The sequence below is a fragment of the Hevea brasiliensis genome, chromosome 5, assembly GCF_030052815.1.
Source record: "Hevea brasiliensis isolate MT/VB/25A 57/8 chromosome 5, ASM3005281v1, whole genome shotgun sequence".
Classification (NCBI taxonomy): Eukaryota; Viridiplantae; Streptophyta; class Magnoliopsida; order Malpighiales; family Euphorbiaceae; genus Hevea; species Hevea brasiliensis.
Window position 1 is genome coordinate 12,895,123 of NC_079497.1, and position 65,741 is coordinate 12,960,863.

Consider the following 65,741-nt stretch of genomic DNA (forward strand, 5'->3'; position numbering starts at 1 on the left):
TATATCTAAAAATAAATATGATTAATACTTTTAATATTTGAATTCATTTTAATCCCAATTAAAATTTATTTTAAGCTACTCGAATCTATTTCAAAACTCTTAATTATTATTATCCGAACTTATTTAATTTTAGTGTTTTAATTATATAATAACCTACATAAAATATATATTTTTTAATAATTTATATTTTAAAATTTAATAATTATATAAAATATTTAAATCCTTTTTGTTTAAAATATATATTATATAAAAATTTATAAATATATATATATATATATATATATATATATATATATATATATATATATATATATATATTATCTTTATAAATGAATTACATAAAAATTAATTCTATATTTTTAGAGTTTAAATTTGACCAAATTACGTTGAAATAGATTTCGATGATATATAATTGAATGTGATATGAATTTAAATTTATGAAATAATATTCATATCAAATTTAAATTTTATATGTATTGAATAACCATATATGAATTTATTTATTAAAAGTAATTAATTAAATATAATATATATTTTTTATAATAATATCTCTATATTATTTATATAATATATATAAATAAAAATATATTATATACAAAAATCTTAGCCCAGTAAAAATATAATTTCATAAATTTCAAACCCGACTATACACTTATGTAAGTTCGTCTTAACACGACTTGGTCAAATTAAGAACACCGAAAATACTGGTCAGATCCTTTACGACATATTTTAATGTTTGATTGTTTATTAATAAATTTACAGAAAAAGGAAAAAATGCAAGATTTTTGTTGCCAGGTGTCACCATTGGACAATCAAAGAACAAAAACTACTATGAAACCGCGGGTTATTTATCCAAAATCCAGAAGGAGAAACGGGTAGATTTTCTCCTAGCAACATCAACCACAAATAGATCACAAGCCAACAACGAATCAAGTGTAAGTCGCTGGACTCCACAATTCAAATGCAGATAAGGCGAAGATAAGGCCGATGCTTTCTCATTCGTCAGATGGATACGCAACTTCATCCAACGGTTCATGCCCAACACCATGGATATAGAAGCTCATATTCATTGATACTTCCCCCAGTATAACACAACACATATCAAATCACCACCCCACTTCCCAGCTTCCCATTAATTCTATCTTCTGCTCACGTTACACTCTAGCCATGGCTTCCTCCACGGCTGCTGCCGCTGCATCATCCTTCATGGGAACGCGTCTACCAGACATTTACACCAACTCTGGTCGGGTTCAATCTCGGTTCGGATTTGGCACCAAGAAGTCCGTACCCAAGAAATCCGCGAAGCGTAACTCAGACCGGCCGCTGTGGTACCCAGGAGCCAAGGCACCGGAGTATCTAGACGGTAGCTTAGTGGGAGATTATGGGTTTGACCCATTCGGGTTGGGGAAACCCGCGCAGTATTTGCAGTTCGAGTTGGACTCTTTAGACCAGAACTTGTCTAAGAACTCGGCTGGTGATGTGATTGGAACCCGCACAGAGATCTCCGATGTGAAGTCCACGCCATTCCAGCCTTACAGCGAGGTGTTTGGGTTGCAAAGGTTTAGGGAGTGCGAGCTCATTCATGGAAGGTGGGCTATGTTGGCTACTCTCGGGGCACTCACCGTTGAGTGGCTCACTGGAGTCACCTGGCAAGATGCTGGAAAGGTAATTAAGCTACAATATATAATTAAACTAGCAACTAGCCGGCGTCGATGTTTTATGTTAGCAGCTGATTAATGGTGTGTGGTTAATTTGTTTCAGGTGGAGCTAGTTGAAGGGTCATCTTATCTAGGCCAGCCACTACCATTCTCCATTACTACATTGATCTGGATTGAGGTTTTGCTTATTGGGTACATAGAGTTCCAAAGAAACGCAGAGCTAGACCCTGAGAAAAGGCTGTACCCTGGAGGGAAGTTCTTTGATCCACTAGGTCTAGCCTCAGATCCAGAGAAGAAGGCGACTCTTCAATTGGCAGAGATCAAGCACGCACGTCTTGCCATGGTTGCCTTCCTAGGATTTGCTGTCCAAGCTGCTGTTACTGGAAAAGGTCCTCTCAACAACTGGGCTACTCACTTGAGTGACCCTCTGCACACAACCATCATCGATAACTTGACATCTTAAAAGCCTGAGATGAGAGTGTTTTACTTGTTTGTATTAATTAATTATGATGCGTGCGTCTTGTAAAAATTATCCGACCTTTAATAGTGGAAATTCTACGGGTTGTTTGTATTAATTCTGCTCTTATGTTTTAACACTTACCCAAAATTACATTATAATTAAATATTTTAATTTTATTAATCAAAATTAATATTATGTATTTAAATATAAAATAATGATGAATTATAAACTATTTGATTCATGTGCTTCAAAATCTAAGTCATTATAAAAGAGTTTATTTAAAAATACTTAGATTCGCTCAAAATGATTTTGATTATAATAATATAATTTAAAATATTAGACAGGAAAAATAAAATGAAAATTTTATAATTTTACACTTATCAATTAAAATATTGATTCATATATTGATTTTGATTTAAACCATAATCAATAATTATATTCTTATAATTTCAAAATAAATAAAAAAAGATTTTTAAATTTTATTTTTTTATATTTTCAAATTTTTTTTTTAACTTTCGTGGCGAATAAATAATGAAAATATTGTAATATTTCTTAAAACAAATTATTATTTTATTTTTAAATTTTATCACTATAAATATTTTTGTTTATTAGTTTTTTTCTATTATTAACACTTTAGTTATTTATTGATCACTTTTTAAGTTCTTGACTTTTCATTAATAGTCAAATTAGTAAAAATAGGTGCAATGACAAAAAATATGATAAAATTAAAATTTAAGATATTTTATTTATTTTTAAAATATAATAATTTAAATATGTATTATGATAAAATATAAAAATTGAAAGCAATTTATTCAAAATAAAATCACTCTAAACTCCCCTTAGTATTTTTTTTAATATGTTATTTGTATCCATTATACGTACTCATTCAATTAAATTTAATCATTCATTATTATAATACTAAATTATCAATTTTGTATTATAATATTAATTAAAGTTGATTTATATTTTTAAATTATTTTATATGTTTATTTTGTTAGTTTTAAATAAAATTAGATTATATTTTTTAAAATTATCCTTTTTAATTCTACTATTTATATAATTTAGGATTTATTTGATTGTATTATTTATATATACTTATAAAGTTTAGGATTAAATCATTATCGTTTATTATTATTAGCAATGCACATATCATATTAATTTTATAAATAATATCATCATGTATTTTTGAACTTTTTCTATATTTAGTTTTCTCAGCATGATAAATGAAAAATTTTTTTCCATAAATTCTGATCCATAGTGATATTTATTTTATTTTTATTATTATTAGCAATGCATATATTATATTTATTTTTTGCTTGAAAGCTCGTAAACAAGATATTTATTTAATTATATTAATTAAGATAATGAACATAATAACTTATTTTATATTTAATATATTGTTCTTAATTATAAACAATTTTCATAAAACATATATTGATAAATATCATTTATCATAAATGTAACACCCCAAATTTTAAATGTATTATTTTGTGAGTAATATTAATATTTTTATTTTATTTAAATTTTAGGAAATTATTTGAAATTTTTCGGATTTTCGAAATCGGGTTTGATTTCCCAAAAATATAAAACTTTGATGATTTTTAAAAATTAATTTAAAGACCACGTGGCAAAACTAAAAATATATTTAGAGTCTAAGAATTTTTCTGAGTTTTCTAGAAATTTTTTGGAATTTTTGGGTCTCATTTTCGGTCCCAAGGCAGAGTAAAAATTTAAAATTTTGTATCTTGAATCGAACCGACCGAATTGAACTGGACCGGATCGGACCGGCCGAATCGGGCCAGCTCCTTTTTCTTCTTCTTCTCCTCTCCCGCGCGCGTTCTCCTTCCTCTCTCTCTCTCTCTCCCGTTTTCTCTCTCCTCTCACCCCAGCCCGCCGGCCAGCCGCCTCCCCCGCCACCCTAGCCCACCGGCGCGCCTCCCTAGCCACCCCAGCTCGCCGGCCGCCTCCTGGAACGCCGACAAACGTCGCACGAAGTAACGCGACGCGCAGCGCGTGACACTTTGTCTTCCTGGCCGAAATCCGGCCGATCCGGCCATCGATTGGGCCGAGTCTTGTGTCTAAACCCATCTACACCTCGAGAGCTTTCCATAGACACTAAGAACACCAAAATCCATCGAGCAGTTTGTCCAATTTTTGTCCGGGAAATTTTAGCCCATTTTGACTTTTGGGCTAGATTTCTTGCAAACCGTGAACCCCACGAGAAAACCGAGAGTACCAAAGCGCTCCACTCGTCAAGAGCTTCGCGGCAATATAAATTTCAAATTTTCTGACAATGTTTTTTAGTGGGTCCCACGGAACTTCGCAGTATTTTTCCGAGCATTAAATGAGCTTAGAAAATTCTGTAAAATTTATGTACTAACCCCCGTGTTGTGGGCTTCGTGTAGGTATCTTCAATTCGAGAAAAATTCGACAGTTGTCCGGGTCTATGAATTTCCGGCCAAACTGACCGGCTACCGGAAAAGTCTCCGAATTGGATCGAGGTTTTGGCTACCCCACCATTGTCAGACGTCCCGAGCGCGTCCCCAGAGTCGGAATCGGCATAGGTAAACTCGAACTTTAATTTTTCATAATTTTCTAGTGCTTAAATGGGATTAAAAATCTATAAAATATCCGTGGTAGCTCAGAAAATTATGATTCTTTTTGCAATAGTCTAGTAATATTGCTAAGGACCACGGGGCAAAGTTTTAGAATTTTTAGAGCTTATTTGGGCAGTTTTTGCAAAAATGATCAATTATAAGGACTAAACTGTAAATTTACATATTGTGATTGAGGACTGTTTGGATGGGCCCAGGAGGGGCTGTGTGATATGATTGAGTTGTGAGTGTATGAATTGTGAATATAGAAGTGCGTTTTGAGCCCTTTTGCAGGTTGGGTAGGTCCTAGGTATAGGGGAGACTCTGCCAGATTTTTGACACGACTTAGGACGTATTTGGTCTTTTCTTAGTTTGTATTGAGTCAAATTTACTAAATGATTGTAATAAAATTGTCATGTGAGCCGGGACAGCCTTCTTCCTCCGCCCAGCCGCCTCAGTGACCGCTGTCAAGTCTGTGAGTAAAATATTAATTTTAATTATAATTTCGATATTATTATATGTTCAAGCATGCCCATGCATCACTTATATGCATATATCTATATAGTTAAACTCTAGGCACGTTTTATGTTGCATTCACAACTGTTAAAGTGCCATGGATGTTGTTGTGGTAATTTGGAGCAGTGTGCGTGCGTTGGCGTGCGTGTGATGTGGTGTTGGCTATGGATAGGACGAGTAATTACGGCTTGAGATCTTTGCTGGGACCCGGTCCTTCAGGGTAGTCACGGCTTGAGTTCTTCGCTGGGGCCCCGATTTGGTTTATTAAGCGAAAGTCCGGCTTGAGTTCTTCGCTAGCACAGGTTGGATTTAAGAGAGCTGTATAGGGGATCAGCTCCCATATATTATGATTGATATTGCTGGGTGTGTGAGTGCTCCAAATTACCTTTTTGCTGTTATGATGTGAAAATATTGCTGATGTTGCATTTCACTCTACAGGGTGCATTAGTTTTAGATAGCTATAGAGATTATGGTTAAAATTGATATTTTACTCTCTAAGTCGAATGCTTACTCCTGTTCAATATTTTTCCAGGCCACAGGAGGATATTTTTGAGGTTAACCTGCTTTTCTCCCTCGCAGGTCGTCTATTCATGTTTATGTAATTCTATTAACTTCTAGAATTTCCGCATGTGTTAGAAATATTTATTTGAATTGGGTCTGTAATATAAATTGTTATTTTGGACCTGTAAACTTATTATTTCATGCATGTTGATGGACTGAATGAGGGAGCTGAGCTCCCATTTATTTTTATGTTGTATGAGTATGTGGAGAGTGAGCTGAGCTCTCCAATTGATTATATATTGTGTTTACAGGTCGGGAAAGTCAAAAACTTCCCGTTGAAAGGTCCATTTTATGGCCGGACTCTGTCCGATTGAATTCTTGAAATTGGGCCCAATGGGCCTTAGAGTTGGGTTAAGGAATAGGTAGGCTTACTACGGGCCTCGGGGGCTTTAGGCTGGCCCAGGTCCTAGTGCCGGTCCGGCCCATAGGTTGGGTCGTGACAAATGTGGTATCAGTGCTTAGGCTCCAGATTCATAGGGAATAATTATCTAAAGTGTTGGGAAGAGTCTACTAGAAGTCATATGGGGAAAATAGGGTACACATTCGTCTTGCATTGTCATCTTTGCTTCTAGTTTCTGCTTAATAAAATTATGTATAAATATGAGTCTATAGAGATGTGTAACATGCTGTTTTGAATTTTGTGGGCTAATGCTGCTGAATTTCAGGAAAATGCGTAAAAGTAGGAGAGCTGCCACTGCACCAGAACCAGATGTGCCTGACGAGGTGTCGGCACAGGATGAGGCGCCTGCCCCGAGGAGGCGGGGTAGGAGGCCTAGAGCTGCTCAAGTAGAAGAGCAGCTGCCAACAGTTCAGGATCAGTCTTTTATGGCACAGGGTCCCATGGATCCCATGGCAGCTACTCTAGCTGGGTTGCAGAGAACCATCGATATAATGGCACAGTATATGGTCCACCCTCCACAGCAGCAGCAGTCCACTGCACCAAGTGAGGAACCTTACAAACAGATAATCAATTTCAAGAAGTTGGTGCCTGGTACTTATGATGTGTCAGACGATGTCTATCGGTTTTTGGATTCCTACAGACAAGCAGGAACAGAGTTGCAATTGACTGATAGAAGACTTATAGAGTGTATGCAGCATGTCATGGGGCCTATGCTTAGACAATGGATTAATGATTACATATTACCTCGAATGGAAGGTTTGTCCTGGACTCAGTTTGTGGAACTGTTCATTAATCGGTTTGTGCCAAAAAGCTTCAAAGATCAAAAGCAGTAGGCCTTTGAGGCCTTAAGACAGAATGGTAGGTCTATAGATGAATATGCTACAGAATTTCTGAAACTGAGCAGGTATGCCCCTGCAGCAGTAGCTACAGAAACTATGAAGGTGAATAGATTCCTAAAGGGGCTTGACAGGAGGTATGCAAACCTGGCCATGATGTCTGATCAGTCTTTTGATGTGGTGGTTGATCGGCCCAGACAGATTGAGATTAGCTATGCTGTGGATGACAGCGGAAGAGCAAAGAAAAACAAAGCAGAGGGTTCTTCAGGTGTTCCCCACATGGGTGCTCCGGATAGTGGTGGCCAGAGTAATTACAGAGGAAGAAGTAGGAACAAGAAGAGTGGTTTTAGACACAAACCTCGAGGGTTCAGGCCAGGGTACGGATCCAGCAGTGGTCATAGTTCGGGGTACAGCAATTCTGGGTCTGGTTCAAGATCCTCCTTTGCACCTTGTGCACAGTGTGGAAGAGGACATTCAGGACCTTGTATGATGAGTTCAGGAGTATGCTTTAGATGTGGCCAACAAGGTCACTTTGCTAGGGAATGCCCCGTGTTCAACGAGCCACAAATGGGGTCACAGGGTTCTGTTGCAAATGTTCCTCGTCAGTTGTATCCTGGTGCTTCTAGCATGGCAGGCAATCAGTTCAGTGGCCAATAGGGCTGAGGACAAGGGAGACATGGATTTGGAGGCAGATCAGGAGGTAGAAGTCAGTATCAGGGTTCTGCCACTCAAGGTAGGGGTCAAGCTCGGGTTTTCACCCTAACCCACCAGGATGCTCAGGCTTCCAATGCAGTTGTGGCAGGTATTCTTCTAGTCTGTTCCTATGAGGCTCGTGTTTTGATAGATCCGGGTGCTACGCACTCATTTGTCTCCCATGTGTTTGCCATGAGGTTGGATAGAAACCCTACAACTTTAGAATGCCCTTTGTCTGTAGCTACCCCGCTTAGTGACAACATAGATGTAAATATGATTTTTCCGGGTAGCCCAGTAATAGTGGATGGAAAGATCCTCCCAGCAGACTTGGTTCCTCTACCAGTGATAGATTTTGATGTAATTCTGGGAATGGATTGGCTGGCAACTCATTATGCCACTTTAGACTGCAGGAACAAAAAGGTGTATTTCTACATACCTGGTGTGGAAGAGTTTAGCTTTGACGGTGACAGGAGCATGGCTCTATATAATTTGGTGTCAGCAATTAGTGCTAGAAAAATGTTGAGGCGTGGATGTCAAGGGTATTTGGCATTGGTGAGAGATACATCTATAGGAGGTGTCAACATGGAAAATGTTCCTGTTGTCAGAGAATTCATGGATGTCTTCCCTGAGGAGCTTCCAGGGTTGCCACCAGGAAGGGAAATAGAGTTTTGCATTGATGTTGTGTTGGGTACGAACCCCATATCAATGCCGCCTTACAGGATGGCACCAGCAGAACTAAAAGAGTTAAAGGAGCAACTACAGGAGCTTTTGGACAAGGGTTTCATACATCCGAGCACTTCACCCTGGGGTGCTCCTGTTCTATTTGTGAGAAAGAAGGATGGGTCATTGAGGTTATGTATTGACTATAGACAGCTGAACAAGGTGACTGTGAAGAACAAGTATCCATTTCCTCGGATCGATGATCTGTTTGATCAGCTCCAAGGGGCTAGATTCTTTTCCAAGATAGACTTGCGATCAGGCTACCATCAGTTGAGAATCAGGAATGAGGATGTGTCCAAAACAGCATTCAGGACAAAATATGGTCATTATGAGTTCTTGGTGATGTCTTTTGGACTCACTAATGCACCAGCAGCCTTCGTGGACTTGATGAACAGGGTGTTCAAGCCATTTTTGGACCGTTTTGTCATCGTATTCTTAGATGACATTTTGGTATACTCTCGGACCGAGGAAGAACACGTGGCACTTGAGGATGGTGTTGCAGACTTTGAGGGAGCACCAGCTATATGCCAAATTTTCAAAATGTGAATTTTGGCTAGAAAGCATCTCATTCTTGGGACACGTGATTTCTAGTGAAGGTATTCAAGTAGATCCCAAGAAAATTGAAGCTGTAACTGATTGGCTTAGGCCTGCAACAGTCACTGAGGTGCGAAGTTTTCTGGGCCTAGCTGGTTACTATAGGTGTTTTGTGCAGGATTTTTCCAGGATAGCGGCTCCCCTAACTAAGTTGACTAGGAAAAATGTTCCATTCATTTGGACAGATGACTGTGAGAAGAGTTTCCAGATGCTTAAGGAGTGTCTAACCACCGCCCCTGTGTTGACACTACCGATGAGTGGTGAAGGATATACCGTGTATTATGACGCCTCCAGAGTTGGCTTAGGGTGTGTTTTGATTCAGAATGGAAAGGTAGTGGCTTATGCTTTAAGGCAGCTGAAGAGGCATGAGCAGAACTACCCCACCCATGATTTGGAAATGGAGGCTGTAGTCTTTGCACTAAAAATCTGGAGACACTACCTGTATGGTGAAGTGTGCAAGATATACACCGACCACAAGAGTTTGAAGTACATCTTCCAACAGAGGGATTTAAACTTGAGACAGAGGAGATGGATGGAGCTTCTAAAGGACTATGATTGCACCATCCAGTACCACCCTGGGAAGGCCAATGTAGTAGCAGATACTTTGAGCAGAAAATCTTCTGGCAGTTTGGCGCACATTTCAGCGGAAAAGAGACCGTTGATTCAGGAAGTACATGAATTGATGGATCAAGGTTTAATCCTAGATCTTTCAGATGAGGGGGTATTGTTGGCTCATTTTTCAGTGCGACTTGCGAGACAGAGTTAGAGTTTCCCAGCACAGAGACCAACAATTGATGAAGATCATAGAAAGAGTACAGCAAGGTGAAGGTGGAGAGTTTGGATTTGCCAATGATAGAGCCCTTATGCAAGGTTCTAGGATATGTATGCCTGATGTGGACAATCTCAGAAATGAAATCATGCGAGAGGCACACTATACACTGTACAGTGTCCACCCAGGTTCCACCAAGATGTACCATGATGTGAAAGATAGCTATTGGTGGAATGGCATGAAGAGAGATATAGCAGACTTCGTGTCCAAGTACTTGACTTGTCAGAAGGTGAAGTTTGAACACCAGAGACCGTCAGGAAAGCTGCAAGAGCTCCCTATCCCAGAATAGAAGTGGGAGATGATTACTATGGATTTTGTGACTGGGTTGCCTCGTACCACGCGAAGATATGATTCGATATGGGTAATTGTAGACCGCCTAACTAAATCAGCTCACTTCTTGCCTGTGAAGACTACATATTCTGTGGCACAGTATGCCCGACTCTACATTCGAGAAATAGTCAGATTGCATGGAGTTCCTGCTTCCATAATATCTGACAGAGGGCCCCAGTTCACTTCTCGGTTTTGGAGGAAGTTGTAGGAGGCACTTGGCACACAGTTGAACTTTAGTACTGCTTTCCACCCTCAGACAGATGGACAGTCCGAAATGACAATCCAAACACTGGAAGACATGCTTCGCATGAGTGTTTTGGATTTTGGAGGTCAATGGGATGATCAGCTAGCTTTGGTGGAGTTTGCCTACAACAACAGTTATCACTCCAGCATAGGGATGGCACCCTATGAGGCACTATATGGAAGAAAGTGTAGGTCTCCTCTGTGTTGGACAAAAATGGGAGAAGCGAAGGTGCATGATGTAGACCTAGTGCAGTACACTTCAGAGATGGTTCCTTTAATCAGGGAACGATTGAAAATAACTTTCAGTAGGCAGAAGAGTTATGCAGACCCCAGACGAAGGGATGTGGAGTTTGCAGTAGGCGACTATGTATTCCTGAACGTTTCTCCGATGAAGGGAGTCATGAGATTTGGAAAGAAGGGCAAGTTGGCACCTCGGTATATTGGACCTTTTGAGGTTGCTGATAGAGTTGGAGCAGTTACCTACCGCTTGGAGCTACCACCCAACCTTTCTCATGTTCATCCTGTGTTTCACATCTCCATGCTCAGGAAATACATTCCTGATCCTTCCCATGTGTTACAACCAGATGTAATAGAGCTGAAAGAAAACTTGACGTTTGAGGAGCAACCTGTAGCCATAGTGGACTATCAAGTGAGGCAACTCAGATCAAAACAGATCCCTATGGTTAAGGTTTTGTGGAGGAGCCAGTCAGTGGAAGAGTGCACCTGGGAGTCAGAACGGGATATACGTAGCAAGTACCCTTATCTGTTCAATGTGTAATCCTATAATTTATTCTGCCTTGTGTAAAATTCAAGGATGAATTTTCTGTAAGGGGGGAAGAATGTAACACCCCAAATTTTAAATGTATTATTTTGTGAGTAATATTAATATTTTTATTTTATTTAAATTTTAGGAAATTATTTGAAATTTTTCAGATTTTCGAAATTGGGTTTGATTTCCCGAAAATATAAAACTTTAATGATTTTTAAAAACTAATTTAAAGATCACGTGGCAAAACTAAAAATATATTTGGAGTCTACGAATTTTTCTGAGTTTTCTAGAATTTTTTCGGAATTTTTGGGCCTCGTTTTCGGTCCCAAGGCAGAGTAAAAATTCAAAATTTTGTATCTTGAATCAAACCAGATCGGATCGGACCGGTCGAATCGGGCCGGCTCCTTTTTCTTCTTCTTCTCCTCTCCCGCGCGCGTTCTCCTTCCTCTCTCTCTCTCTCTCTCCTGTTTTCTCTCTCCTCCCACCCAGCTTGCTAGCCAGCCGCCTCCCCCGCCACCCCAGCCCGCCGACACGCCTCCCCAGCCACCGGCCGCCTCCTAGAACGCCGGCAAATGTCACACAAAGCGACGCGACGCGCAGTGCGCGACTCTTTGTCTTCCCAGCAGAAATCCGGTCGATCCGGCCACTGATTGGGCCGGGTCTTGTGTCTAAACTCATCTACACATCGAGAGCTTTCCATAGATACCAAGAACACCAAAATCCATCGAGCGGTTTGTCCAATTTTTGTCCGGGAAGTTTTAGCCCATTTTGACTTTTGGGCTAGATTTCTCGCAAACCGTGAACCCCACGAGAAAACCGAGAGTACCAGAGCGCTCCACTCGTCAAGAGCTTCGCGGCAATATAAATTTTAAAATTTTTCGACACCATTTTTTGGTGGGTCCCATGAAACTTTGCAGTATTTTTTCGAGCATTAAATGAGCTTAGAAAATTTCGTAAAATTTATGTACTAACCCCCGTATTGTGGGCTTCGTGTAGGTATCTTCAATTCGCGAAAATTCGACAGTTGTCCGGGTTTGTGAATTTCCGGCCAGACTGACCGGCTACCGGAAAAGTCTCCGAATTGGATCGAGGTTTTGGCTACTCCATCATTGTCAGACGTCCCGAGCGCGTCCCCGGAGTCGGAATCGGCATAGGTAAACTCGAACTTTACTTTTTCGTAATTTTCTAGTGCTTAAATGGGATTAAAAATCTATAAAATATTCGTGGTAGCTCAGAAAATTATGATTCTTTTTGCAATAGTCTAGTAATATTGCTAAGGACCACAGGGAAAAGTTTTAGAATTTTTAGAGCTTATTTGGGCAGTTTTTGCAAAAATGATCAATTATAAGGACTAAATTGTAAATTTACATATTGTGATTGAGGATTGTTTGGATGGGCCCAGGAGGGGCTGTGTGATATGATTGAGTTGTGAGTGTATGAATTGTGAATATAGAAGTGCATTTTGAGCCCTTTTGCAGGTTGGGTAGGTCCTAGGTATAGGGAAGACTCTGCCAGATTTTCAACACGACTTAGGACGTATTTGGTCTTTTCTTAGTTTGTATTGAGTCAAATTTACTAAATAATTGTAATAAAATTGTCAGGTGAGCCAGGACAGCCTTCTTCCTCTGCCTAGCCGCCTCAGTGACCGCTGTCAAGTCTGTGAATAAAATATTAATTTTAATTGTAATTTCGATATTATTATATGTTCAAGCATGCCCATACATCACTTATATGCATATATCTATGTAGTTAAACTCTAGGCACGTTTTATGTCGCATTCACAACTGTTAAAGTGCCATGGATGTTGTTGTGGTAATTTGGAGCAGTGTGCATGCGTTGGCGTGCGTGTGATGTGGTGTTGGCTATGGATAGGACGGGTAGTCACGGCTTGAGATCTTCGCTGGGACTCGGTCCTTCGGGGTAGTCACGGCTTGAGTTCTTCGCTGGGGCCCCGATTTGGTTTATTAAGCAAAAGTCCGGCTTGAGTTCTTCGCTGGCACAGGTTGGATTTAAGAGAGCTGTATAGGGGATCAGCTCCCATATATTATGATTGATATTACTGGGTGTGTGAGTGCTCCAAATTACCTTTTTGCTGTTATAATGTGAAAATATTACTGATGTTGCATTTCACTCTACAGGGTGCATTAGTTTTAGATAGTTATAGAGATTATGGTTCTCTCTGAGTCGAACGCTTACTTCTGTTCAATATTTTTCCAGGCCACAGGAGGATATTTTTGAGGTTAACCTGCTTTTCTCCCTCGCAGATCATCTATTCATGTTTATGTAATTTTATTAACTTCTAGAATTTCCGCATGTGTTAGAAATATTTATTTGAATTAGGTCTGTAATATAAATTGTTATTTTGGACCTGTAAACTTATTATTTCATGCATGTTGATGGACTGGATGAGGGAGCTGAGCTCCTATTTATTTTTATGTTGTATGAGTATGTGAAGGGTGAGCTGAGCTCCCTAGTTGATTATATATTGTGTTTACAGGTCCGGTGAGTCAAAAACTCCCCGTTGAAAGGTCCATTTTATGACCGGACTCTGTCCGATTGAATTCTTGAAATTGGGCCCAATGGGCCTTAGAGTTGGGTTAAGGAATAGTTAGGCTTACTACGGGTCTCGGGGGCTTTAGGCTGGTTCAGGTCCTAGTGCCGGTCCAACCCATAGGTTGGGTCGTGACCATAAACAAATTTTTTTAACAATAAACTATTAGAAATTAGCTTAACCAATATGTAACTTATATTAATAAATCATATAAGTTGAGTTAAGAAATTAAATAGAATTACATTCCTTAATAAAATAGAATTTGTATTTAAATTTACCAATAAACAATTAAATTAAAAAATTTTTAAATAATAAGAAATTCTTATATTATTTTTTTAGTCAATCAAAATAAATAAATAACACCATCGAGGTTGATAGCCGGGTAGTTAACTTGGTGAGATGGCCTTGTCTTATTTTCGTTCACCTACTCGTACTAACATAATAACTAAATATTATCTCTTTTTAGGAGTATAATGAGAGAAAATAGCGGATTGTTTAATGGTTTGTCTCATTAGTTTGATGATAGATCTCTTTCTATGAGGTTGAGTTAAACTTAGGACGTTAACTGATGACCTCAAGCTTCGAGCCTAAAAGGATTATGACCGTCCTATTTTTTTTTAATTAAAAAAACATAAATAACAATGTATTCTTATTAAATTCAACAAATGTCCTTTTCTGTCAATATTATTACTTATATTTTTTCCATTTTTTTATATGTACACTTATTTTTTATTAATATGCGTGGTATATATTTTTTTTATTTGTTGAACATACTTATTATTTAATTTTTTCATATGTAATATTTTATTAATTTTTTATATATAATACATCATTACAAATTATTTACATTACTAAAATTTGGAAATGCAATTAATATAATATAAGTAATTATATTAAATAACATAATATCACATTCAACTTCATATAGTTTTTTTTTAAATGAAATTATTATAATAGATGAATTTACTTTAGAATATAGATTTAATGCATGTTTAAATAATTAATATTGACATACATTTGGTTTTATATAACAGATGTCGTTCCTAATTTTTTTTTATATAAGTGTGGATCTGCAAGATGATAATAAAATAAATATAGAATAAATTAATTGATCACCACTCTAATATTTAAGTTAATATGGATACTGAGTAGTGTATAGAATTAATTAATTAAAATTCTGTACCATACTCAATACCTAAAAAAAAATTAAAAATCAGCAAAAAATTTTTTTTTTAAATATAATTATTTTTATCTTTTAGATATTTAAATTTTAACTTTATCACCTGTAAATTTATGAAAAAACTTTAAATAATAAAATTATTTAATGGAAATAAGGAAATTTGAATTAATATTATTAATAAAATAATTTATAATTTTGATAATATTAATAAAATTTTCTTATTATTAGATTTTGATCACTAAGAGAATATATTTTTTATCACCTTGATTTACCATCTATAAATATAATGTGATTAAGCTGAAGATCGAGATCAACATCATGATGAGTCAACCTATTTTTGACATATGCATGAATCCGCTTCTCTAATCCAGTGCTCCTGCCGTACCACATGCAGAAATTACGCCTTTCAATGAAACCTCATCAGTTTCAATACCCACACCGTGCATTTCCCTAAACCTAAAGTCTTGTTGACCATTGCCGTCCCTGCATGCCCATTTATCATTGCACTCCAGAAAACCAAATTCCTCTCAGTAATTTCATCAAACACCTTCCTAACAAGCACTATTTCCTCACACTTTGCTTGAAACTCACCAATAAAGATTGTACGTAAGGGCTTAAAGTGAAATTTAGGTTTTGAATTTGATTCGGTTCCATCTGTCCTTCGAGCTCCAATAGCATACGGTCGACATAGACGGTACGAAATACCCACTTTCCTTTTTGCCTCAGCTCTCATCCCTCAAGCTCCGGCGATTTAAGATGCCGCTTTTTTTGTTTTTTTTCTTTGAAATAGTATTATTAAGGTTTTATTTTTGAATATAAACGGTAGATGGCTCCTTGTCCCTCAAATCAATTTTTTTATTCATTTTGATTTTGCATTATTTATTCATGATCATGATTTGTTGAGACTTGACTAGTAGACGAGTTGCTTGCTGTGATTGATGCTTGAGGTACAAAAATTGATGGACTGTTGTGTTCTTAGATTCTAATTTCCTGTGCTGAAACTTGAAAGACTGAAGTTCTCTGCTACTTAATCTTCGAAATCCTTTCTGTGTGTGTTTATGAAGAGTTTGCTGCTGTTTGTGTTTGTGTTGGACTTCTTCCTTTCTGCTTTGCTGTTGTGACGAGGAGGAATCTCCTTGTCTATCTGTGACGAGTTCAAAATTTGCTTTTCTCTTTTTTGAGTTCCTTTTTCTTAGTTTCTTTCTGATAGTTTGATGTTGGTTTTGTTACTGCAATTTGCAAGACTTGATACAAAGGGCATAAATCCTTTGCTGCGTCTCTATGTCTGTTTTACTGTGATCACAAGACATAAAACCATGGCTGTGAGAATATAATGAATTGACATACTAGCTGATTTATCCTGTCAAATTGGAAACTGCTGCTATAGAATTTAATTTCTATTTAAACATCAGGATATTTAACAAATACCGATTTGATTTTTCTTTTTGTTTGTAATTCCAATCAAGTTGAGTTTTTCTTTAGAACAATATTGCTCCATTGTGATTTAGGATTTTCGGCAATTGACTAAATATATATTTGCACAACATTTTCAAGTTCTGATAGAAACTTGAAATGGCATTGCATATGATTATTTAAATTTTATAAGACTTATCGATCATGATCAGTTTCAAAAACTGATCATTTATAAAGTAATATGAATTAAAAAAAAAAAAAGTGAACTTGATGTGCTCAATTGATTTTCATTGAGAAACTTAATTTGCAATTAAATGTTATTCAATTTAATTTCATGTTTATATAGTAACTCATTAATAAATGAACAGAATCCCAAGTGGAAGATTTAGGTTTGAGTGCAAATTGAATCAATCCAAGCAAATCTCATTAAAAGTTGTGTTCATAACCTTTTGGTTTGACTTTGGTTAGAGTTGTAGTTGTGTAGACATATAATTATGTATATAGTATTTTAAATTAATAATATTTGATTAATATTTTTATGCCCCACTGGTTGAACCACTTACCGATCCACCTAGTTGCTCTGACGGGTCAACGTCCTGGCTGGGTTTAATAATGCTGATGACATTCCTGCTTGACATGGATGCTTGGTGCAGATGGGAGCAAATTTTCACGTAACATGCATCTAGTTCCAGAATGGGATCTGGTAACATTTTGTGGAGTTTGGCAAAGAATTACTTCACTGTTGGGCTCATAGGGCTCACCATTTCAGATCGATATGCTAGTGTTGTTCCAGTGCGAGGCACCTCTATGTCTCCCACCTTTAATCCCCAAACCAGTACCTTTTGGGGATCATCCATTGGTAATACATTTTAGTGAAAACTCAATACAAATGGTTTGCCTCAGTAGTATTTTTTTCATCATTTGATCAATGGTTTGGTTGCAGATGACTGTGTTCTGGTAGAGAAGTTTTGCCTTGAGAAGTACAAATTCTCCCATGGCGATGTGGTAGTTTTCAGGTAGGTGTTTGCCTTACCTAAATCATATTTATACTCTAGCAAGCATCATCTCTTGTTCTTGTAAGATAGAAATTCTCATTTTATGTTCAACTTACATTTGTTAAGCTGTATAACTCAAACAATTGATAATCTCTGTTTGTTCTAAAAGTTGAAAGGGTGAAAAGAAAGGGATCATAAATTTTTAAGGACTTTAAGCCACATTTGGTTCAATTTGGGAATGGGAATGGAATGTAATTCTTATAATAGGTTCTATTTTTCTTTTTTTTGTATTCAAAGAATCCAAATTTTGTAGCACTTTTTGTGTTTGAAAAACTTAGTCTATGTCGAAATGACATTTTTTTTATTATAAATTTTTAGATCACCATTAAATTCTGTTTAGTTATGTAAAATAAAATTGAAATAGAATTTTTAGGTTCTAAATATCCATTTTCCAAGGCATACCAAACATGTCTTTTAACGAAAACCTGGCTTTACTATTTGCCAAAGCTAGTGATAAAACGCTAGTCATGAAGAATAAATTGGTCCTTTTGGGTGCAACCTTTACTAGAAATTAGGATTTTTCTTTTTTGAGAAGAATAAGCAGGTGGTGTCACATTAGGAATTAAGCCACTTGTGTGCTATAATGGTGGTTCAAAAGTAGCTTTAATAACTGTATCATTCTTCATTAGGAGGCTAGAGTTTGCAACTTATTTCTTGCTACTGTTGTTCTAATGGAATCTTTGACTGACTTCGAAAAGCATATACAAGCTACAGAATTCTCTCCTCTTGCCTGATTTTGTTTGGCTGGCCTACCAGCGAGCCTAAGCTAAGTTATGTGAGTTGTCAAGTGGCTATTGATGCTTGGTTTGTCAGCAACAATATTGGTTATTATTATGAAATATGAGTTTTATGCTAGAATTTGCTTGCTTGATGGAATAAAGAATTGAGCTTTATTGTGACATGGGCTTCTTTATGATGAATTAGCGTATTGCAGGTTTAATCTTTTAGAAATTTGTGATACTAAATGGCTAGAATATTATCATTTATGTCTTCATTTATACCCTATCCATTTTCCAAGGCAAGTTTACGTAGTTACGCAGAATTATATCTAGAGAAGCTGAAATGGGCTCATGGGGTGATCTGCACTCAAATGACCAGTTTGCTCTTGCCCTGAGTGGTCTGAGTTATATCCAATTTTCATTTCTCATATACCTAGTATAAATCTATGGCTCTAAATGATATTGGGGATAACATGTATTAAAGCATTCATTTACTATGCTATCCTCTTTATGTATTGAGTATTTGAGTACCAAGTTATCTGTCTCACCAATGAGTTTATGGTATATACTTGGCATCATAGGCAAGCAACATAGCATAATATACACTGCAGTTTTTCTGTGCTCACATCTGATATTACTATGGTTGCATTTTTTTTTTTTATAGCTCCCCAAGTAATCACAAGGAGAGACTGATAAAGAGAATTATTGGCTTACCAGGCGACTGGATTGGCACTCCTCATTCACATGATGTGGTCAAGGTTCCAGAAGGACATTGTTGGGTCGAGGGAGACAACTCACTTTCTAGCATGGATTCAAAATCTTTTGGCCCGGTATGTACAAATGCAACTATTATTTCTAATAGTTGTTGCAAGGGGTATGTGTTCAACAATGGTTTTAACTTCATTAGACTTAAAACTGTCTTTTGTTGCCCAAAGGTGTAGAAATGTAGTATTTGCTTAGTTTATTTGTTGGCAGTACAAATGATTTTGGTGCAGGACCTTTTAGAATCTGTTTATGCGGCATTACATATATCATGGTTTGTTCTAATGTGAAAGAGCTGTTCAATGACAGATTCCTTTGGGGTTAATTAATGGAAGGGTTACCCACATTGTATGGCCTCCTCAAAGAATAGGTGAGGTTGAGACAAGAATGCCTCAGGGCAGATTTTCTTCCTTCTAATCAAATTTCAATGGTGGACTAACTTTGCTCTGGATCAATGGTTGCTGCATTCTTTTATCGGTTACAGTATGTATTGCTCTCAGTTTCTTTCATGTTGCAGTGATATACATTCCTACTTGAAATTATCATTGTTGTTGTCATTGTTGCTATGGTTATTATCAATTTTGCCACCCTAAATGAAGAGGGTGGATGAGTTTTATTTTTCCAGTTTCAAATGTCAGTGTCACAAACCCTTTGTTTGGGAAAAAAAATTAGGTGGGTGGTTTTTTTTTTTTTTTTTGGGGAAGGTAGGGGGATTGGGGGGTGGGGGTTTGAGGGGAGATATCACATTTTTGGGACATACAAACATTGAAAATAACATATAAAATATTTTTTTATCAAAATGATAAAAATATTAATTTGGGACAAAAGAGCATAAAGTGGTAATGTATACCACCTGAATTAATTGTAACCATTATCTATGACGTCAAACATTTGGGTTATTGGATTCTATGGAAATCCACTCACGCCTTCAATGTTTTCTACCTATTTTTAGTGTGGGTACTCTGAATAAGTGAGCCAAAAAAAATTGATCTTAACACAGTTAAAACATTTGTCATGGCTGTATCTGGTTGGTTTCCCTTTGCTTGTTCATCTATTAGAGCATGCAGCAGAATATGAATATGGAGTCCAATTCACAATTCCACCGCAGAGTGTCTTTCTTGGACTTGCCACCCTCTGAATTTTGATTGTTTTGGCATCTTAACTGGCATTCTTGTCTCTGCATATACCATATAAAAACTTCCTATTCATCAAGAGAAATATAATTTAGTTATATAAGGTATAATATAACTAGGCGTTATATATACATGTAATTGAGTTTCACTAAATGAAAATAAACACAATAGCTCTTAATAACTTGTGAAGGTTCACTTCAACTTAAAAACTCATAGAAGTACGTTAAATGAGCATCAATATAACCGATGAGTTTTAGCTCACTAGAGTTGTCTTCAGGGTTAAATCAGTTTGTCTCACTCAAAGCTAATTAAAAAAAAGAAGTAAGCATCAATTAGCATGAATAACATTTCACTCGTTAATGTTGTTGATAATCACTCCACATCTGTGAAGTTACGTTATCCTTAAGAGTTCTCCTTGCTTATATTGACCAATAATGACATTTTCATTATGTAAATGTTGTGAAAATTCTTGGTCAACTTCAGCAATAAGATCATGGGCAGGATCTATACCCGTAAAGAAATTATGTAAAATGCAACCTGCCAATACAATTTCAGTCATAGTTGGGAAAGTGTAATGCATTTTGTGGAGAATCAATTGGAGGTGAGTTAGCGTACTATTAAATAAATATTAATTGTATATTATAAAATTACACATTTATGTATTATTGTAATTATTAATTTGATTTTTTTCTAAATTATTAAATTTTAATATGTAATATTTTTTAAAAAATCATTTTAAAATATTTAATTAGAATTTAAAATTTTAAATAATAGTATTTGATAATAAAAATACTTTTAATAAAATTTTTATAATAATAAATTCATTTATATCACTAGAAAATAAATTTTAATATATTAAATTTTTTTTAAATAATAAATAGGGAAATTTTTATTCACATTTTATAATAGAAAAGACTAAAATTAAAAATAATTTAAGTTAATAAAACAAATTATTGGCAGTAATTATTCAAATAACAAGTGGATAAAATGAAAAAGCCTTTTTTTTCTTTTTGAAATTGTCACATTAAGTTAGTTGAAAAAATAATTTTGATATATTATAGCAAAATATATCAATCTGGTATGATGTAGTTGAAATGTTAATAAGCTTTAAAATGCTTTCCATTGGCATCGAGTGTTATTTCTTAGTAAGATGGTCCATCCGATGGTTTATTTGTGAAGGGAAAAATATTAGTTTTCTTCAAATTGTCCTTTATTATTTGTAGTATTTGTAATTGTTTTAGTATTTAATTTAATTTTAGAGTTTATACAAATTTAAAATTCTTAGAACGTAAAGTTTAATTGTCTATATAATTTAAGGTTTATATAAATGCAAAATTCTTAATTTTACTTGTAATTAAAATATACTTAATTAAAATTTTATTATAATATAATTTTAAATAAAATTTTATAAAAATACTTTCATGATTCATATTATTTATAAAAATAAAAAAATATTTTATTTATATGAATCACTATTTTAATGAATTCTAATAAATTTTCATCTTTAACTTATAATTATTCATGTAAATTTATTTTAATATAATTATATTTGAATTTGTGTAGAATAATAAGAAAAAAAAATTAATTTTTGTTAGCCAAACATATAAATTATTTTATTATGTAAAAAATTCATATAAAATAAATTTATATTTTTTAATTATAGATATATTTTTAAAATTCTTAATTATTGCATTAATATACAAATTAATTGTAATTATTCTTATTAAAATTGAATTTATAAATTTTATTTTAATTCATATTCATTGATTTATAAATAATATTTAATTAATATATAATATATATTAAAATTATATAAATATAAAATTTTTAAATAATATATAATTAAGTACAAAGTATAAAAAAATTAAATTATATATATATATATATATAAGGAAAACATTTAAATAGATAAACATATATTATTTAAAAAATTACTAATTAACTGAATATGTTAAGTTTAAATTTCATTATAAAATCCATATAATTAATAGGATGATTATAATTTATAATACTTATTTTTTTTATTTTAAAATAATATGTTATTAAAAGTTTAAAAATATTAATATCTATACATATATAAGAAAAATATAATATTTTTTACTTTTTTAATACTATAATGTTATCATAATTTGATAAATAGTGAATACATGTAAAAAGAATTAAAAATTATATTTTGAATATAAAATTATTTTTTTAATTTAATAAATTTATATTTAAATTTAAATAAAAATTAATAAATTGATTAAAAAAGTTTATAATTTTCATATTAATACAAATATTGCATCATTTAATAGAATTTTTATTTATTTAGATTCAACTTATTTTATTGAAATTTGATGTCTGCTTCTAGAAAAATAATTATAAAAAATTTAATTTAAAAATACGTTATAAGTTAGTTTAACAAAATATTTTACTATAAACTCAATAGTTATTTGTGTATTTTTTACTATAATCATTTTAATTAAAAATAATAATATATTAAAGTTAGTGTTTTTTATTCTATTAGCATTAATTTTTTATTTTTTACAAAAAACAAGAGAATATTTTAGTTATTAATTTATTATTTATAAATAATTTATTAGTATTAATATATTTTTTAATCTTATTTTCAAAGTTTTTCTCTACATTATAAAAAATTATGAAATTATGTAAAATATTATAAATCAAAGAAAAATGAATAATATTGATATTTATTAATATGGATGTGTATAATTAATTTTTTAAATAAAATTAAAAATAATTAGAAATAAAAAAATTAATATTATATAAAATTTTACTAAATTAAATTTATTTTACTATTATATGTAAAAAAACCTTTAAATAGTATAAAAAAAAATTTAGATTTTTTTACTTTAATTATATATATTTTATAAAAATTATAAAATAGTAAAAATTAATTAACCTCGATAAACTTAATACTTATAAATTAATAAAATAATAAATAGTTAAATTTATTTATTTATAAAATACTTATAATTATAAAATTATATTATAATAATAAATTTTTTATTATAAATTTTATCAAAATAATTTCTTATTTCTATTAATATATTTTTATTTTAATTAATTTAATTTAAAAATAATAAGCACATATATAATACATATATCATGAAAAATAAAAAAAATTATTATATTATCATAATAATAATTAATATATTATAATAATATTATATTTTATAAAAAATTAATAAAAAATAATTTATAAAAATATAAAATTATGAGTACATATATTGAATACAGAAAATATGGAATACACGTTAAAAAAAAATAAAATATTGAGTATGGTATGATTTAATTGCATTTAATTACTTGCTAACATGATAATTAATTACCAAATCTCACGTTAATTAAGTAAAATTAGTGTGTAAAACAATAATAAGAGGAAAACCCAGGGACAGCAAGCCAAAAGCCCAAAGAAAACATGACAAGTGTTATTTTTTGTTTCTTGGGCTAAAACTCAAAGCCTCACGAGGGAGGAGTGGAGAGAGTCTCTTCAATTCAGAACTGTAAGCATTTTCGCTCACATGTCTCTATATATAGAGGAGGAGCATTTGCTATCGGTTTCATGAAACCATAACCATTTCATTGCTTTTTTGCGCTCTCTGTGACCGCGGCTGGTAAAGATGAATAAATAACTCCACTCTCCCTTCTCTCTTGTTTTCACTTTTTCTGCGTTAAGATATAAATGTGCATTGTGTGGGATTATTGTTATTCGATGCTTGATTTGTTCAGTTTAGGATCCATTTTTTGTCATTGTATTATTTATTATTATTATTTTTAAAATTTTGGGTTTTGTTTGATATCATCTGATATATGAAGGTCGATTTATCTTTCTTTCTTTCTTTCTTTCTTTCTTTCTTTTTTTCTGATTTTTGAAGGGAAACAAAGATTGATACTAGGCTTGGTGGTGTTTGTTGGTAGATAGATTGTTGGAAAGGGAAGAAATGGGAAGGGTATTTGTGATCAATCTTGAAGGAAGCATCTATAGCTGCAAGCACTGCCAAACCCATCTTGCTCTTGCTGATGACATCATTTCTAAGGTCTATTGCCCTGTTTTCACTTCACCATTGTAATGTGTTTATTGATCTCTCTGCCCTTTTCATATTCATTCTGCTATATTGCTATGGAAGTTTTTGGATTCTTTACGCTGATTCTCCTTGCGTTTGATGGGGAATTAGACATAATAAATGTGATTACAAATACCCAATGCTGATTAATTTTGAGTAGGAAAATCCCTTGTATGCTACATTTATTTTTGGAGAAAAGAAAATATGCAAATTAATTTACCTTTGTTCTTGTTTGCTTTTTGCGATTTGAGACTGCATTTGTTAGGTTTTTCGTGTTGCATAATCTTTCATTAAAAGATGTTTTTGTGCTTATTGTATATTAGAAGGACGCACCCAGGTTGATTATGATATAGTTGTTCTCAGTGATCATGTGAATAAACTTCTTTGTTAAGGATTCATGCTTATGTTTTAGGGCTTTGACGTAATGTAACTGTGAATAGAATCTCGCATTGGTCACTTGAAATGAAAGAATCTTTATTGTTATGTTTCATTGCCTTGAGACGCAATGATTCATACTAATCATCTTTTCATCAGGATTAATTAGCAGCACTAATTCTTTCTAATCCCTTGTTTTGTCTTTGTTCCAGTCTTTCCACTGCAGGCATGGAAAGGCTTATCTCTTTGATAAGGTGTAAGTGTTCCATGATTTTTGTCTTAATTAGTAGTTAGATTTCTTTTATTTTATTTTGTGTCATGATCACTGAATCTAAATGTTTGATTTTGGTTCAATATTAATACGACTTCCAATTGCATTAGACAAGCTTATGTGTTTATTATTAAATAGAATCTTGTGAAGTTTTCTCTGGAACTTCATTGTTCAGTTCGATATTTTTCCCCATGCCTGTGTGGGATTTGATGTAGACTATTGCTATCATTGGACATCATAGCTACCATAATTGTATTTTCCATTCCCTTATGAGTTAAAAAAAAAAAAAAAAACATTTGGTTGCTACAAATTCTATCATGAAGGAAGCAAATGGAAGATTTAGTGAATCAAAAGCTTAATTGGGTTGAGGCTGAAATATAACTTATGTTACATTCTTCAAAGAACATGGTGCTTGCTTATTTACATAAGAGCTGGACAAATTAATGTGTTGCCAATCATGTGCATTGACATTTTGCCTGCTGTTATGAATATACTTCACGTGTATTTTGTGTTTACCAATGGTGTGTCTGACATTGCTCTGTCCCAATAATAAGTGTGAATATCACAGAAGGAGAGCAAGAAGAACGAATGATGATGACTGGAATGCACACTGTTGTTGACATATTCTGTGTCCGTTGTGGTTCGATTTTGGGCTGGAAATACGTAAGATTTGGCTTTCTAAAATTTGTGAATTGTGAATTCTGGTTTCTTTTCAAGTGATTTCTGCATCAGTTATTTACTCGCAACCCTTAAGATAATCTTGTCTGTTGTTTTCAGGAGTATGCGCATGAGAAGGCCCAGAAGTACAAGGAAGGAAAATTCATCCTTGAGAGGTGAGTATCACTCTTTATTATGGTTTGCATAAAGTTATTTTTGAGACTGGAATTTATTGTTCAGCAGGTATAAGATTTTGGGTCCTGATGGAAGCAACTACATGGGTGGTCAAGAGGCTCAAGCTATAGGGAGTGATGCTGATGATGCTTGATTGGCTATTTAGCGTGGAATGATTTTACATAATGTACATTTTCTACTTCCTGTGTTAATTTCCATACTTACTGAAGTGGTTCTAAATTTGGCATCTTTGCTTAGTCTTTTTTCCTATTCCCAATCAACTTGCTAATGAAATTTCACAGAAGTAGTTTGCCATTTGCATTGGGTAAACTTTGAATTCAGTTTAGCGTTTACTTGTTCGCTATTCTATCAGAAAGGTCTGCCATTAAAAGAGTTAGATGATGGTTTGCTGAGGGATGTTGAATAATTTCATCATTGTGCTCCTATTTTAACTGGATCATTCAATTTCATGTCAGGATTCCTGAACTGGTGTACTGATATCCCAGCTAGTCATTTATTCGCTTCTCTGTTCATGGTAATATCACGTCACAATTTCAAATCTATTGTGCAGCTTGAGTTGGATGTGAGGAGAAACCCAGTTGGGATCCTATGTTAAATTTGGTGCTACCGTTAAGCACTTTTAGAAAATATGATTCCATTCTTACATGATCGCAATAATCGATCCTTAATAGTAAGTTCTATGTTCAGACATTACACATAATAGAAAAAAAAATAAAATAAAATCTAGATCGAATAGGTGAATGGTTTAACACTAGGCCTCCACCTTGGATGATTTCTTCTTCTTAATTATTATTTTCACCTTTATTGGTGCGTTGGTGGAGTTAGTAGGCAACTTGATTTCAAATTCCATGTGGAGATAAAATGAGACGGCTATAGCCGACAACCTAAAATTTCAATTTATGTAAGTTGCTATTATTTCAATTCATATGACTTCTTTTCGAATAAATTATTTATAACAAAAAATTTAATTAAATTTTCATACCATCACACGTTTAATTTTAAATAAATTTTATTTTAAATTAAAAAATTAAATTCATTTATTTTACATATAAAAATTAATAAAAAAAATTGAATGGAATCATTTGAAAATATATTTTTTTTTTACTTTTTTACTTAATTTTTTTTTATTGATAGCTATCAATGGTAATATTTAGTAGTGGTTATCCTTTTCCTCTCTTTTATGTTTTTTTTTAATTAATGTTTTATTTTGTATTTTTTTGTATAATTTTCATATTTATGTCATTTTGTAACGATAAATTTTGATATGAACTTACTGGTAAATTTTTATTTTTTTCTCCTCCTTTATGAGTGTTTTCTCTTTTTGTGAGGAATTTTTCTGAAAGCAAGTTTTGTTTTCATTTTATAAAGCAATTAAATATGGTGTTTTATTTTTTTGAATAGAAGTAATGTATATCTTTCCCTTAGTGGGAGATTAATTTTAATGGTTGATAAATTTAGGGTTGTAAAAAAATTAAACTGTTCACAAACTACTCGAGATTCGACTTGATAAAAGTTTGATTTGGTTCGACTTATTTAGAAAATGAGCTGAGTTTGAATTTGATATTTTAGCTTATTTAATAGATGAACCAAGTGTAAGTTTAATAGCATTAAAGGCTCCCAAGCAAGCTCAATAAATAAGCTTGTGAATAAGCTCGTTATATTAAATAAGCTTGTGAAATGATCATTTATAAAAATATTTATATTAATTATTATAATTTCATTAAATTATAAAATATTTACTATTTTATTTAGAAATATTTTAAAAATAATATATTATTTAAAATTATAATATAATTAACATAAAAAATGTATTTATTAAATATAGTTATTTGTAATATAAATTTATTTTTTTATGAAATTTAAATTATTTTTTATATGATAGCTAATTAAAATTACGTAATTTGAACTTCATAACTATAAATCTAAAACTTACTCTGTAAATGAGTCGAACTACTTGAGACTCAGTTTGACAAAAAAAATTCGATTTGGCTCGGCTCATTTCAAGCTTGTTTTCTAAGTGATTTATACTCGTGTCACGACCCAACCTATGGGCCGGACCGGCACTAGGACCTGGGCCAGCCTAAAGCCCCCGAGGCCCGTAGTAAGCCTAACTGTTCATTAACCCAACTCTATGGCCCATTTGGGCTCAATTTCAAGAAAACAAACGGACAGAGTCCGGCCATAAAATGGACTTACCAACGGGGAGTTTTCGACTCACCCGACCTGTAAACACAATATATAGTCAATTGGGGAGCTCAGCTCACCCTCCACATACTCATCAACATAATAATAAATGGGAGCTCAGCTCCCTCATCCAATCCATCAAACATGCATAGCATATTAAGTTTACAGGTCCCAAAATAATAATTTAGTTTACAGACCCAAATCAAATAACATTTCTAACACATGCGGAAATTCTAAGATTTAACAAGTTTATACAAACAGTAATAATTGACCTGCGAGGGAGAAAAGCAGGTTAACCAAAATAAAATCCTCCTGTAGCCTGAAAAAATATTGAACAGGAGTGAGCGTTCGACTCAGAGAGTAAAATATCAATTTTAACCATAATCTCTATAACTATCTAAATCTAATGCACCCTGTAGAGTGAAATGCAACATCCACATCATTTTCACATCATAACATCAAAAAGGTAATTTGGAGCACTCACGCACCCTGTAACATCAATCATAATATATGGGAGCTGATCCCCTATACAGCTCTCTTAAATCCAACACGGTGTCGTGAAGAACTCAGCTCGGACTTCCACTTAAATACCAAATCGGGGTCCCAGCGAAGAACTCAAGCCGTGTCTACCCCGAAGGACCGGGTCCCAGCGAAGAACTCAAGCCGTGTCTACCCGTCCTATCCATAGTCCACACCACATCACACGCACGCCAACGCACGCACACTGCTCCAAATTACCACAACAACATACATGGCACTTTAACATTTATCAATGCATCATAAATCGTGCCTAGAGTTTAACTACATAAATATATGCATATAAGTGATGCATGGGCATGCTGAACATATAATAATATCGAAATTACAATTAAAATTAATATTTTACTCACAGACTTGTGGTGGTCACCGAGGTAGTGGGCGGAGGAAGAAGGCTGTCCCGGCTCACCTGATAATTTTATTACAATCATTTAATAAATTTGACTCAATACAAACAAAGAAAAAGACCAATACGTCCTAAGTCGTGCCGAAAATCCGGCAGAGTCTCCCCTATACCTAGGACCTACCCAACCTGAAAAAGGGCTAAAAACGCACTTCTATATTCACAATCCATATATCAACAGTTCAATCATATCAAATCAGTCCTCCATCAGAATACGATAAATATCAATTTATTCCTTATTATTTATCATTTTTTCAAAAACTGCCGACACACGCTCTAAATATTATAAACCTTTGCCTCGGTCCTTAGCAATATTACTAAGCTATTGCAAAAAGAATCGTAATTTTCTAAGCTACCACGAATATTTTATGGATTTTTAATCCTATTTAAGCACTAGAAAATTACGAAAAAGCAAGGTTCGGGTTTACCTTTGCCGATTCCGACTTCGGAAACGCGCTCGGGACGTCTGACAATGGGGGGCTAGCCAAAACCTCGGTCCAATTCGGAGACTTTTTCGATAACAGTGCATTCGGAATTTCTGCACCGGTCAATCGCCGAATTTCCGCGAATCGAGGATACATACACGAAGCCCATAACACGGGGGTTAGTACATAAATTTTTCAGAATTTTCTAAGCTCATTTAATGCTCGAAAATACACTGTGAAGTTTCGTGGGACCCACCGAAAAACGGTGTCGGAAAAATTCAAAATTTATGTCGTTGCGAAGCTCTCGACGAGTGGAGCGTGCTGGTAGCCTCGGTTTCCTCGTGGGATTCACGATTTTCGAGAAATCTAGCCCAAAAATCTAAATGGGCTAAAATCTTCTCGAGCAAAAATCGGACAATCCGCTCGATGGATTTCGGCGTTCTTGGTGTCTATGGAAAGCTCTCGCCGAGTAGATGATTTTGGACACAAGACCGGTCACCATTGTGTGCCGGATCGGATTTGGCCGAGGAAGTCGGCGCGCCAGAGGGGGCGTAGGCGAGGCGTTTCGGCCATGGCGGCGGCGGCCGCCGGCTTGGTTGGGTGGCGCACGGTCATTGGCCGGTCGAGTGGCCGGCCGGGGTGGAGAGGAGAGAGAAACGAGAGAGAGAAGGGAGAGAGACGACGCGCGCGGGGAAAGAAAAAGGGAAGAAGGAAAAGGCCGATCCGATTCGACCGGTCCGATCCGGTCCGGTTCGATTCGGCTGGTTCGATTCGGGATACAAAATTTTGAATTTTTACTCTGCCTCGTGACCGAAAACGAGGTCCAAAAATTCCGAAAAAATTTCAGAAAACTCAGAAAAATACGTAGACTCCAAATATATTTTTAGTTTTGCCACGTGGTCTTTAAATTAATTTTTAAAAATAATTAAAGTTTATATTTTCGGAAAATCGAACCCGATTTTTAAAATCCGAAAAATCTCAAAAATTCCTAAAATTTAAATAAAATTAAAATATCAAAAATACTCATAAATAATAAAATTTTGGGGTGTTACAACTCGAGTTTATAGATATTTAGCTCAAGTTTGAAAATGAGTTGAGCTTGAGTTCAAAAAAATTTTGACAAAGAAAGTTTGAACTCTTTAAAACTCAATTAACTTGGTTCATTTATACACCTAAACAAAGCGAACATGTAAAAAGATTATGGAGTGAATTAGTGCTAGATTATTTTCAAATAGACACCTTCCCATTAATTGATCAATTCAAATGCTTTATCAATACAATTGATCTTTTCAAATTTATTTACATAAAATAATAATAAGAGATTTATATATATCTATTTAATGAATTTTTTTAAACAAAATATTTCAGAATGAAATATTTAAATTTTATATGTGAGTTTATTCATAATTTACAAATCATGTTGATTGAAAAGTCAATTATTATTGTCTAACCTAATTTAATCCAATGGCTAAAAAAAGTCAATTATTACTATTCTAGTGTGAATTGTTTTAACTTTTTTAATGTGAAAAAAAAAACATATTAAATCATAAAATTTAAAATAAAAATGCTTTATTTCAAATTCTACTACAAAAGAAAAAGAGAATTTATTATGCATGCATGAAATGTGGGGACCGCTCAAAAATTATCTTGGAAAAAAAAAACCACAAAATTTTTGTATCATAGAAAACACGTTTTATTCATTGATAGGACCAAATTTTGTTGGAATTAGCCTTTTTTACACTGTTGGGAAAAACTGCCTGGATCGATTTCAGAATCAGACTTATTAATCGGTATAGTTTTTAATGTGTGAAATAATTTAATAATTTGTTGATATTACAACCGTTAAAATAATTCAAATTAAGTAATTATAAGGTACTCAAAGAGAAAGTTACTCACTTAAGCGTACTCATGATGCTCGAATCACTTTATAAATATAAGGATCATGAGATATTCATCGTATGATAGCAAAAGTATGATAGCAAAAGAGCTAATCCTACTAAGCCATAAGGAAAAAAAAATCATCAAATTAAAAATAAATATAAGCTTATATTAAAATGAATTAAATATAATTTATTAAGTATTCTTTTTAAATTTAATAAGATTATAAGAATAAGATAAAAAAAAGTAATATTCCATGATGGGGACTCAAAATGAATGGGGTTAGGGGCGATTCGAACTGAACCGAATTAAATTATGAAAATTGAATTACATATTTTAAAAATCGAACAAAATCGAAATGGATTAAAAATCGAATCGAATCGAATCGTTCTATTTTGGTTGGATTCGGTTAAAACTGATTGATTTTGATTTTTGATTGATTTTTTTATTTAGACTTGATTTTTAAGTTATTTGGTTTAATTTTGATTTTTGTTTGAACCTAATAACTATTAATCAATGAAATTAAAATATATATATATAATTAAATATAATTCATAAATTCCATATAAAAATAAATCAATTAAAAAATCAATTCGGTTTGATTTGATTTGATTTGAATACATAAAATTACTATTCAGTTTGATTCGATTTAATCGATTTTTTTTTCTTTAAAATCGAAACGAACTGAAATAATAAAATTTTTATAATATAAAATCAAATCGAATCGATTAAATTTTAAAATCAAATCAATTGAACCTAATTAATTCAATTCAATTTAATTTTTCAATTTGAATTGAGATCTGCTCACCCTTATTTTGGGGTGGTGTTAGAACATTGAGCGTTCTACAATCCAAGAAAACCTATGCAATTTGAGTGAGTCCCCATTTCATGAGAGACACGATTACAAAATTGCAACACGGATGTCAGCATTGCCCTTTGATTACGGCTTTGATGCTTAAACTATGGAGGGTCCTACTATTCCTCCTGATGTGGGTGTGGTTTTTGTCAGTCAATCATCATCCATGTTGGTCCCATTTTAAATGTATCAAAATGGCCAATTAGGTGTTAGCTTGATGGTTAAGATTGAAGATATGAGACGGTAACATCCTAAAATCGAATATGAAGACGTTTTTGAAATGGGATTGGAAAATTCATTCAATTAATTTTAGTATCATTTTATGAAATATAAAACTAAAAATAAAAAAAAAATTAAATTATAGAATTAAATTGATGATTCGGTCCTCTTACATTTTAATAATGTTGTGCAAAAAATTGCTTCCTCCGAATATTAAAAAAATTAAATAAATAAAGTTGAGTAAGTTTTAAAATATTTGATATCATTGATGCGATGGAGGGTTTTTTTTTTTAGTTAAAATGTTCAATTTCACTTCTATTGAAGAAATTTAATTTAATTTATTTTTATTTTTTTAAATTATTTTTTTAACTTTAATTTAAATTTAATTTGGCTAAAAACCAATACGAGACTAAATTTTTTTCTTTTAATTTAAATAAAAAATAAAAAATTTAATATTTAATTTTTTGAGTAAATTTATTGATTTTTAATTAAATAAAAAAATCAATAACCTCAAATTTATTAATTTTCTTAATTTTTTAGTTAAATTAAATTGAAATTGAAATTTTTATACTAACTTTGACCAAAAAAAATTGAAAATTTGTAAAATTAAAGGTAAAATTAAGTTTTAAACAAAAAATTTGAGTGGTCTTTCCAAATTTATCTCAGTCCAATTGTTCCTTATTTGTTTTCCCTTTTCATTTAAGAAATAAAAATCTAAAATTTGTTTAATTTAAGGGTAAATTATAATTAAATCTATAATTTAATCCATGTACTTTTTAAATTAAGTAATTTAATCTCTAATATTTTAATAAACCTATAATTTACTTTTTGTTATTAAAAATTTAATTAAATTACCATTAATTATAGTAAAAATGACAACAAATATATTTGACTTTATTTTTAATATGAAAATAATTTAATCTATGAAGTTTTATTTTATTAATAATTTAGCCACTAAAATTTTATTTTATCAATAATTTAGTCCTTATATTTTTAAAAAACATTTTTCATTGAATAAAAAATTTTAAATTTAAGTTATAATTATTAAAAATATAAATTAATTACTTTAAGATTCTTAAAAGTTTTAATTAATTATAAAATTATTCATATATTTTATAAAGTGATCCTTAATGTTATAACTATTTATAAATAAGCCTGTATAATTTTACAAAATTTTATTTATGTCAATATTTTTTTAATAATATATATATATATATATATATATATATATATATATATATATCAATTTATAATATTTTTATATATTGTATTATTTTTTATAAATAAAAAAAGAAAATAAAATATAAATTTGAATGCAAATTATTAATAAAATAAAATTTTAGAAATTAAATTGTTTTCAAATTGAAAATAAAGCTAGAGATATTTTGATCATTTTTATTAAATTTAACTGATAATTAAAGGTGATTTTAATAACATAGACTAACTTGTAAATGTATTAAAATATCAATGACTAAATTATTTGATTTTAAAATTATAGAAACTAAGTTGTAGGTTTAATAAAATTTTAGAAACTAAATTATTTATAAAATAAAACTTCTGAGACTAAATTATTTTTATGTTGAAAATAGAATTAAAGACATTTGAGTCATTTTTGTTATAATCAATGATAACTTAATTTAAATTTTAACTGTAGAAAATTTATTAAAATATAAAATATTAAATTATTTAATTTTAAATCTATTGGGATTAAATTATATATTTAAATAAATTTTAAAAATTAAATTATAATTTATTCATAATTTAATTTAAAAAAAATTAAACCTAATAAACAAATTCAATAAAACAAATGTCCACTGCTTGTACAGTTCAACATAAGAGATTTTGAAATTTGAAAGCAACAGGAAATCTCAAGAAATAGCAAAACTCATGTTTTCCTGTATTGAATTTCGTTAATGACTGGTAGGTGAAGAGGAAGAAAAGGAAGTTATTATTTATTTATTTATTTTTATTTTAATGAGATTAGTTATTAATTTTTATTTTAAAAAATACTAATTAATTTTTGTATTTTTATTTTATTTATTTTTAATATTTTTATTATTTTAAGAATTAATTTAAATTTTATTTAACTATTATAATTGAAAAAACATAATTAAATAATCTATTTATGTTTTTAAATCTTAACAATTTAATTTTCATAACAATAATATTTCTCTCATTTAATACATTGACAAAAAAAAATACTTGTTTTAAATTTAAAAAATAACGAAATAAAAAATATATAAATTAATTCATATATATTTTTTAAAATTAAAAAATTAATTTTACTAAAATAAAAAATTAAATAATAATTAAAAAGTATTACAGAAGATAATAGTGTTATACAGTAAATTTTTTTAATTAGGAAAAATCATTATTTTCAAGTATTTTAATTTTTGAATTTTGTGTAAATAAGTCTTTTTTACTTTTTAATTATGCACTGTTAAATTTATAAAAATTTTTATTTAAAAAAAATATATTTTTTTTCATTTTCCTTTTTCACAAATATCTAAGACAACCAAAGGGTAATTATTAACCAATAAGCTTGTGCCACTATCATTGCACTGACTGAGAACCGCAAATGAGCCAAAAAGCAGAAAGAGGGTCCACAAAAGAAGAACCAGACACCGAATTTAAACCACACGATTCACGAGGCCCACTTCCCAGGCGATTCAAACTATAGTCTTGATTTTCCAACTCACAATAATGACCGTCAGATGAAGGCTGACACATATCGAGATATCCAACAGCCGACGTTCAAATCTCACAATCTTTTTTCATCCCTCATTTTTGAATCCTCTCGCACTGAATAATTACCTACTCTCCGCGGCGTTTTTTTTATTTTTTAGCTAGTCAAGGCTGCAGCTCCCCTGCACGTGCTCACGGGCATGAAGCCATGAATGTTTTCCCCCCAAATACAATTTCACTCTATATGCGCCGCTTTCAATACTTATTTACAAAAAAACCACTGGGCATGCTCGTAAATATGCTCTCTTTCATGGGCATTTATGCAGTCGTTTGAAAAATCCTGCATTCCATTGCTCTCTCTCTCTGACTTTGAATTTCTTAATCTTCCATTTCTCGTCTCCTTCTCGTTTCCTCCATAGCCGTATCTGTCAAGAAATGGCATTTCTCTGACACCGAAAAGACGTCGAGTTAAGTTTCTTACAGTGACTCATTCGTCTTCTTCTTCTTCTTCTTCTTGTTCTTCTTTTTTAAATTTCAGATCTATAGCTCTGTATCTGCGAAATTATTGTGTTTGATGAAGAATGAGAAATCAGTTCTATAGCTGATGGTGATCGGTGATCAGCTCAAGAGTAGAGTGGAGCCTGCAAAATATATATGAACTGTAAAAGTTGATCAGGCAACAGGCAACAAGCTTCGAGATGGTGATGAAAGAGAAAGATGAAGAGCTCGCGCTTTTTCTTGAGATGCGGAGAAGGGAGAAGGAGAAGGAGAGAAATAACCTCCTTCTAAACAACTCCTCTGATGGGCATAATGCCTCTTTTGGTCTGGGAACGTTGTCGTTTTTTAATCTGAAGGAGATTGTGTTTTCCTTGCTTATTTTATTTTATTTTTTCTGTGTTGTCTTGCGCAGGAACCAATAATCCTAGGGGTTCACCCATATCGAAAGTAATTTCCTCTGTGCCACCCCGAAAGACTGCTGCTGATAAATTTTTGGATTCAGAGAACGACAAATCTGATTATGATTGGTAATGCTATAAATTATAATAATGGCTCTCTTTTTGCCCTTTCGGCTTCTGTGATTCTTGGTTAATTTCCTTGTTGATTTTTATACTATTTTTTTGTGGCCATTCTTGCTATTAGACCTGAAGCCTCAATGTTTGTGTGTACGTCCTAGTTAAATAGGTCTTCAGTGGTTTAAATTTAAGGTTGTGTTTGATTAATGGAATTAAACAAAAATTATAATTATGGTTGTTAGTTTCACTGAATTTAACACACTATAAAATCTAATGTTTTGAAAAATGCAATATTTGCTAATTGAAGAGTTACTGAAATTTTTGGAGGCTGGTTGAATTGCCATATAAATTACTCAGCATTTGTGTAAGCTGCGAGTCAATATTTGTTAGCATTGGGGATCTTGACTTAATGCTTCAAAGCCCTTTTGGTTGGTTATTATTGTTTTGAAGAAACAATTTCTGGATCATGCCAGCAAGTAGCACTAATTTGCTTCATGCTGAAGAAAATTTTATTGTAGTTTGTAGTTGCCATCTTCTAAGTGCTAACAGCATCTGATTTACCATACTTAAAAAGTTTATTAGTTCTTAACTTGCTGCATTTCTGGTAGAGCAAAATAATTTGAAAGAAAGCAGTAAGACTCATGAACTAAGATATCATGAATGTTGGTGAAACATTGGCTGAAATTTTGAGTATCAGCCTACTTTGCCCTTTTTTTTTAACTAACTCAAACCAAGAACTGTCAGGTTCAATTAGCCATAAAAGGGTATGTTTTATCTGCACATGAAGGTTACATAAACGACCGAGTGACATGAAAATCAATGTATCAGAGTAACTTTAATGTATGGACATCAAAATAAAAGTCTTCCACAACTTATAGACTTGAACTGTTGTACTATTTTGTTATGTTGAAAACTATTGTAGAACTTAAAATTACATTTATCATATATAAGTTAAATTTCTAGGATAATGTTGGTACATTTTCGATGTTGATCATTTACACTACTGAAACTAATGGCACATACTTTAAATATTTTTGTTTCTCTTTTAGGCATAAATCTTCCCTTTTTTTTACACACGCTTTGCAATGACCAGGAGTTCAAATTTTCATGCATTGCTAATTTTTTTCTTTTCTTTTAGGCTCTTAATAGATTATTATATTTTCTTTCCATAAAAATATCTTTCAAAATTTCCATGATTTTAAACTCTCAAGATATTAAACTGCTTGGTTAGCATTCACTTTGTCCGTTGAAAATATTTTATTTCCTTTCTTTGCAATCTTGTGGCAATCCAAATCATGCTTTAGTTAAATAGAGAGTAGATCTGGTTTGCTGTCACAGATTACCAACATTCATACAAGGAAGTGCATTTGACACTCTTTGGGTTGCTGTATGCCAAATTGGTAGTAATTGTAGCAATCTGGTCTAGTAGAGAGTATCTTTTGGTAGAGTATTAATAAGATATCTCCTGCATTCAGGCTTCTTACACCACCTGAGACCCCACTTTTTCCTTCCTTGGAGATGGAATCGCAGAAAACTCTAATGAATCAAAATGGGATGTCAAATGCTCGTCCCACTGCTCTGACGGCAAGGGTAAGAAATTTGTAATTTTAGTTTCAAATGATTTCAAGCCTCAGTCAATTGGTGTGATCAACTTCTGCGAGAGCATCATCAATGCATTTATTAACCTATCAAAATATGATTCCCTCTATTTCTTTGATTTATGTTACATCACACTATGCGGCATTTTCTTATCTCATTATTTAGGATTGTCTGGTATGCTTATTATATTAACTGCAAATTCATATGTTCTTGGTCTTGCAGCTGACAAATATCCAGGAAGAACCTGCTTCAAAGACTAATGTGGCATCAAAGCGTACAACTTTGCATTCTGGATTAAACTCATCAAATACCAGTAACAGAAGGCCTTCTTCATCTGGGGGACCAGCAGCTGCTACTAGACCTGCTACACCAACCAGGCGGCCCACTTTACCTACAACTGCTAAGCCTTCAAGAGCTTCCACTCCTACTTCACGGGCCACCTTGCCTTCCACTAAGTCTTCTGGTCCTCCAGTGAGATCCTCAACTCCTATTAGAACCTCTACTCGCTCTTCAACACCAACCGCCAGACCCTCGAGATCCTCAACTCCTACTAGAACCTCTACTCGCTCTTCAACACCAACTGCCAGACCCTTGGCACCAGCTTCCAAGTCAAAATCAAGATCAGCAACTCCAACTCGCCAAATGTCAACTCCTTCAAGTGCAGCTACTGTGGCTGCTCCTCCCAGTAAGTGTTCTTCTTCAGTATCAAAGTCTATTCCCACAACATTGAAAAATCCAGTGCCATCACGTGGCAGTTCTCCTACTGTAAAGTCTAGGCCTTGGAAACCTGATGAGATGCCTGGTTTCTCTCATGATGCTCCACCAAATTTAAGAACATCATTGCCAGAAAGGCCAGCTTCAGCCTCAAGGGGTAGGCCTAGTGGTGCAAGTGGTCGATCATTTTCTATTGAGGCTGGCTCTAAGGGAAGACCAAGACAACAGTCATGCTCTCCTGCTAGAGGAAGCACTGCAAATGGTGGTGCATATGGTAGTAGGATCTCCATTCCCACTAAGAGCAAAGCACAAAACAATGATGGTGATGATGTGAACCCAGTACTCATGGGAACAAAAATGGTTGAAAGAGTAGTAAATATGAGGAAGCTGGCACCACCAAAGCAAGATGAACATCACTCTACCCATAATAATTCAGGCGGGAAGTCATCTTCCCTTGATAGCACTGGCTTTGGTAGATCGCTTTCAAAGAAATCTCTGGACATGGCTTTGAGGCACATGGTATGCATCTCTTTTCTTATTGCACCATGTATCATGTTAAACAATTACCAAACTGGGACCATTTGTATGTTTACCAGTTAACAAGCATAATTGCTTTGGATTTGAGCCCTCTTTCTTTGATGACATGTCTGCCATAATTTTTTGTTGGAAATTTATATTTTTTGGTCTCTATGTGTATGGTCAATAATTGAGTTATATTTTTGTTCATATGTAGCTATACCAATTCAAGTTTTTCTCTTGAGCAGGATATAAGGCGAAGCATTGCAGGTAATCTACGCCCACTCACTAGCATTCCTGCTTCCTCTGTGTACAGTGTGAGGTCAGGAGGGTCTACAAAAAGCAAGACTAGTGTTCTGGATTCTCCTCTTGCCACAAGCAGTAATGCCTCTGAGCCAAGCGTCAACAATCACTCCCCATTTGCTGATGGAATAGAAATGGAAGACAATGACTTTGGAAGTGAAAAAGGAAATTCTTCTCCTTCGAGTCAACTTGGTAAGTGATGTATGGGACCACTAATTCAAGGTTAACTTTGATTCTGCATACTTAAAATTGCTTCCACCTCTTGTACCTATGCTTGGAACCTCGTTCAGCTTGGTATTGAGGAGGCACTTAAGACCTGAAGGAACTAAAAGCAGGCAGGCAGTTTTTTCTTAAAATCTGTTCGAGAGAATGTAGGTGCATGTATATTACCAACATCCTTCAATATATTAATGGAAGAATCTGTTTGATGGAACAGTTTTGTAGGTCATTGTGCGAACTGTTCTGTATTATCAAACTTTTGTACCACTTCAAGCTGTTCTGAAGAGCTCCTTCAGCTTATACATTTGTCTGAAAATTTATTACTGAAATAGAGTTTTACTTCTTAATTTGTACAAGTTTAAAATTGATCCAAACATATATCAAATGATACTAAGAACTGTTAGTAAGAAATGGAAGACTGAAAGCTTTCCAGAAGTCAAAAGATCGTTGCACGAGTGATTAGAGAAGTTTAAGCAGAGGTTCATGCAGTGGTTGAGAATTGGATAGAGCAATTGAGGAGAGCAAATGGTGTGTGGAGTTGGGAGAGACTACTAAACATAGTTTTTCTGCCATGATAAACTCTTAACATAGTTTTTCTGTCATGATAAACTCTGGGTAAGGCTGCAGAATGGAGCGCGTTGAATTTTTGCTCTCCAATGGTTGAACCACCCAGCCAGGAGCCTTGGAAAAAAAAAAAAAGGGGAAAGATGGAAACTTTACCTTATCGTTTGAAAACAACAGGTATACTTGTATGATAGAGGGGAAGCATTGAAACCAACTCCCTATTACAACAAAAGCTATGTACTTCATATGTTGTTACTGCGAAATGCTATTATGCATTATTTATCCACGACACTGTTAAGAACAAGTTTCAAATTGGAAACATAGTTATATTTTTTGAGGTCCCAATTGTAATCCAGGCAGATATGGAATCCCTTCTTGTTGGTGCAAGCTCAGAATATGATTGATCAAGAGGCTAACCTCTTGTCGGACCCTCTATAGTTCTATGGCTGTTGTCGAATCATTTGCAGCCCATGTTTCTAGAGTTTGAGAGTTGGGAATCATAGCATCTCCTCTTTATGACGGTTCTCAATGGACATTTTGGTGAAAAATATTTCTAAAAGTTTTTGGCATACTATTAAATGAACGAGGGCGATGCATTATGTGTAAAAATTTAATTACTTAGGAACAACTAGAATTTTTCACCAACTATCCTAACAAATGGCGCCAACTAATGAATATCGAGCTTTCCGCTAAGAATGGCCTTCAATAAGAAAATTGAAAAGCAAGATAATGATCCAAGTGGAACCTAGTGAGAACACTCTGTGCTTGTGTTGGCTTCCACTTTATAGAGATAAGAAGAATGGAGGAGGTAAACTGAGAATATAAATCTTGAAGGAGTCAGTAGTATCGAGCAAGAAGAAGATTAGTGTGAGGCCCACTTGATAAATTGTCATTTCCATGAGTAACAATAGGGTTATCTAGTATCAGTGAAATGGGTATGATTTTACGTAATCCCAATTATTGGGTGCATCATAATGAATAAGGATTGATGGCGTCTTGTCTTCATCTAACATTAAATGCGAGTTCTTTTAGTTAGATTAAATAGTGTTGAGTCCATTTAACAGGTCGATTGACCTCTATCTGACTTACTGATTCAGTCAATATTTATTCGACTTTATTACCTTAGTATCAAGTCGTTCGATTAGATTTCTTTCAATTGTTTTCATGCTTGATGTAATTCTTTTAAGTTTTGAATTCTTTAATTATTCAAAAGGGTTTGATTAACTTGTCAACTTTCACTCAACTTTCGCACATTACTTTCCCATTGATTTTCTGATTTTGTCCTTCATCAGGCGCCAAGTTCACAATACTTCTAGACTGACAAATGGTTGCTTGTAAGCCTCTAATCCAGGTAATTGCCTTACAAGTGATCCCTTCAATTGATAAGCTCAAAATGGTCGATGAGTACCAGATCCACGGACAGGGTTGGGATTGAGTTTCTCTTCAAGGTTGTCCATGAGGAAGTGGACCAGAAACCTGTGCTCATGATTTTTGTATGTGGGCTCATTCTTCCTCAGGAATGTGTTTATTATTGTGATTTTAATTAATCCTCTGAGTAGATAGAAATTTTATATATCTATATATTATAATAGAAAGTATGATGTAACGTTGCTTATGCTTGTAAATTTAAGCAAAGAAAAACCTCATATAAAAACAAAACGTGTTGACCAATACATGTTAAAAGCTTCCTTCTATCTTTTACTTAATCATAATTAACAAAGTACCAAAATCATTAGTTTGAATTTTATCCTAATTAGCTTAAAAGTATTAAATTAATCCGTATAAACAACTACATGATTAAGTTTATGTTCGATAATATTAATTATTTTTCATAATTATTAGTCATTTTAATAGTTATCAATTTTTTTTATTAACGATTAGTTATTAGATATTAATTGTTAATAATCGGCTGCTTGTATTATGATTTAAAGCAGAAATGCTTGTTAAAAATAATTATCGTATCAACAGTAAAATATAAAATATGAAAGTAGCATTATCATCTTGTTGACCTAATTAAAAGGCTCTCTCAACCTTTAAAAGTTATAAGGAGCAATTTTTCATGAATCACTTTCTCATTTTCTAAATACTAGTATAAATAATATGTTACCTAAATAAGAGAGACAGTATTTTGACTAGAGCTAAAATACTAAATAATATTTTAAAAATTATTATCGAATAGGATCTAAGATGTATGATAAATTTATGATAATATTATAGTTGCTTATGATTACTTTGACATATTGATTAATTTCAACTACTCTAATTAATTACAATTTATTTTTTTTGCCTAGCCGTTTGATGAAGTAGATAAATGCTTGTCCCCTTTAGCAGGTGAGGCAAAGGCTCCTCGAGAAGCAATCTTGCTGGCAAAAACAAGAGGTTTCAGATCAATTATATTAGAATCAGATTCTCAAACATTGATTAAGTCAATTAAGGGTGCATCAGCAAATGCTCTTGGGAGATTCATGCTACAGTCCAGACTATCCAAGCTCACCTTCCCAGCTTCAATAGGATAGAATTTTCCTTTGCTAAGAGGCACCTTGATGGTGCAGCCTACTGCTTGGCTAGCATCAGCATGGCAAATCAATTTCATTGTAACTGGATTATTGACCTTCCTGATCAGTTAAAGTCGATTTGTAATTCTGATGCCCATGGAACCATGTAATGCAATTTGCAATAGCATATATGCATCAGGAGTTGAATATATGCGCAGCACTCACGACCCGTGTAGCAGCCTACTTCAAGTCATAGAAAGTAATGGCGGCTTCAATTGTTACTAATATTGAAGTTCATGGCATTATTAATAATTAAAAAAAAATTACAATAAAAATTTAATTTAAAAAAAACTTTAAATTTATGGCAATTTAAAAAAAAAAAAAAATCAAACGTTCAATGTTTTCGGTTAACTATGAACTTTTTCGTCATATAATATTTTTCACTTTTAAGGATTATGCATTGTTAAATAAAAATTAATAAAACAAATATTAAAAAGCATAAATTAGAGAAAATTATTAAAAAAAAATGAATCTTATTCATTATAAAATTGAATACGTTGTTTGATACATTGATTGAACATAAAGAAAATATACATTACAATAAAAAATAAAAATAGAAAAATTACAACTGATTTTACAACATAAATATAAAAAATAAATAAATTAAACTTAAATTTAATTATGTGATAATTAATTTGTCTAAGAATTGAGGAATTAAAACCTTAACAGTTTGTTCAGGATTCAATACGCTTAAATAGATATATTAATCTTCACTTTATATTTTTTCTAATTTTATAAAATTTAGTATCCTTTCAAGTTAATTATTGAATATATTAAAAGTATTAAAAAATAATATTATTTTAAATAAAAAAATTATTCTTAATGTAAAAAAATAAAATTTATAATTTTTTTTATAAAAAAAATACATATATACTAATCATATCTAATAGTCTCTCATAATAAAGATTCTTTTAATAATTAAACCTAAAAAAATATATAGTTTTAAAATTTTTAATCATTAGTCATAATTTTTTTTTCTTTATATGTAATACCTAAATATTAGGTTATAGAATATCAGAAAAAATTGATAAAATGGGTTACTTAAATAATCGTAAAAGGATGGTTATTTGAAAAATATTATGCTTATTATTTTTTATTATGAAATATTATGCTGAGTTGACCAGTGTTGAGGGGTGGCGGCGGCGGCGGCGTCCCCACGGCAACCCAAATTCTCAAAATAAAATGATTATGAAACAAAATTCAGTTAGATGTCACTCTCCTAGTAGTTTTTTAAAGAAAAATCCACCCATTAGTAATTAAGTAATAATGGTTGGGAGGTGAGAGTGGTTAATAAGGCTGTATGTGCTTCTCGAGAAAATTAAATTGAATTGAATGAAAGAATTATATTAAATTTATAAAAATTATATTTATTTAAATTTATTTTGATATTTTATTTTAATTTTAATTATTCGCTAAGAATCGAATTAGAATCGTATCGAAATCAAACAAAAATCATATCAAATCAAAATTGAATCAAAAATTGAATTTATATATACTTTTTTATGTTTTTTTAAGATGTATTATATACTTGTAATATAATTATATATACTTATGTATGTATATATAATTATAAACTAAATATAACTTAATATTATATTTTATTTTTTTATATTTTTTTAATAATTTTAATTATAAATACATTAAATTATCTTATCATTTTTAATTATAAATATAGTATTATCTTATATTAATATATATATATATATATATATATATATATATTAATTATTAATTATATTTGTATCTTATAATTAAATATTATATAATTAATAAACAGTTAAAATATATATATTATATGATATATTATTATATTATATAATATATTTAATTCTAAGTTATATATGTACTTTATAATTGAAGATTATATAATTTAGGTATAGCTAAAAGATATATTATATGATATATTATGCATTAATAATTCAATTCAAAATTTAAATACTAATTCAAGTGACTTTTTAAAGAAATAATTACGTAAAATTATTTTAAAAACTGAGAATCGAACTGAAATCGTATCGAACCGAACTGGAGTTGAAGAACCGAGAATTGTACCGAACTAAAACCTAAACAATGTAAAACTGAACAAGAATCGTACTGAAATTTTAAAATTTCAGTTCGGCTTCGATTCCTAGACAAATCCCGAATTAAACTGAAACTAAACACTCTTAGTGGTTAATGTGCATGGAGAAGCTAATTTTTGTGATAAAAAGTTGGCCAACATTGCTAAGACGTTTCCTTTAGGAGCTGGTGTCTCCGCCGGATAGCCTATTGAATCTGCTGGATCATGCAGAGCTGGAATTACTCATTCCAGATGTGCTTAGTTCTTGTTGAACTCGTTTTTCTAAAAGAAAAAAGAAAAAAGAAAAAAAAATATATATATATATATACACACACTATAGAATCTTCTATCATTGTTCATAAATTCAGTGTCAGACATTTTTTATTTTATTTTTATTTTTAAAAAATTATATATATTTTTTTTTCATAAGAGTGTCAATTTATTTAATGCCCTCCACAACTCTATCATGCATCTTCATTCCTCCCAAACAAAATTTAATCATGAAAATGATCGAAATATGATCAAATTCGTGGGAATAAACAAAATTTAACTTAATACCTTAAAATAAACAAAATTTAATAATGTATCTAAGTATAAAATAAAGTAAAACACAGTTTTATTTGGAAAAAATATGATAAAGCTAAGCAGAAACTTCTAAAACATTTATATCAATGTAGCTTACGGTTAAAATATTTATATGAATAATGGATATATTTTCTATTTTCCTCATAATTAGTTCTCAATTTTATCAATTTAATTTAATGGAGTAATTAACTATTAATTATTAGAACTATCAATCAAAATCACAAAGTGAAAGGTGTAATTGACCTTAATCGAAAATATAAAAAGAAGTTGACAATATTCAGAGAGATTATGCATACTTTGATGAAGCAAGATTGAGGGGTGTGTCTGCATTGAATGGATTTGGAAAGTAGGTTATTTGATATTTAAAGAAATATTTTTATCACCCACGATCTTATTAAACTGATTTTTAAAATAAAAATGTAGATATATTATAAAATCACAGACAAATTAAAGGCAATAACTCAATCTAACACAGGAGGTGGTTACCATTTTTATACCATTTTAGGGGAATATAAAGATGTGTTTTTTATTTTAGTGAACATATGTGTTCGCCTGCTATGATATGCTTTAAGATTAAATACTAATAATTATTATGATCATATTTAAAAAAGTTAGGATTTTTTTTTTTGATTTTTTTAACCGAAATTCCATTTGATGAAATTAAGGTTACAATGACCAATCCCATGAAAATTTTGCTACAAAACTCTTTCAAGTCCAAGCTCTAAAGGTAGAAACCCCAGGGATGAACTGGGATAACCCGAATCCATCTTCATCAGTAGCTGACGCCATCTTTTCGTCAACAGCTCGTCACTGTCCACCAAGAAGAGACTGTAGATCATTGTCAACATGGGAGAACAAGAATACATCCATCACAAGAGCACTTAAGCACCCACTCAAACAAAAGTCTTCCCTGCTCAACGCCTTTAAAACTAGAGGAAACATATAATATTTGCAGCAAAAAGCCACAGAATAAGGATTTGGACCTGTGCCGAATGAACTGTGAACTAGCAGTGAGGGAGCCAGGAGTTTAACTGAGGGGTCTAATTAAAATATATAATTTATAAAAATAATATACATAAATAAATATAAATTGATAAGAAGATTGTTTAGAAAATATTAATAAATTGTTACAATTAAATTACAATAATTTTCGTCTATTTTTTATTGACTGAAATCTATCCATAATAACTTCATTGTCAATAATTGCAAATACATCTCTTTCAATGTAAGTCACCAAACAATCATTTAATAGCTCGTGTAACACCCCTATTGGCATAGCCTGGTATATTTCACTATTCCGGTGATCGGTGTCAGTCCGAACAAGTAAGAGAATTAGAACCACATTTAAGACACCTAGAGAAGCCTTGAACACAAATAATTAGTAATTATCAAATAGTTAAGTATAAATAAGAAAAATAGAAAACACAAGAAGTTAAATGAGCCAGGAGTCACAACGATGGGTGGCCTTCCTGGGAAATGACTGCGAGGTCAGTCTTAACTCAAATTTCGAACCGAAAAATGTGACGCTGCGGTTTTTAGGACTATTGCGAACACAGTGGAAAGGAGAAAATCACAAAAAAGAATTGTTAAGCAGGTCAAATAATTAGATCAGGGTTTCAGAAGAAACACTAAATTATTGGTAAACCGGATCAGACCAGTGAGGGGCAATTTGGCAACTCACCCCTAGAACTGACTCATGACCTAACTGTCCAATAAAATCGGAGAAACAAAAATTTCGGAATCGATAATTAAATTAAAAAACTATTGAAAAATTAATGAAAATGAAAAAAGAAAACAAAAAGTTTTATTGCATCACCTTGATGACATCACAAATGATGTCAAAATAAAAATTTATTTTCCCTAATAATTGACAAAGTCAAAAAGCCATTTAAATACATAAAAACAAAAAGAAAACAGAAAAAAATTTCATTTCTTCCTCTCCCATTTCAGCCAGCTCATCTCTCTCCTCTCTCTCTCTCTCTCTCTCTCTCTCATGTTTCCTCCATTGAAGCTAAAATTTAAAGCTTTACAAACCCTAGAAATACTTTAAAAATTTCACTAAATTATAATTAAACTTTGTTTGGGCAACTAGAAGAGGAGATTGAAGAAGCAAGAAAGAAGAAAAAAGGAAGAAAATTAGTGATTCGAAAATCAAATAAAGGTTAGTATGTAAATTTGAATTCTTTTGTTAAATTTCAATGTTCTTAGTTAAGTTAACTTAGATTTTAACTTAAATCTAAACAAAAACAATTGTTGAAGGACTAAACATGAATTTTATCCAGCTAGGATTACGGTTTGATATGAATGAGTTTGATGATTTTGAATGGTTATTTGAAGTGAATTATGTATATAAATCATGAATATACACTTTAAATTTGCATTAGAGTTGAAATGTGTGTAACTAGGGTTTTGAGTTTGTGAAAAATTAGAGAAAAAGTTGAGAATTAATCAATTGATATTATTGACCTTATTTAAGTTGAGAAATGATCAATTGTGACCAATTGTAGTGTGTATGAATTATTGAAAACAAATTTAAATTCGGATTAGTAAGGGTTAATCTGCAGGCAGCTTGACCTAGATCCATTTCAGGGATCAAAACTGAAAATTTACCAACCCTATTGGTGTAAGGCCATTAGGAATGAAACTAGACACAAAATGACACATTTTTCATTCAGGAATCATGCTCAAAAAATGACCATAACTTAGTGAACTATTAGGTTAAATCCGGATTGGGCACACTGACCTGTACAAAAATGACCCAAAAAATAGTAGTTACGTAAATGACCATAACTTGGTCTAAGAAGGTCCAAATGACCTGAATTTTATATCGATAGAAAGCTAAGACATAGACCTTAAACTTTCATGAAGAAAACAAACCCAAATTTTGACCATAATCTATTTGAAAAACTACCTGCAGTCAACCCATAAAATTGCCAAAATCCAGAGTATGCCAAGAATTCTGGGTAACACTAAATCCGGCCAACCATGTTCAAATGGCTATAACTTGGGCTACAAAACTCCAAATTGAGTGATTCAAAAAGGGAAATAAAGCTAAGACAATAAGGAACAACTTCTATGAAGAAAACTTAGCCAACTTATCACAGCAACATGATCAATGGAACAGTGTAAAACTGAACTGAATACCAAAATTGAAAATTTGAAATTTGTGTCTAAGAGACTTGAAGTTTGAGGAAACAACCAAAACCAACAAATTAGGTAACCAAAATGTGGTATGTGGGTGAAATTAGAATTCTCATACCTATTAAGCATTAGAAAGTCAACAAATTGACTTGAATAGTATCGTGAATAGTAACCCCGAAATACAAATTTTAATGAATATCAAGTTTAGCATATTAAAGCTAGGTATAAATAGATTTGAATTTATTTTTGGACTTATGATAAATTATGATATTGAAACACTGTGAAACTGTGTGTTTCAGTTGAAAAGAATACAGGGAAAGAACCCGAGGCATCGAATCGAGGCCAAGAGGCTACTCGCTTAAGGTTTGTGCACAACATAAACATTCTTTAAAATTTCATTGCAAAGTGCATGAAATGATTTGTGGTTTACTTATATTGCGAAATAATGATTAAAATATACATTATGTTTTTTATCTAAATTGTTGGAAATTTGATGATATATGATTTAATTGTCAGTAAATATTTGATAAATTGATAAGATAGTTTTAAAACCACAGTGTCATAACCATATATTTGAATGTCTCACTAGCATGACTAGTGGAAGAAATTAGTTTCGAATTTTGATTCTTTCTCTGGCTGAAGTGTTGAGGTGTGTGCCAGTAGAAGAAGAAATTTGAATGGGTACCCATATATTTGAGCTAGCTAGCCTTGTGATTTCTCATAAGCCTCCGGCTATTGAGATGAGTATGTTTCGAATTGCATGATATAACTGTGTATTTTTATGAAATTGATTTGAGACTTATTAAATGAAATTGTTTGGACTAAAAGTTTATAAAAAATGTTTTGTATCTGTCTTTCATTTTCAGTAATGTATTTGAATAAATGTGATTTTAATTATGCATAAATGTTATTTTAGTATATTGTGCACCACTGAGTCTGTGACACCCCTTACTCGTGTACAGTATACCCGAATAAGTAATGCCACACGGTGTACTGGCACACTCTAATATACCTTACTTAATTTGTGTCATGCTTTTGAAATTAATTTATGAAATATGATTTATTTTAACCATTTATCAAAAGTATTATTTCATTTGAGGTTTCGAAGATTTTAAGGAAAATCCGGCGGAGTACCGGCTAAAAATGGAGAAAACAGTTCTTCGGAACCTGTTAAAAACACTTCCAATATACAATTTCATTCATTCTCTACTCCAATATCATCAATAAAACTCAATATCAATATCTCAGTAATTTGTCAATTTCAGGTCTCAACAACCTTTTCATTTTTCAAAACATCCCTTTCTCAGGGTTCTCATATATAAACAACCATTAAATACTCAAATTAATACCATACATAACCATAAATCTTTATTATTTACATGAACCTCAAAATGCATAACATAAATCCTAAATATATATGAGAAAATAAAAAGTTAATTACAAGATGACAAAATGGCATCTAGTGCCCTCTAGATGCAATCTGCAGTAGTGAGGTGACACGGACCGAGCGGAGCCGTCGGATGGACTCACCCGGTCTGTGGTCTCTGGGCTCACGATCGGGATCTCCGGTACCTACAGCGTGGCAAAGCAACGCGCTAAGCAATAATGCTTAGTGGTGCAATAATATAATAGAAGAAAATAGCAAGAAAATAAATGTGTATACAATGTGTATGCTTTCTTTGTTTGATCTTGGTATATTCATTAATTCATTAACTTTGTTCACTTTTATTCATTTGGTTGCCCCAAGTAACCTACACTAGACGATCGGATGGATAACGGGTAAACTGGCACTGGGTACCTAGTACCTCGGGCCGTCACACCATCGGTCACAGATGCATCTCCCGGTGTGCAACAGAACAGCTAACAAGCTGTAAATGATATCAGGCACAAGGCCAAGTCTCAATGCAAAGTCAGAATGGCTAAAAGCCATGAAATCACAGAATGGCATTTTTGCCATGTGCGATCGCTAATCTGAACCCAATTGGCATGCCAAACTATCCAAACCAATCTTGTTAGGTATACTAGGGCATTTGAAACTCTTAACTTCGTCAATTTGTGAATTTCAACTTTTTTGTGTTACTATTCATCATTGGTCAACAAAAATGTTGACTTTTAGCATAAAAATGTGTACATCAACTTTGGCACTCCCAACATACCACATTTGGTGTTTAAAACTTGTTGGCATTAAGTGTTTTTGCAATTTCAAAGTGTAACCCACACTAGCAGAAAATTTCAGTTTTGGTGCCCTAACTTCACTGTTCCATTGGACACTGTTACTGTTGGAATTTGAAGAAATGTAAAACATGAAAGTTGTTCCTTATTTTGTCTAGTTGAATTTCCTGTTTTGAATCACTCCATTTGGAGTTTTGTAGCTCAGATATGGCTCAAAACTCAAGCTGCCCGGATATGCAGTCTGCAGAATTTTACCATATCTACAGTGCATGAACAGTGACTTGAGTCACTTGGTTGAATGGGTTCTGGCCATAATTTGGGGTAGGTTCCTTCATGAAAGTTGTTTGTCTATGTCTTAACTTGTTGCTGTAAAAATTTCAGACCAATTGACCAAATCTACAGTGACTTATGGCCAAATGAACAGTTACTGTTCATTTGGCAAATTCTGCAGAATTCAGTTTCAGGGTTCCGGATTGTGGCTGGGTTTTGACCCTTTTGCTTTGGTCTTTTGGGCATGCTTTCTTCAGCAAAAATGTGCCATTATAAGCCTAGTTTCATGTCCAAATGGCCAAACACCAATTGGACTACCACTACCCAACTTATGGCAGTGCAAAGGGACTGAAATTTCAGTCCCTATGCTGCTGTCCATAGGGCAGTTTATACCTTCACCTTTCCATATTTCAGTTCTAATTAGGGTCAACCTACCTAAAATGGTCACTAATTGACCATTAAAAAGTCCTCTAACCATTTCCAAGGCTAATTCACAATTTCACCATCCTAAACCCTAATGTTCAACTAAATTTACTCATACACTTTGATTAACATACTTACTTAAGTCTCCATGCATGTTAATACTTTAACCATGATTTCCAACCATTCTAAGCTTATCAAACAATCAACCTCAATCTCCCATAGGGCTGCCTAAATTCTTGGTAGAGATACACATGGATTTGTTTCATTATTTCACAATTTTTCATTCATTGCAAGCATAGATCATGGAACTAATGAGTTTTAAACTTCATATATGCACTAACCTCACTTAGGGCAGATTTTTCCAAGCTTCTAAACCTCACTTTCCTTCTTCTTCTTGGCTGCCAAGAGCTTCTCCAAGTGATATGGTCAAGGTTTAATGAAAGGGGTTAGGGTTTAGTGGTGAAATGAAGGAAGAAAGTAAGCTTTGGTTGAAAATCAATGGAAGTTTGGCTATGGGATTTGAGAGCTACGGGTGAGCTCTTTGTGAAGGTGAGGGCTGCTGGAAATTTTAGTGATTTTGGTCTTCATTTTGACTCTTTTAAGTGGTTTAAGAAGGCTTGTCAAATTTTGATTGGTTGGGGGTATGTTAATGACATCACATTATGTCAAAATTGGCTTTTTATTTCATTTTTCTTTCCTTTTCTTTTCTACCACATTTCAATTTAATTTTTAGCAATATTTATTCATATTTTGGGTCATAATAATTATTTACTTAACTGGACAAGTCGGCCAAAAATCACCTTTGAAGGCGAAATGACCAAAATGCCCTCCGTTTGGCTTAACGGGTCAAAATTGTCTGTACCGATTGAAAAATTTTTCTAGGTATTTTCTTGGCATTCTAATGCCATGGAAACCTTAATAACCCTTCTCTGGAGTCCCAAAAATTATTTTATAATTTTTCCCCCAGGTCTAGGGCTCCTCGTTGCGAGAAACTTAACTTCCCTCGATTACCCATCGCTTGGGCAGAGGCTTGTTTTACTTGGTTGTATTTTATTTCTAAAATTTTTATTAAATTTTTCTTATTAATATTTGAGTTAATTTTGGTTCTGACTTTAGTTTAAATATTTTTCGGACGTTCTAGCTGTCAGGGACCGACACCGATCAGACGATGGGATGTACGAGTGGTTCTGGGAGGGTGTTACAACTCTTCCCCTCTAATTTAAATTTCGTCCTCGAAATTTACCTGATCTAAACAGTTGAGGAAGCTGTTGCCTCATCGTCTCTTCATTTTCCCAAGTTGCCTCCTCGGTGTTGTGGTGCCTCCAAAGCACTTTCACCAATGGAATCATTTATTCCTCAACTCTTTCACTTCCAGAGCTAGGATCGTAGAGGTTCTTCTTCATATGTCAAATCTGGCTGTATTTCAATTTCTTCTCTGGAGATGACATGTGAAGGTGCGAGCGGTACCTTACGAGCATGGACACGTGGAACACATTGTGGATCTTGTCCACTCACGGTGGTAAAGCTAGCCTATAGGCCACTGGACCCACACGTTCAATGACTTCATATGGGCCAATGAACCTAGGGCTCAACTTACCTTTTCTTCCAAACCTCAACACTTTCTTCCATGGTGACACCTTGAGGAACACTTTGTCGCCAACCATATATTCTATCTCTTTTCTCTTCAGGTCGGCATAAGATTTACATGCATGCGAGGCAACCTTCAAGTTGGCTTTGATTGATTTCACCTTCTCCTCAGCCTGTTTCACCAGGTCTGGCCCTACCAGTTTGTCTTTGCCCAATTCAGTCCAGCACACTGGAGTTTTACATTTTCTCCCATACAGCGCTTCATATGGGGCCATTTGAATGCTAGCTTGGTAGCTATTGTTGTATGCAAATTCTGCCAGTGGGAGGTATCTATCCCAACTTCCCTCAAACTCAATGACACAACTCCTCAGCATATCCTCAAGGACCTAGCAAGTATTTCACGTTATTGTTATCATTTCAATTCAATATTTGTATCAATTTCATGGGTTTCAATTGTTTACCTGGATTACTCTTTCTGATTGCCCATCCGTCTGAGGATGGAAAGCTGTGCTGAAATGGAGTTGTGTACCCAAGGATTCATGCAACTTCTTCCAAAATCTCGATGTAAACCTTGGGTCTCGATCAGATATGATGGAAAGTGGGATTCCATGCAGTCTAACTATCTCACTAATATACAATTCTGCTAACCTCTCTAGTGAGTAGTCAGTCCTAACTGGCAGAAAGTGTGCTGACTTTGTCAATCTATCAACTATCACCCATGCTGCATCATGTTTCTTCCGGGTGAGAGGTAGACCACTTACAAAATCCATGGTGACCCGATCCCATTTCCATTCAGGTATGCGTATAGGCTGTAGCAAACCTGATGGAACTTGATGTTCTGCCTTGACTTGCTGACATGTCAAGCATTTAGTCACATAGTCAGCTATGTCCTTTTTCATACCAGGCCACCAATATTGAAGCTTCAAATCATGATACATCTTTGTACTTCCTAGGTGCATAGCATATACACTGGTGTGTGCCTCTTTTAGAATACTGGCCTTCAATTCCCCATCATCTGGTACACACAGTCTTCCTTTGTAATACAGACACCCATCTGCTTTCACCCCATAGTCAGTTGCTTTTCCCTATGAGATCTTGCTCATAATAGCCATTAACTTTTCATCGCATACGCCCATCTAGTATCTGTATGCGAGTTTGGCCTCACTTGCAACTCAGCCAAAATAGCTCCATCTCGAACCAAGGATAGACGGGCATTCAATGATCTCAAGGCTGTCATGGATTTTCTACTCAAAGCATCAGCAACTACATTTGTCTTCCCAGGATGGTAGTCAATTACACAGTCATAATCCTTCAGGAACTCAATCCATCGCCTCTGTCTAAGGTTGAGCTCCTGCAGGTTGGCAAATATTTGGGCTTTTGTAGTGCGTGTAAATGTAGCACTTTTCACCATACAAGTAATGCCTCCATATCTTGATCACGAAGATAATTGCTGCAAGTTCTAAATCATGGGTAGGGTAATTTTGTTCATGTGGCCTTAGCTGTCTGAAAGCATAGGCAATCACTTTCCCCTCTTGTATCAACACACACCCTAACCCATTATGAGAGGCATCACTGTAGACCACAAAGTCTTTTCACGACCTTGTGTGCTGCTGGTGCCTCTGTCAACATAGCCTTCAACTTCTCAAAGCGGTGCGACACTTGTCATTCCAGTCAAATCTGACATTCTTGTGTAACAACTTGGTCATTGGAGCAGCTATTAGGGAAAATCCCTTCACAAATCTTCTGTAATATCCAGCTAGCCCCAAGAAGCTTCTGACCTCAGTTGTGTTTCTGGGAGGCTTCCATTCCATCACTGCTTCTATTTTCTTGGGATCCACCCTAATCCCATCAGCTGACACTATGTGTCCAAGGAATGCAATCTCATCCAGCCAAAAGTCACACTTGGACAACTTAGCATCTGACTTCTTTTCCGCAGGTTTGCAGAACAATCCTCAAATGCTCATCATGTTCTTCCCTGGTCTTGGAATACACCAAAATATCATCAATAAAGAACACTACGAACCGATCTAAGTGTGGATGAAAGATACAATTCATAAGGTCCATGAATGCTGCTGGTGCATTTGTTAGGCCAAAGGGCATCACTAGAAACTCATAATGCCCGTATCGGGTCCTGAATGCAGTCTTGGACACATCTACATCCTTCACCCTCAACTGATGATACCCTGATCTGAGATCAATCTTAGAAAATACTCCTGCTCCCTTCAACTGATCAAACAGATCATCAATTCTAGGCAACGGATATTTGTTCTTCACGTCACTTTATTCAGCTGCCGTGTCGATGCATAGTCTCAAAGTCCCATCCTTCTTTTTCACAAACAGACCTTTGGAGCTCCCCATGGTGACACCTTTGGGCGTATGAACCTTATCCAGCAACTCTTGCAATTGAGTTTTCAACTCCCTCAATTCGATGGGTGCCATCCTATAAGGAGCAATGGAAATGGGTCTTTGTGCGGCATTACCTCAATAGCAAACTCGACTTCCCTTTACGGTGGCAAACCAGGCAATTCTTCAGAAACACATGCAGGAAGTCTTTTCACGTGGGTATGTCACTCGGGTTTGGCTTAGCATGCCTAGTATCCATCACATTTGCTAGTTTGGCTTCACGACCTTTTCTCATCATTCTTCTTGCAAGCGTGGTGAGATGACATTGGACAGAAATCATCCTTTCCCCTAGCGTGATCTCATTACCCTCTGAAGTTTTTAGAGAAATTCTCTTCAATTTGCAATCAACTATTGCACGATGGCGTGACAACCAATCCATTCCCAATATCACGTCAAACTCATGGAAGGGCAACTCAATCAGGTCTGCCAAGTATTCATACCCCTGAATCCTTAACGGGCAACCCTTGTATACCTTGTTCACTACCAAACTTTGTGACCCAATGGATTAGTGACCAGAATGTCTTGGTCACTTTCCCCTACCAGTATCCCCCTTTCTACGGGTAGATTGATGCAGATGTATGAATGAGTGGATCCTGGATCCACCAATGCATGCACAGGTGTAGTGTAGAGGAAGAACGTACCCCTGATGACGTCCGGGGCATCTTGCTCCTCCTGAGCTCTCAAGGCATAATTTCTGGCAGGTGGTGCATTATCGGCCTCTCTGGCTCGGATCTGAGCCTCGAGATGGTCCCACAACCAGTTTACGGACCTTCTACCCCTTGGTGGTGCGGGGCGGTGCATGCGCTTGTGTTGGAGCAGCTGTAATGGTTCTGCGTGGATAGTTTCTCAACTGATGCTCTGTTGACCCACACCTCAAGCAAGCACCAGTCATTCTCCAACACTCCCCCTTATGCCATTTCTGACAGTGTGGACATGCAGAAGATGCCGGGGCTGGTCCCCTGAACCCCATCCCTGGAGAGCGCCGCGATGGTGTGGGTGACCTCTCCTAGGGATGAGCGTGGCTGGGCCCTGAGGTGACCACGGCCTGTGGGTGACCCGAACTCTGTGCAGGAGGACCCTTAAACTTCTTCCCAAATCCAGGGGTGGAACTAGACTGACCTGGTCCCCTCTTCTGCTGTCTCTCCCTTACAGTGCGCTCATTGATTCTCACTTTTTCAACCCTTATTGCAGCTTTCACTAGCTTGCTAAATTCTGTGATTCCCAAGGCAGTGAGCTGTATCTTGATATTGTTATTCAGTCCCTCTTCAAATCTCTTGCACCTTTCAGCTTCGTTAGGGACTATTTCCCTTCCATAGCGGCTTAACCGAACAAACTCCTTCTCATACTCGACCCGCGATAAGCGTCTCTGCCTCAAGTTAATGAATTCCCTTCTTCTCTCTTCGGTATCTGGTACCCACATATTTCTTCTTGAACTCGAGAGGAAAAAGTCCCAAATTCTGACTTGGGTGCACTTCATGGACACGGTGTCCCACCATCCGTAGGCATCGTCTTGTAACAAGGATATAGCGACTTCTAAGTTACGCTGCGGGGTGCGATGGAGTTGTTTTAAGACTCTGCCCGTTCGGTTCAACCAATTCTCTACCAATGAGTCATCTTCTCTCTTGCCATAGAAGTCCACTCAAATTTTCTTAACCTTTCCGGTGTGATTTACTGCGTGGAGGTGGTGGTGGTGGTGGTGGTCTTGGCATTACCCGGCCATTTGTCTGAAGAAGTCGGCCATTTGTTGGAACATGGCTGTGGAGGTGGCGAGGCTCTGCTTGAGTGGTGGGCAGATTCTCTCATGCCCCGGTCTCATTGCTGCGGTGGAGCATGACTCTCCACTTCCTCCTCAACGGCTCTCTGAGATGAAGGGTCCATATCCTATTCAAAATAAGAAAGATAGACAGATCTGCGTTAGTGTCACCTCGACTCTTACAAATACAATGCATGGTATGGACTCAATCTAGGCCCAGAAACGCCTAAACCGTGCTCTGATACCACTAAATGTGACACCCCTTACTCGTGTACAGTATACCCGAATAAGTAATGCCACACGGTGTACTGGCACACTCTAATATACCTTACTTAATTTGTGTCATGCTTTTGAAATTAATTTATGAAATATGATTTATTTTAACCATTTATCAAAAGTATTATTTCATTTGAGGTTCCGAAGATTTTAAGGAAAATCCAGTGAGTACTGAGCTAAAAATGGAGCAGTTCTTGAACTTGTTAAAAACACTTCCAATATACAATTTCATTCATTCTCTACTCCAATATCATCAATAAAACTCAATATCAATATCTCAGTAATTTGTCAATTTCAGGTCTCAACAACCTTTTCATTTTTCAAAACATCCCTTTCTCAGGGTTCTCATATATAAACAACCATTAAATACTCAAATTAATACCATACATAACCATAAATCTTTATTATTTACATGAACCTCAAAATGCATAACATAAATCCTAAATACATATGAGAAAATAAAAAGTTAATTACAAGATGACAAAATGGCATCTAGTGCCCTACCGATGCACTGCAGGTAGTGAGGTGACACGGACACTGAGCAGAGCTGTCAGATGGACTCACCCAGTCTGTGGTCTACTGGGCTCACGATCGGGATCTCCAGTACCTACGCGTGGCAAAAGCAACGCGCTAAGCAATAATGCTTAGTGGTGCAATAATATAATAGAAGAAAATAGCAAGAAAATAAATGTGTATACAATGTGTATGCTTTCTTTGTTTGATCTTGGTATATTCATTAATTCATTAACTTTGTTCACTTTTATTCATTTGGTTGCCCCAAGTAACCTACACTAGGCAGTGGATGGATAACGGGTAACCGCACTGGGTACCTAGTACCTCGGGCCGTCACACCATCGATCCGCAGATGCATCTCCGGTGTGCAGAATAGCTAACAAGTAAATGATATCGCACAAGGCCAAGTCTCAATGCAAAGTCAGAATGGCTAAAAGCCATGAAATCACAGAATGGCATTTTTGCCATGTGCAGTACTGCTAACTGAACCCTATTGGCATGCCAAACTATCCAAACCAATCTTGTTAGGTATACTAGGGCATTTGAAACTCTTAACTTCGTCAATTTGTGAATTTCAACTTTTTTGTGTTACTATTCATCATTGGTCAACAAAAATGTTGACTTTTAGCATAAAAATGTGTACATCAACTTTGGCACTCCCAACATACCACATTTGGTGTTTAAAACTTGTTGGCATTAAGTGTTTTGCAATTTAAAAGTGTAACCCACACTAGCAGAAAATTTCAGTTTTGGTGCCCTAACTTCACTGTTCCATTGGACACTGTTACTGTTGGAATTTGAAGAAATGTAAAACATGAAAGTTGTTCCTTATTTTGTCTAGTTGAATTTCCTTTTTTGAATCACTCCATTTGGAGTTTTGTAGCTCAGATATGGCTCAAAACCCAAGCTGCCCGGATATGCAGTCTGCAGAATTTTACCATATCTACAGTGCATGAACAGTGACTTGAGTCACTTGGTTGAATGGGTTCTGGCCATAATTTGGGGTAGGTTCCTTCATGAAAGTTGTTTTTCTATGTCTTAACTTGTTGCTGTAAAAATTTCAGACCAATTGACCAAATCTACAGTGACTTATGGCCAAATGAACAGTTACTGTTCATTTGGCAAATTCTGCAGAATTCAGTTTCAGGGTTCGGATTGTGGCTGGGTTTTGAACCTTTTGATTTGGTCTTTTGGTCATGCTTTCTTCAGCAAAAATGTGCCATTATAAGCATATTTTCATGTACAAATGGCCAAACACCAATTGGACTACCACTACCCAACTTATGGCAGTGCAAAGGGACTGAAATTTCAGTCCTATCTTTGTCCATAGGCGATTTATACCTTCACCTTTCCATATTTCAGTTCTAATTAGGGTCAACCTACCTAAAATGGTCACTAATTGACCATTAAAAAGTCCTCTAACCATTTCCAAGGCTAATTCACAATTTCACCATCCTAAACCCTAATGTTCAACTAAATTTACTCATACACTTTGATTAACATACTTACTTAAGTCTCCATGCATGTTAATACTTTAACCATGATTTCCAACCATTCTAAGCTTATCAAACAATCAACCTCAATCTCCCATAGGGCTGCCTAAATTCTTGGTAGAGATACACATGGATTTGTTTCATTATTTCACAATTTTTCATTCATTGCAAGCATAGATCATGGAACTAATGAGTTTTAAACTTCATATATGCACTAACCTCACTTAGGGCAGATTTTTCCAAGCTTCTAAACCTCACTTTCCTTCTTCTTCTTGGCTGCCAAGAGCTTCTCCAAGTGATATGGTCAAGGTTTAATGAAAGGGGTTAGGGTTTAGTGGTGAAATGAAGGAAGAAAGTAAGCTTTGGTTGAAAATCAATGGAAGTTTGGCTATGGGATTTGAGAGCTACTGATGCATGCATTTTATATCATCATTTAGGAGTAATTTTTGCACATAATTTACCCTTATTCATAGCTATTATTTTAGATATTAGTATATATTTAGTCAATTTTACAATTTTCACATTTCTTAGTTTAATTTTTGGAATTTATTTGTTTTGTAGGTTAAATCTGGAGAAATTTGATGTATTTTGATCAGAGTAGCCATTTGGAGGAGATTAAAATCGAATTGCAAAAAAAAATTTTGAAGTTGAGAAAAAAAAAAAATGGCCGAGAGCGTCACAACCCGCGACACAACTGACTCGGCTTATGTATTTTTTACTGGAAAATTTTTTGACGTGGCATTTCCGTTACTCCAGCCTTTTCACCTCACTTTTTCTAGATCCTTCCCCCTTTTACCCATTCTAGAACAATCCCTTAGCCTATATAAAGACCCATTTTATCACTTTCTAGAGAGCATAGAGAGCATAGAGAGCATAGAGAGCAAGGGAGGCATTTTTAGAAAGATAGAAAGAGAGCAAGGGAGGCATTTTTAGAAAGATAGAAAGAGGGAAAGGGAGGAGCATCTTCTGCATCTTCTTCCAGTGACAGGATCAAGTTTACGCACTTTCTGCAGAGATCTGCTGCAAATTTCTTGGGTTTTCTACCCCTTTTAGCTTACATTTCCATTATTTCTTCATTTCTTCATTTGGGTTTGTCTTTAAACAATGATTTGTGAGTAGTTGATTGAGATTCTAGAGATGGGTTTGTAAATATTGATTTGTTTTGTGGTTTTGAACTGATTTAGCCATTTAAATGAAGATTGTTATATTTTGATTTATTGCTTGTGTGCTTATTTCCTTGCTTGATGAATGGGCCCTCATTAAGTTAAGTTTTAATCCTTAATAGATGGACTGAAAAGTGAATATTGGGGATGGATAATCTTGCAATAAACTTTATTTTCTTGGTGTTAGAAATAAGCTAAGAAGATTAAGGGGAACTTTCCAAAAATCAATTAGAGCATTAATTGGGTTTTTGTTAGATTTGAAATACCGTGAAAGCAGGGTTTGATTTAATGAAAACCAATTTTGAGATGCTTGAAAAGGTTTCAAAAATTTAAGAATTGATTTCCCTCAAAATTGCAATTCTCATGTGTTGGGAAAAATTAGGGAAAAACCACATGCAAACAATATTGAAAATCCAATCTCTAGAATCAATTTATTTTTCATTGAAATTAGATATAAATCCTCCAAACCTCATAAATAGCAATTTAAATTTAAATCCAATTTAAATCCAATTTCTATAATCACTTTATTTTTATTTTTATTGAATTTAGATTTAATTTCTCTCAATTTCATAAATAGATATTTCAAATTAATTTTTTGGGTAATCTAGTTTAATTAATTTTAGTTAATTGATTGATCTAGTTTTAATTCCTCAAATACCAATTTTAATTCCAAATTTCATTTTACATCTTTAATTTTTGTCTTAATTTTAATTTTTAGATTTTATTTTTAATATCTTTTAATTTTTGTCATTCTAATTTGCTTATACTTTTATTTCCAATTTAAGCACAATTCCCTGTGGGATCGATATCAATTTTAAAAACTATACTACTGAGACCCGTGCACATGCGGACACCGTATCAAGTTTTTGGCGCCGTTGCCGGGGAATTGTTTGTTTTTAAGTTGGATTTTAATTGTTTTAAGCTAATTAGAATTTTTATTTTCTTTTATTTTCACTATTGTTCCTTGTGTTTTTCAGGTACTTTTCTTGTTTATGAGACGATCGAAAAGCACAAGTGATACTGAATTGTTGTTCAACCCAGAAATTGAAAAATTCTGTCGAGCCAACAAAAAGGAGTACAAGAGAAGAAAAGAAGCAGAAAAAGAAGAACAACAAATATTTGAGCAAGAGGAGACAATAGAAAATATGGAGAATCAAAATAGAGCTATTGGTGGAAACAATGGAGCAAATGAGCAAAACGGGCAAAATGCTGTGGTTAATCAAAATGATCCTCAAAGAAGATCCATGTTAGACTATGCTTTTCCTAGATGTCTTGATGATGTGAGAGATAACAGACCTATTATTGGAGCTAATCAATTTGAATTAAAAACTGGTCTTATTCAAATGGTTCAGAATTCACAATTTGGAGGTAGCCCACTTGAAAATCCTCATTCTCATTTGAAGAAATTTTTGATGATATGTGGTACACAAAGACAACCTGGAGTTTCTGATGAAGTTATTCGGCTCACATTATTTCCATTTTCTCTTCGGGATTCAGCATTGGAGTGGTATGACTCACTCCCACAAGCTATTATAGCTACTTGGGAGCAGCTATCTCAAGCTTTTCTATCTCAATTTTTCCCACCTGGGAAAACTACTCATTTGAGGAATTTGATGGTAGCTTTTAAACCAAGAGATGATGAAACTTTGTATGAATCTTGGATGAGATTTAAGGAGCTTGAAAGGCAATGTCCTCATCATGAAATACCCAAATGGATGATTGTTGAATTTCTACACGAGTTACTCCAGCCATAAGAAACACAATTGATTCACAAGCAGGAGGAGATTTCATGAGAATGACAAGTGAAGAATGCTATGATCTATTAGAGAAGATTGCTCATAATACCCATTTATGGGGAAATCCTAGAGCACTTGAGCCAAAGAAAGCTGGGATCTATGAACTTGACTCAGTTAACTACATGAATGCAAAATTTGATCAGTTGACTCAGCTTCTTAGTGATTTTTGCACAAAGGCAACAACCTCAACTCCTACAACTATGCAACAAGTTGCCTTCACAAATGGAACTCAAAGTTGTGGAGTTAATTATTCTTCTTATGGTGATGATTATTTGCAAGAGCAAGCTGCTTATGCAGGAGGTTATCAACAAAAACCTATGGGAAATTCTTATTCTAATATGAACAACTCAACATGGAGACCACAAGCAACTTTTGCTCAACAAGGCCAAAGCTCAAATTATGCTCATAACCAGCAGTTTATGCAGTGAACAAGCCTCAATTTCAGCCTCAATTTCAGCCCACAAGGCAGCCACTACGGATATCAAGCAAGAGCACAACAATCCCTTCCATCCCATGAACCAAGCCATCCTTGGAGAACATGATGGAGAAATTTTTTGATGAACATAGCAAGATGAATATCAAATTGGAGGAAGAAATGCAACACATGAGACAAACCATGGATCAATTTCAAGTCCACAACCGCATGTTGGAGACTCAATTGGCGCAACAAGCAAGCTCATCAGGAAGCAATTCCTATGGGAAACTACCTAGCCAACCACAAAACCCTCATGAACAATGTAAGTTGGTGACCTTGAGAAGTGGTAAGAAAGTAGGTCAAGAGAGTGAAAACAAGAGAGAAGAAAAAGAAAGCACAAAAGAAGAAAATTCGGTTGAGAGCAAGAAAAATGAAAAAGAAGAAGAAAGCAAAAGTGAGCAAGATGAGGAGAGAAACCATACATCCCACTGAACCTTACAAACCCACCCTTCCTACCCTCAAAGATTCATCAAGCACAAACTAGACAAGCAATTTGGCAAGTTCCTTGAAGTGCTAAAAAAATTGTATATCAATGTGCCATTCACTGAGGCACTATCCCAAATGCCGAGTTATGCCAAGTTTTTGAAGGAGATTCTTTCCAACAAGAGAAGGCTAGAAGATTATGACACCATCAATTTGGGAGAGCAATGCAGTGCTATAATCCAGAAGAAGTTACCTCCCAAACTCAAAGATCAGTGTGTTTTCCATTCCTTGTCATATTGGTGATAAGCGTGTGGCAAATGCCTTATGTGACCTTGGAGCTAGTGTCGACCTAATGCCTCTTTCAATATATGAAAAATTGAATATGGGAGAGTTGAAGCCCACAAACATGTATCTCTCATTGGCTGACCGTTCAATTAAGTATCCGGAAGGCATTCTTGAAAATGTGCCTATCAAGGTTGGAAAATTTTACATTCCGGTGGACTTTGTCATTTTGGATATGGAAGAAGACACAAAAGTTCCTATCTTATTGGGAAGACCCTTTTTGGCAACAGCTGGTGCATTAATTGATGTAAAGGGTGAGCAATTGACACTTAGAGTGGGAGATGATCAAATGATATTCAACATCAATCCAGCCATGAAAAGAAAACATGAAGAAGTTGAGTCTTGTTTGCGGGTAGACATTATTGATGAGATTGTTAAAGAGCATTTGAAAAAGCTATCCACAAGACCCACTTGAAAATTGCTTAGTCCATGGTGGGAGCATTGATGATGATAACATGGCTATTTTTGCGCAATACTTGGAAAGCTCTCCACCACATCCTGAAGCCACAATTTTTCAACTTGAAGGAGTGCAAAATTTGGAGATCAAACCACCATCATTAAAGGTAGAGGATGCCCCAAAGGTAGATCTTAAACCTCTTCCTTCCAACCTCAGGTATGCTTTTCTTGGACCCAATGAAACATATCTGTTATAATTAATGCATGTTTGACTAATATTGAGAATGACAAATTGTTGAGAGTATTGAGAGAATATAGAAGAGTTTTGGGTTATGCAATTGATGATATAAAAGGAATTAGTCCAACAGTTTGTATGCATAGGATTTTCCTTGAGCCAAATAGTAAACCTTCCATTGAACATCAAAGAAGATTGAATCCTACAATGAAGGATATTGTGAAAAGGAAATCCTATAATTACTAGCTGCTGGAATTTTTTACCCTATTTCTGACAGTGAGTGGGTTAGTCCTGTGCATGTTGTACCAAAGAATGGTGGGGTGACAGTTGTTAAAAATGAAAATAATGAATTGATACCCACTAGAATCAATTCTGAGGTTGGAGAATGTGCATAGACTATAGGAAGTTGAACAATGCCACAAGAAAAGACCATTTTCCTCTTCCTTTTATGGATCAAATGTTAGAGAGATTAGCCAAGCATTCATTCTTTTGTTACTTAGATGGATATTCTGGTTTCTTTCAAATTCCAATACATCACGATGACCAAGAAAAAACTACCTTTACATGTCCCTATGGCACCTTTGCATATCGAAGGATGCCATTCGGATTGTGTAATGCGCTGGCACATTTCAAAGGTGCATGATGGCTATTTTTCTGATTTTATTGAAGAAATTATGGAGGTCTTCATGGATGACTTTTCAGATATGGAACTAATTTTGATTCATGCTTGACTAATTTGTCTAAAATCTTGCAGAGATGTCTTGATAATGATTTGGTGTTGAATTGGGAGAAATGCCACTTTATGGTCCAAGAGGGAATCGTTTTAGGGCATTTAATCTCATAAAGGGAATTGAAGTGGATAGAGCCAAAATAGAAATTATTGAAAAATGCCCCTCCAACCATTGTCACAAAGGAGTGCGGAGTTTCCTTGGACATCTTTGGGTTTTACTGGCGATTTATTCAGATTTTTCTAAACTTGCTAAACCCTTAACAAATCTTTTGAATCATGATGTTAAATTTGATTTTAATCAAGATTGTATGGTTGCTTTTGCAGGTTAAAGACGGCATTAACAACTCCTATCATGCAACCCCAGTTGGACTTTGCCATTCGAAATTATGTGTGATGCAAGTGAGTTTCTGTTGAGCCGCCCTTGGCCAGTGAAAAGATAGAAAACCTTATGCCATTTACTATGCAAGCCGAACCCTTGATGAAGCTCAAGTCAATTACGCCACAAGCGAAAGGAGTTCCTTGCGGTAGTATTTGCACTCAATAAATTTCGTTCTTATTTGGTCAACTCAAAGGTAATTGTTTTCACTGATCATGCAGCAATAAAGTACTTAATGAGCAAGAAAGAAGCTAAATCTAGGTTGATTAGATGGATTTTGTTACTTCAAGAATTTGATTTGGAAATAAGAGATAAAAAAGGTGTTGAGAATGTGGTGGCTGATCACCTTTCTAGGATGAAAACTGAAAATAAAAATGATGAAATTGTGCCAATTGATGAGTTTTTCATGAATGAGCAGTTGTATGTGTTGAATTCTGCACTTCCATGGTTTGCTGATATTGTGAATTTCTTATCTTGTGGTGTCTTGCCACCTGATTTATCTTGGCAGCAAAAGAAAAGATTCTTGCATGATGTTAAATTTTATTCTTGGGAAGAACCGCTTTTGTTTAGGAGATGCAATGATGGAATAATTAGAAGATGTATACCAGAGGAAGAAATACATGATGTTATTTACCATTGTCATTCCTCTGAATATGGTGGTCATTTTAGTGTCTCAAAAACTGTTGAAAAAGTCTTGACATCAGGTTTCTATTGGCCTAAAATGTTTAAACATGTGAGAGACTTTGTAAGTAAGTGTGATAGGTGCCAAAGAGTAGGCAACATTTCCAAAAGAGATGAGATGCCCCAACAGTCCATATTAGAAGTTGAATTATTTGATGTGTGGGGAATTGATTTCATGGGGCCATTTCCATCTTCATATGG

At 33.9% G+C, this 65,741-nt stretch overlaps 4 protein-coding genes and 1 non-coding gene across 11 annotated transcripts; 4 read left to right on the forward strand and 1 right to left on the reverse strand.

The window, feature by feature from the left end:
* The first annotated feature begins 878 nt into the window (after positions 1–878).
* On the forward strand, positions 879–2,233 carry LOC110644081 (chlorophyll a-b binding protein CP29.2, chloroplastic). The gene is made up of 2 exons (XM_021796699.2): positions 879–1,665; positions 1,762–2,233. The coding sequence occupies exons 1-2, from the start codon at positions 1,168–1,170 to the stop codon at positions 2,119–2,121; spliced, it is 858 nt and encodes a 285-aa protein (XP_021652391.2). The 5' UTR covers positions 879–1,167; the 3' UTR covers positions 2,122–2,233.
* A 14,698-nt stretch (positions 2,234–16,931) lies between these two features.
* LOC110644073 (uncharacterized) lies at positions 16,932–19,481 on the forward strand. Its single transcript, XM_058147026.1, has 4 exons — positions 16,932–17,206; positions 17,291–17,363; positions 18,786–18,951; positions 19,193–19,481. Exons 1-4 carry the CDS (start codon positions 17,041–17,043, stop codon positions 19,298–19,300), a joined length of 513 nt encoding a protein of 170 aa, XP_058003009.1. The 5' UTR covers positions 16,932–17,040; the 3' UTR covers positions 19,301–19,481.
* A 3,994-nt stretch (positions 19,482–23,475) lies between these two features.
* Positions 23,476–26,235, forward strand: LOC110656858 (protein yippee-like). 6 transcript variants are annotated; one of them, XM_021813833.2, is made up of 7 exons: positions 23,478–23,633; positions 23,895–24,056; positions 24,671–24,714; positions 25,284–25,392; positions 25,507–25,562; positions 25,627–25,747; positions 26,037–26,235. In XM_021813833.2, exons 2-6 carry the CDS (start codon positions 23,961–23,963, stop codon positions 25,712–25,714), a joined length of 393 nt encoding a protein of 130 aa, XP_021669525.2. In that variant the 5' UTR covers positions 23,478–23,633; positions 23,895–23,960; the 3' UTR covers positions 25,715–25,747; positions 26,037–26,235. The 6 variants fall into 6 exon arrangements, with proteins under 6 accessions (XP_021669527.2, XP_021669525.2, XP_021669524.2 ...); XM_021813835.2 differs by lacking the exon at positions 26,037–26,235 and having other exon boundaries at positions 23,476–23,633; positions 23,938–24,056; positions 25,627–25,913; XM_021813832.2 differs by lacking the exon at positions 26,037–26,235 and having other exon boundaries at positions 25,627–25,913.
* Positions 26,236–35,101: 8,866 nt separating this feature from the next.
* Positions 35,102–39,479, forward strand: LOC110656857 (uncharacterized). 2 transcript variants are annotated; one of them, XM_021813831.2, is made up of 6 exons: positions 35,102–35,235; positions 35,349–35,590; positions 35,679–35,793; positions 37,257–37,371; positions 37,603–38,613; positions 38,859–39,479. In XM_021813831.2, exons 2-6 carry the CDS (start codon positions 35,467–35,469, stop codon positions 39,111–39,113), a joined length of 1,620 nt encoding a protein of 539 aa, XP_021669523.2. In that variant the 5' UTR covers positions 35,102–35,235; positions 35,349–35,466; the 3' UTR covers positions 39,114–39,479. The 2 variants fall into 2 exon arrangements, with proteins under 2 accessions (XP_021669523.2, XP_058003011.1); XM_058147028.1 differs by having other exon boundaries at positions 35,126–35,590.
* A 22,205-nt stretch (positions 39,480–61,684) lies between these two features.
* Positions 61,685–61,791, reverse strand: LOC131180404 (small nucleolar RNA R71). The gene has a single exon (XR_009149179.1). It is a non-coding gene; the product is annotated as a small nucleolar RNA R71 (small nucleolar RNA).
* Positions 61,792–65,741: the final 3,950 nt, after the last annotated feature.

Bases quoted from the DNA above. Each gene is read 5' to 3' on its own strand.
- LOC110644073 (XM_058147026.1), top strand. From the start codon at position 17,041: ATGGGATCTGGTAACATTTTGTGGAGTTTGGCAAAGAATTACTTCACT. The intron at 17,207-17,290 runs GTAATACATTTT...GTTTGGTTGCAG, and splicing joins CTTTTGGGGATCATCCATTG to ATGACTGTGTTCTGGTAGAG. The intron at 18,952-19,192 runs GTATGTACAAAT...GTTCAATGACAG, and splicing joins ATTCAAAATCTTTTGGCCCG to ATTCCTTTGGGGTTAATTAA.
- LOC110656857 (XM_021813831.2), top strand. From the start codon at position 35,467: ATGGTGATGAAAGAGAAAGATGAAGAGCTCGCGCTTTTTCTTGAGATG. The intron at 35,591-35,678 runs GTCTGGGAACGT...TGTCTTGCGCAG, and splicing joins TGGGCATAATGCCTCTTTTG to GAACCAATAATCCTAGGGGT. The intron at 35,794-37,256 runs GTAATGCTATAA...TCCTGCATTCAG, and splicing joins GACAAATCTGATTATGATTG to GCTTCTTACACCACCTGAGA.
- LOC110656858 (XM_021813835.2), top strand. From the start codon at position 23,961: ATGGGAAGGGTATTTGTGATCAATCTTGAAGGAAGCATCTATAGCTGC. The intron at 25,393-25,506 runs GTAAGATTTGGC...TGTTGTTTTCAG, and splicing joins CGATTTTGGGCTGGAAATAC to GAGTATGCGCATGAGAAGGC. The intron at 25,563-25,626 runs GTGAGTATCACT...TTTATTGTTCAG, and splicing joins GGAAAATTCATCCTTGAGAG to CAGGTATAAGATTTTGGGTC.
- LOC110644081 (XM_021796699.2), top strand. From the start codon at position 1,168: ATGGCTTCCTCCACGGCTGCTGCCGCTGCATCATCCTTCATGGGAACG. The intron at 1,666-1,761 runs GTAATTAAGCTA...AATTTGTTTCAG, and splicing joins CCTGGCAAGATGCTGGAAAG to GTGGAGCTAGTTGAAGGGTC.